This window comes from Barbatula barbatula (assembly GCF_947034865.1).
Source record: "Barbatula barbatula genome assembly, chromosome: 9".
Lineage (NCBI taxonomy): Eukaryota > Metazoa > Chordata > Actinopteri > Cypriniformes > Nemacheilidae > Barbatula > Barbatula barbatula.
Window position 1 is genome coordinate 7,753,039 of NC_136772.1, and position 71,004 is coordinate 7,824,042.

General features: G+C 36.8%; 6 protein-coding genes across 10 annotated transcripts in view; 5 read left to right on the top strand and 1 right to left on the bottom strand.

The window, feature by feature from the left end:
• Positions 1 to 4,731: 4,731 nt before the first annotated feature.
• On the bottom strand, positions 4,732 to 17,025 carry ankrd50l (ankyrin repeat domain 50-like). 3 transcript variants are annotated; one of them, XM_079463594.1, is made up of 5 exons: positions 16,841 to 17,025; positions 15,617 to 16,253; positions 12,046 to 12,293; positions 6,236 to 9,817; positions 4,732 to 5,990 (listed from the first exon to the last, which is right to left on the bottom strand). In XM_079463594.1, exons 2-4 carry the CDS (start codon positions 16,084 to 16,086, stop codon positions 6,237 to 6,239), a joined length of 4,299 nt encoding a protein of 1,432 aa, XP_079319720.1. In that variant the 5' UTR covers positions 16,087 to 16,253; positions 16,841 to 17,025; the 3' UTR covers positions 4,732 to 5,990; position 6,236. The 3 variants fall into 3 exon arrangements, with proteins under 3 accessions (XP_079319720.1, XP_079319719.1, XP_079319721.1); XM_079463593.1 differs by having other exon boundaries at positions 4,732 to 6,109; XM_079463595.1 differs by having other exon boundaries at positions 4,732 to 6,109; positions 15,617 to 16,061; positions 16,841 to 16,997.
• A 5,113-nt stretch (positions 17,026 to 22,138) lies between these two features.
• hpxa (hemopexin a) lies at positions 22,139 to 25,526 on the top strand. The gene is made up of 10 exons (XM_079464547.1): positions 22,139 to 22,350; positions 22,724 to 22,752; positions 22,869 to 22,979; positions 23,143 to 23,297; positions 23,398 to 23,551; positions 24,019 to 24,231; positions 24,310 to 24,411; positions 24,499 to 24,623; positions 24,737 to 24,884; positions 24,974 to 25,526. The coding sequence occupies exons 1-10, from the start codon at positions 22,286 to 22,288 to the stop codon at positions 25,201 to 25,203; spliced, it is 1,332 nt and encodes a 443-aa protein (XP_079320673.1). The 5' UTR covers positions 22,139 to 22,285; the 3' UTR covers positions 25,204 to 25,526.
• An 8,911-nt stretch (positions 25,527 to 34,437) lies between these two features.
• On the top strand, positions 34,438 to 40,527 carry mxe (myxovirus (influenza virus) resistance E). 3 transcript variants are annotated; one of them, XM_079465196.1, is made up of 13 exons: positions 34,438 to 35,372; positions 35,573 to 35,648; positions 35,766 to 35,834; positions 35,959 to 36,096; positions 36,219 to 36,373; positions 36,867 to 37,005; positions 37,116 to 37,314; positions 37,991 to 38,069; positions 38,153 to 38,275; positions 38,370 to 38,511; positions 38,678 to 38,836; positions 39,003 to 39,301; positions 39,712 to 40,527. In XM_079465196.1, the coding sequence occupies exons 2-13, from the start codon at positions 35,612 to 35,614 to the stop codon at positions 39,946 to 39,948; spliced, it is 1,776 nt and encodes a 591-aa protein (XP_079321322.1). In that variant the 5' UTR covers positions 34,438 to 35,372; positions 35,573 to 35,611; the 3' UTR covers positions 39,949 to 40,527. The 3 variants fall into 3 exon arrangements, with proteins under 3 accessions (XP_079321322.1, XP_079321320.1, XP_079321321.1); XM_079465194.1 differs by having other exon boundaries at positions 35,573 to 35,834; XM_079465195.1 differs by having other exon boundaries at positions 35,342 to 35,372; positions 35,595 to 35,834.
• Positions 40,528 to 40,884: 357 nt separating this feature from the next.
• Positions 40,885 to 48,197, top strand: LOC306898427 (interferon-induced GTP-binding protein Mx-like). The gene is made up of 12 exons (XM_079463891.1): positions 40,885 to 40,924; positions 43,253 to 43,534; positions 43,656 to 43,793; positions 43,905 to 44,056; positions 44,311 to 44,449; positions 44,576 to 44,774; positions 45,038 to 45,116; positions 45,244 to 45,366; positions 46,000 to 46,141; positions 46,428 to 46,571; positions 46,727 to 47,004; positions 47,668 to 48,197. Exons 2-12 carry the CDS (start codon positions 43,312 to 43,314, stop codon positions 47,902 to 47,904), a joined length of 1,854 nt encoding a protein of 617 aa, XP_079320017.1. The 5' UTR covers positions 40,885 to 40,924; positions 43,253 to 43,311; the 3' UTR covers positions 47,905 to 48,197.
• An 8,616-nt stretch (positions 48,198 to 56,813) lies between these two features.
• On the top strand, positions 56,814 to 61,248 carry LOC306898301 (interferon-induced GTP-binding protein Mx-like). The gene is made up of 10 exons (XM_079463655.1): positions 56,814 to 56,847; positions 56,959 to 57,110; positions 57,365 to 57,503; positions 57,629 to 57,827; positions 58,091 to 58,169; positions 58,297 to 58,419; positions 59,053 to 59,194; positions 59,481 to 59,624; positions 59,780 to 60,057; positions 60,721 to 61,248. Exons 2-10 carry the CDS (start codon positions 57,000 to 57,002, stop codon positions 60,955 to 60,957), a joined length of 1,452 nt encoding a protein of 483 aa, XP_079319781.1. The 5' UTR covers positions 56,814 to 56,847; positions 56,959 to 56,999; the 3' UTR covers positions 60,958 to 61,248.
• An 8,067-nt stretch (positions 61,249 to 69,315) lies between these two features.
• LOC306898727 (interferon-induced GTP-binding protein Mx-like) overlaps positions 69,316 to 71,004 on the top strand; it is a gene marked incomplete at its 3' end in the record, with an annotated part of 12,116 nt that continues 10,427 nt past the window's right edge. Inside the window, exons 1-5 of the mRNA XM_079464470.1 lie at positions 69,316 to 69,591; positions 69,713 to 69,850; positions 69,962 to 70,113; positions 70,368 to 70,506; positions 70,633 to 70,831. Coding sequence (XP_079320596.1) covers positions 69,369 to 69,591; positions 69,713 to 69,850; positions 69,962 to 70,113; positions 70,368 to 70,506; positions 70,633 to 70,831 — 851 coding nt within the window. The 5' untranslated portion in view covers positions 69,316 to 69,368. The remainder of the gene's footprint in view (positions 69,592 to 69,712; positions 69,851 to 69,961; positions 70,114 to 70,367; positions 70,507 to 70,632; positions 70,832 to 71,004) is intronic.

A 71,004-nucleotide genomic window follows, 5' to 3' on the forward strand; every position in this document is an offset into this window, starting at 1 on the left:
AAGAAAAGTGGTGGTGCTGGTAACAGACAGGGCGATCAAAAGAAGGATCAGCTTGTTGAAGGTGTGGCAGAACTGGTCCAGCCTTGGGAAGTGTCACTTGCAATCAAACGAGTGTCCTTTAAACCCAGTGCCCAACCAAATGCTGTAACCTTTGGTGATATCAAGATACAAGACCACAATGTTCAGTTTCCAGTAGGTGGATGTGGCCAGCAGGGACAAATGTGTTCTCTCCATTCCTCTGAAGCACGCAGGGGGAGTCAAATAGGTGGAGAAGGCCAGAGCACACCTGATGGAAAAACTGGTCAAAGTCAGGTCTTGAGTCCTGGGTCCAAGCATTCCTCAACATGTACGGGAAACCTGAGGGTTGTTCGGAAGCTCCGTTTATCAGCGCGAAGTGATGAAGAATTGGGGGAAGAGGTTAAATCCCCACCGATGAGCCACAGGTCCCCAAGACAAGTACCCTGTGACCGTGATTCATCCCAGGAGGACGAATGTGACTCACCTTTATCTGAATGCAAAGGAGATGAGCTGTTTTTGGCTGTACCATCATTTAGTCAAGGTGACTCTGAGGGAGAGGAATGCGGACATGAACAACACGGACCAGGCACACAGCTTGCTTCACAGAGAGCAAGAAGGCAAAGAGAATTCTCAACATTTCCTGAACAAGGTCACCAAGCGCAGGGAGACTGGTTTTTACACTCGTTTGACCACCAAGACCAAGGCTCCAATGCCAGAAGAACCAGGTCTTCTAGAGAAATGTCACGATCTCCACAAAGTCCCAGAGAGCTGCTCTCTATGCAGGGCAGCGACTATCAATTTTCACGTGGTAGGTCTTGTTCTCAAGTAAGCGCATCCTCAGATGACCATGTCCACAATCGTTCATCATCCCCTGCAGAAAGTGTCGATTCTGGGTACACATTTATTGTCAGCTCCCCTAGAGATTACACAAACTCACTGCGTCCCACTGCTCGTCTTTCCAGATCAGCTGCTGACCTCTCCCATTGTAGTCGACCCCTCAGTGGAACCAGAACAGAGCAGCGGTCAAGCTCCACTTTCCAAAGAAAAGGTGAGGTTTCACGAACTAAATCCTGCTCCGGCCATGGCTGTCATAAAAACAAACAGCAACCTGTTACTCGCTCCTGCAGAGTTCCTCGCTCACTCTCGATGTCTGTAATTGATAACTCCTCTCAGAGCCGACTGAACCACCTTACAGCAGGGCGACAGAATGCTCTACATGAGAACAGGCTCCGGGGCGACAGGAGTGAGCCGGCCCTCCTAGAACTAGAGGAAGATACAGACTCCTTGGCACCAGAAGAGGTGCGCCTTGTTCGGCAGTTTGGCAAACAGGGCTCAGGGCGTGCTGATCTCACGCTGCCCAGTGGTGTTCACGCAACTCCACAAGGTCAACTTTTCCTTGTAGATTGTGGGAATGCTCGTGTTCAGGTAACAGACGGCCATGGCAATGTCCTACAGCAAATTACTTCTCCAAGTAATGATTCGGGGGGCTCTTCAAGACGTTGTGGCAATTACTTTGATGTTGCTGTTAATACCAAAGGTCTGATTGCGTTGAGCTGTGCAGCTGAGAGAGCTCTCCTCATCTTTAGTCGGCACGGGCGTCTTCTTCAAACATTCGGAGGCGGACCCTACATTGCAGGAGTGCCCCGAGACGAGCTAGAAGCACCAAGGGGAGTCACAGTTTCCCAGAAAGATGAATTCCTGGTTACAGATATACGAAAGGGCACGCTCACCGCACTGAAACTCGAACCTAAAACTGGCTCCAGATTGGAACGCACTGTGGTGACTGGTTTCCAGAGGCCTTATCTGGTTGCAGCATGCCTGCATTCTGGTCTGACCGCTGTGTCCGAGCGAGGCAATGAGATGGGGCAAGACCCTTGTGTGAAGATTCTAGGACCAGGATGGGACACCTTACGAATTCTGGGTGTGTGTCCTAGCTTAGGGCCTGTTCTTTCCTGTCCATGGGGCCTCTGCATTGATAAGGATGGGGCCGTGTTGGTGGCAGACTGGGGAGCACAACATCGGGTAGTTTTATATCCAGCTGAAGGCCCGGGGCGAGTGCTTATGTCCGATGGACTGAGCAGCCCTCGTGGATTGGCACTGTTACCAAAAGATCTTCTAGTTGTGTCAGACAGCATGCACCACAGCATTAAGATTTATCAGTACAAATAAGACGTTACCAAAACAATAAAGTTCTAATTTCGTAAGTCAGATATGTCAATGTGATATGAGTATTAGATCAAATTCACTTTATGAATGATTGACATAGTATTTTGCATGTTGCATAGTCTATACTTTAGCAGGGGTCAACCAGGCAAGCATGCTAGTATTGTGACACAGAAAAAAAACAATTGCCATGTATTGGTTTCGTGCTATTTAGAGACAAATAGAAGAATGTTTCCCTGCAAGACTATACATTTTGTTGCAAAAAGGTGTGGTAAATTTACATGTTTAAATGGGTTACTGATCCTTGAGATATAGGTAGTCTGCAACACAAAACTACATTGTACATTTTGCTATGAAAAGGAGTAGAAAACTGAATTTACGTTTTCAGTTTAAAAGCAGTAGATTATCTTTTTTGAGTTTGTTTGTGTTCCTTGACACTTTGTTTTGATTCCCTGTGGTGCTTTATTGTGTGATTTATTTCAACTTCACTGGTTTGACATTGTGATAAATTATGTTTATGAACCTTGCCAGCAGGAGGCAGTAGCGAGACATTAAAGGTGGTGTAATGCATGTATTCACTTATTGAATTAAACTTTAGAATAAAATACATAAATAACTTCTATTCATTCTAATAACACCAGTGCATATCTGCAAGGTTACAATTCATTTAAAGATAAAAATATTTTTGTATGTTTGCTTTACTCTTTCTAAAATCTAGAAATGCAGATATTTACTAAGATCTATTGAATTCAACTCAACAATATAAGATTAAAAAGCTGTTTCTAAAACAAGGTTTGGCCCCAGCTGCTTGGTTCTGGAACAATAACAGGAATGTAACTAGACAGTGTCACATTTTTTTAGTGTGACACCGAGATCTTCAAACGTTAAGCCAGCACCAGTGGAGTCTCTTCAGTCATTTTGGAAGATGTTTCCTCTTACCTCTAAAATCCTCAGATTTTGGTAATGACTCACTAAATGAACTGCATGCAAGTCTCTCATACTCAATGTTGCCTTTAGAGGCTAAGCACATTTTCTTGTCTAGTTTACAAAGATATGCTATAATCAAAATGAAATTGCTCGCTTTCAGAAGTGTCTGCACAATCATCCAGCCTCGTATTGAAATGATGCCCTATAATAGTTTGTTGTCTGACTTGTTTACGATGTCAGAAGATGTGGTGTCAGTCGGGAAGCAGAGGCCTGTTTCTAGCTTTGTATTTGCCTCAGGCGACAATAAATTCAGCCAAGGCCACACATCTCTGTAAAGAACGACCTTTAACAGTGGTTTAAGACACACTTAGTCAGCTTTCATACCAGATTATGGGATATCTTTTAAGGCCGTTTCAATGTCGGATGTGAAATTGTGAGAAAATACGGGTGGATGAACTTCCCAGAAAGACAAACCTGTTCACCCTGTTCCAATCTTGACTTGTTTTAGGAAGTTAAATATAATTATGGGCCATTTATATTGAATATCTTTGTCATGAGCTGTTCTAACAAAAAAACATTTAATGATCCTTTAATAACCGAGTGTTGATGAATATAAGCGTTGCTTCGAGGTTTCTTTGAATCTGATCAAGTGAATATTTTTTGAATGAATGAAGTATCTGATAAAGTATGTTATTCAGAAAGGAATGTCAGACGGCTCTAAAATGACTCTTATAAAAACATATCCTGCAGTGTCTACAAAAATCAACCTATAAACTGGGTTAATAACTGGGTGCCAGTTGTACTTCATTAAAAAGGAATTCTTGAGTTAGCAGTTTGTCTACAAGCCCCAAACCACATCAGCTCGAACAGGGTAAAGACTAGGAATAAATATATATGAAGAAATGTAAGCACATGAATGAAGAGAAAATGATATACCTCTACTGTCTGAGAAATTATGTGTCAGAATTTTTTTTAAATGGATGATAATGACACAGTGAAACTCTTGATATTAAATGTTATGAGCCCTTACTTGTTCTAACAGTAACAGTTTTCCACAAATCCAAACCTCTCAGCTGCATTTTTATTTGGTTTGCACCTCAATGATAATGTGGTTTTGGATACGCAAGAATTGTTAATATAGAGCTTTTCTTTTGATACAAACAGACTTGAGAAGTGAGTGTGTCTGTATACCCTTGGTTTTTTCATATAATTATAAGCTAAAAAGAACTTAATGTGTGTTCTCTGTACGCGTTTTAAAATGTACATTATGATGAATTGTATGATTATTATGTGTGTATATTAAAGTATGAGTATTGTGTACTGTTTTTCTGTGGCTGCGTGAACTAGCAAAAAGGGGTATTTTATGTGTTTGTTTTAAGAGGATTTATGGAGGTAACAAGCTAACTTTAGAGGGCCAATAAAAATACCCCTCAAGGGGAGCGAGGAAACAAAAGTTAACAAATGTTAACCACAAAGGAGTACAAATAAGGTAAAGCTCATTGAAAAATTTGTGACATTTTCACACTTGCATGTGGAAAATATAGTCTAGACCCCATTTAAAAACGACTGAAAATGAAATTTTCAGAGGCACCATTTAGCCAAAATGGAAGCAAAAAAACACACAAAATCATAATCATTGTTTTAATTAAAGGAATGTCAATAAAATGTAACATACAAAATAGTATAAACATTATAAATTACCTATGGCAAAGTGTTTAATTCACATCACGCTATCCTTTTTCACTTCCAACATTTTTATGACTTATGTTTTTATCCTTCTAGTGGTTTTTAATTAAGGCCATGGACCCACAGCAATGCACATTATGTAAGCCTCTTATATTTAACACACCCGCCATATTCATGAAGATTCATGAACTGTCAGCTTAGAGTATCTGACGAACAGTTCTGTGCTGAAGGTCCACTGTGTTTGAATCCTTGCCGCCCTTTACTGCTTCTGCCATGTTTTAATCTCAATCAACCAAATAACTTTAAATATTAGCCTACAATGGAACAATGAAACTAACAATAATGCTAGAATGAGAAAATTAACACTCAAACGGATGAAAGATCAGAAACATATTCATGTCCTAGAACAGACTGTGCATCAAATTTAGCATGTTTAATATACAAAAACATTACACATTTTTTGAAATCCTCAGAAAGTCTTTTAACATACAAAACCTCTAAGTGACAGTGGCATTACATTTGTTGGTTTCCTTGTGTGCTTCTGTAAAAGCCCTTAATGTCCAACTCTGGGCACTTTAACAGGTGTAAACCAAATATGTGAACAATGTATGGAAAATATGCTCCAAATATGCCAAATAATAGCGCTCATAATTCAGCAATATACAATGAAGGTGCAACTTGTTTCCATTACCTGGGACTAGGGTAAGGTAAGGTAAACTTTTTATTGTCCCATGAGAAAATCTGTCTTGGGCTCAAAGTAAAACACCGCACCCCACTGTTTGACCATGACGTCTGTGCCAATGTATTTAATGCCGAGTTTTTATATGCACAAACATCCCTGGGGTATATACACAGACTTTTTGCAAATGCAGAATCCCAGCTGAAAGAAATCTCCAAAAGTGTCCCATCTGAATGTAAATACATTTTCCTGTGTTTGTAAAAGGAAAGTATGTGGGAGCAGCTCTCCATTGTGATGAGATGAGGGGAAAAGCTCTGGAATTTAAACAGCTTGAGCCTTTGAACTTAAGTTCCTCCATGCTCCCCCCTTCTTTTGTGCGTTGGGGTCATCGGGTTAAAAAGGGGTGGAGGTCAGTGTTACGACGCTCTCATCTGCTATCCACCTCTGCTCTGAAGACAGTGCAGTGATTACCCTCACCACCCTCAACCTCCTTGAACTCCTGAATATCCAGGCTTGCCTACAACGGACAGAGTTGTCATTAGAATTCCAGACATTCAAAGTGCTGGTCATAAAGTCTGCAGTTGAAAGTGCCATGTTCTTCACTTCCATGTTCCAACGCTTCTGAGATGCTGCAAACTATGGATAGATTACATTCAAATTAGAATGTCAGCCTTAACATGGTAAAACATTATTACATTTTACAATATAATATTGAAACATTTAAAAGTTCTTGCGTGTCAGAAACTTCATCAAATGTCTCACCTCAGAGAGGGGTTTCCCGCTTATAAAGTGCTGCACTGGTTGGCCCTTCAAACTGAAGCTTAATTGCCTGTTTGAGATTCAGCTGTGGATCAGTAGATGTCATGTTAAACATAGATTCATCATGTAAGGCACTAGGTGGGGAAAAGACCATAGGTGGCTTTTGAAAGCTGGCCCAATCATCTCTTTGTGCATGGGATTGGAGGCAAAAAGGTGGATACCCCACAGGGGGACTTTCTCGATTTTTGGTCTGTCTAATTTGGCCCTCCTGGTTTAGCATCACTCCTAACGAAGCCATTATAGAGTTCCACTTCAAGTCTACTCCTCCAGAGTGTTTGAAGCTCTCCTCTATAATGTAAGGAGTTTTAGGTTTTAAGAGGTAGGTACCATCCCCTGAAGATCCGTGCCCTTTGATGGGTTTCTGTGAGTCCTGCAGTTCATTAAAGGTGCACTGTTCATGTGTAGGACTGCTACTGGTTGGCACCTTCTGCTTTTGTCTTGAAGCTCTTCCTTGGAGGCTGGCAGGGTTGGAGCAAGGAAGAGACAAAGTGGAAGGCCGACTGCGGGAACGAGGAAGTGAATGCTGTTGTATCTGCTGGATGAAATTTAGGGTGTCAGCAGGCACAGTCTGCACTGTAGCCAGAGAGTGAGAGGTGGAGGAGGAAGTTTGTGAGGCGGGCATGGAGTGGAAACGCTCTGCTGTAGAAGCTGGGGAACAGGAGGCAGAAATAGAATTTGAGGAGGAAGATGTGGTGAGAGCTCCATTGTTGCACACTTCTCCTGAGCTACCGGACACCTGGTTCTTCATGGATGAATGGTAAAAAGTGTTGGGTGCGCTGCTGGGTGAGAATGGTATGAGGCCTGAAAATGGTTTGGCTCCGTAGCTCTCTAGAAGTCTGACAATTAAAAAATGGCCGTGTTTTCCTGCTACCTTAACTGGGCTGCGACCATATCGGTCCACATGGTCTGGTTTTGCACCTTTTTCCAAAAGCATAGCAACGATTTCAGTATGCCCCTCCTGAGCAGCAATGCCAAGTGCTGTGGCACCCTGTTGTTTGCAAGCTAGGTCTACATTGAGACACTTGGCTCTAAGAAGCAGTCTGCCGGCATCTACATGACCTCTCCATGCCACAGAGTGCAAAGGTGGCCGACCATCAAGGTCTTGTGCATTTGGGTCAGCACCATATTTGAGCAACATTGCAATGGCATCCAGGTCCCCTTGCCAAGCTGCAACATGCAGGGCTGTTCGTCCTTCCACATCCTTTGATTCCAGAGGGACACCACCTTTGTCTATGAGCAGGGTAGCCATGTCTAAATGGCCATCTAGGACCAGCAAATAAAGAAGAGGTCTTCCCTCAGCATCTCGGACATCTGTGTCGACTCCTCTACGCATCAGCAGCTCTACAATGTCTTTGTGCCCCTGCAAAGCTGCCGCAGTGAGTGCCGAGTGTCCATCATATGCACGATGATCAATAGGTGACCGGCGGTCCAGTAAGAGTCTGACTGTGCTGCAGTGCCCCTCTTGTGCTGCCAGAATTAGAGGGCTCCTTCCTTCTACATCAAGCTCACCCACACGTGCCATGCTGCCTTGTTCTGTCAGTATTGCACATACACTTTTGTGGCCCTCACAAGCTGCGGCATGCAATGGTGTCCATCCCAAGTCGTCTTTATGATTCTCATCTAAACCCCGGTCAAGCAACGTTCTTACAACTTCAACACTACCCTTTGCCCCAGCTAAGCAGAGAGCAGTGCGGCCTTCTCCATCAATGCCATCCACTGCTGCCCCCCAAAACAGCATACGGTTAACCGTGCCAGCATGCCCCATTGCCGCAGCTGCAAGAAGAGGGGTAATGGCGGAGGGATGAGCTCCAGAGCTTTCGTCCACATCAGCCCCAGCTTCAAGAAGGAGCTCTACCACTTCCTCATTCCCTTCATATGATGCCAGTAATAACGGGGTCATTCCATCCCTGTCCTTGTGTTCTGGATCAGCACCTCGTTCTAGCAGCAGGCTTACAACCGCTCCATGTCCTCGCCCTCTGGTTGTTGATGGCACACACAGTGCAGCGACAGAGAGAGCTGTGCGTCCATCTCCGTCTGCAAGATTTACATTAGCACCGGCATTCAGCAAGATCTCTACTGCTTCTTTGTGACCCATGTAGGCTGCGGCTGTCAGTGGAGTACGACCTTCACGGTCCGCGCAGTCTACCTCAGCACAGTGATCGAGAAGAGTCAATAGGATTTCCTCATGTCCTCCCCAAGCAGCTGCTCGCAAGGCTGTGCGACCATCTGAATCGCAGCCATCAATATCTGCCCCTGCATCCAGAAGTAAACTCACAGCTTCCTTGAAGCCACCCCACGAAGCAGAGCGCAACGCAGTCCATCCCTCATTGTCTGCATGTTCCAGCAATGCTCGTGCAGCAGGACTTTTGCTTCCTTGCTCCTGCACCCAATCCAGGAACACCTTCAATACTCCCACGTGTCCTTGTCTGGCAGCATGAGTCAGTGCTGTTTGCCCCTGGTTGTCATTCAGTGATGGGTCTGCCCCACGGCATAATAGCAATGCAGCCACATCTGCAAGTCCAGCATGAGCTGCAGCTGCCAATAAAGTCCGTCCATCTGATGGATCTGTATGGTTCACATTGATGCCACTATCAAGAAGTGATCTCACGGTGTCTTCCCTCTGCAATGCCCGGCTTAAAATCTTGCCTCCTCCTCCAAGGCAGTGGACCCCAACACTCGAGCTATTGTCTAGTGAACAGGTGGCAGGGTAGATCCCACTTTTCATAAAAAGTTGTAGTACATCTTGATGGACTAACACAGGTGTTTCAGGAGGCAGTGGTGGCACATTTGCAGAACATTCTTTTCTGACACAGCTAAAAGCTGGAGCCCCAGTCCATAGCAACCACAGTGCCAGCATTGTCGGTTCCCCTTCATGAATTCCACAGTTAAGGAGATGGTGCGCCAGCTGGCAAGTCTCCTCTGTACCCAAACTACTGGCTCTAAAAGAGAGGGACATGGCCAAAGAAAGGTGGCCATCCTTCACACAACACAAAAACTTTTGTGTGCAGTATTTAACATCAGTTAACCATTCTGCGAAGCTGCTGTGAAAGAGCAGTTGACTGCCCCCAGGACCATCTACAAACAGAGATGCCAAAGCCCGCATTTGTGATTGGAAGTCTCCAAGGCCAAGGTAGAAATCACGGCTTTTGGCAACAATGTAGAGCTCCTCAGCTGTTAGAGGTTTTGGAGATGCCAAAAGGATATTCAGTAAAGGCCTAATGTGAATAAACAGCCTTCTGGGAAAGAGTCGTTGACAGAGCCAGAGGTAAAGGCCATTCAGAGTGCCAGGAATGTCTCTGATTTCTCGAAGTCCTACAAGGCCATGACCAACACCATCTAGTACCCGTTCAAGAAACAAGAAGCAGCCACCACTTTTGATGTGCAAAAGATTAAGCATTTCAGCTGTCTCTGGTGTAAGCTGTCTTCTCAAAGCCCCGTCCTTGTCAAGTCTTCGCAGGATATATTGCTGTACATCTCGTACATTTGCAGGCTTTCTTAAGTCATCCAGACACAACCGCCGAAAACCTGCAAGGTAGAGAGGTAAGTGATGAGAACTAGGCAAAAAACACAACAAAACAGGGAGAGAGGTATGTTAAAGACAAATCAATGGTTAAAGTCTCAAGTTAGTTTTCTTCTGATGCCGCAGTCACACTAGACTTTTAATTTCATTGACTTCCATTCAAACACACAAATGCAGCAAACCCACAACTCAAGCACTTGGGAAGAAATATGCATTTTGCTGCATTAAAAAAGATTGATACGCCTGGGTGTGACCTTTTCATATGCAAATGCTAATATTATTAAAATCACTCAATCCAATTTTCCACAAAACAGCTTGAAAATACAGAATAATAATAACCAGACACGTGCACAGATAGGGCTCAACCTGAGGCAAATGGCCTTTTTGCCCTTACACTCTGAAGTGCCCTTTTATGGTGTGTTTTTTTTTTATTAAAACAATGCTATTAGTCACCTTTTACGTCTATCTGCCTGTTTTACAAGTATTTAGCCAATGAAAGGTTAAAAAGAGCCTGCAACTGAACATTTCAATCCACAGCAGCTGAATGTCTTCCAAGGCTTATGTTGTCATTAAAGATCTTGTTGTTTAAAACAAGTGCAGCGTTTTCCTTACGCAAGAAATATTATTTCTAAAATGTAAATGTTTATGTATTTAAGGTTTGAGACATTTGGGATCGGAGGGCTATCGTAAGCATTTGCCTGCAATAGCGTGCACACATTAGCATTTCATCTTTTATAAATTAGATTTTGGTCAAATGTATTCCACAACAGGAAAACCGCACCCATATAGCTACAACAACGTTGGAAACTGCCGATCAAAACTGTGATGTTGGATGTTGATATGGAAGGGGCTTGAAACCAGCTTTCTTATATGTAATTAAAAATTGTAATATGTACAATTTCACCATGTGATGTGTTTTCCCAGATAGCATAACATTTCAGAATAACGCTTTAATAATATTTAACACAATTTTCTGTCATCCTTCTTCTAGCTTTACATTATACCATCATGCTCTTATTCATGTAAACGCCTTTAAACTATTTAGCATGCTTTTAAATGGTTGGTACAGTATAGAGGCTAGTTGGGCACACAATGCAACGCTACAGCGGTCCCGTCTGGTGTGTGTACGCCGAGTATACACAGGCTAAAGGCTGCGTCACTGATCTCTGTCAGAATGTGTCAGACAGGGCACCAGTATTACGTTTCCTTCCTGCTTGAATGAACAAAAATACACAAGATTATGCTTTAAAGCACATTTTGTTTAGTATTTTTGTAAGCACAAAGCAAATTGGGGAACATGTCAGATCTTCTTAATCTTGCCGCTATGACTCCTGTCACTACTGATAGTCTAATAACAAAAGAAAAGAAGAAATGAATGAGTTTAGTAGCTTTAATGGGTATTCTGCTGTATTTAATTTTGAATTTAGCATTAAAGACTTCATTCAATTTATTTATATTTCCTACCTGTTAGACTCTAGTAAATCTAAAGCTTTTGAGACAATTATTTTGTCTGATTTAATTTGTCATAAAGATGTGACCTTCAAATGGGGGGGTGCCCTTATTCAGTTTGAGTACATGCCCCTCAAAAGTTATCCGCATGGCCCAGATAATAACAGTGCAAATACATCAAAATCCATGATGAGTAAATGTGAAGACATATAAAAAACGTATGAATGTATTTAACAAAATGTTTTTATCGTTGCCTTTTCTGATTGCTACTCATATATGCAGGGCTCTGCATAGAAAAATCTGAAAGTCTAGTGTGATCGTGGCATAAGTCTCGTGGGCAGAGGTAAATGACGATGGTCCTTAAGGATTCTCCATCCAATATATTAAGGACTTTGCGTTTAGATTCGGTTTGTGCAACCACATGTCATCCACTAAGAAATAATGAGTGCGTAGGATTCTCATCTCATTAAAGCAGGTTATTTCATCTACTTTACAAAACAAAGCACTTCAATGTCAGGCACTAAACAACCTAAAAAAAGCAAATTACTAATGAAATCTGTAGAATACATTTATAAAAATGTGTTGGCATACTTGTGGGTTTTTGCAAGAGGGTTAAAACACAGAATATGAAGTCCCTATTTACATTCTTAACTTTGGTGAGAAATGCACAAAAAAAATCTAACACAGGAGACTGAAATGATGAGAGCACTGTTAAATATTAATGAGTGTTGGTTTTTGCAAAGGGTTTAAACTTCAAAAGTGGTTTGTCAATTATGTGATATACCTGAGAACATTTTGCAAATGGCTTTGTTTTGACGGCGTGCAGAGCAGACCAGCAAGATCCAGGGGGGCAGAAGCTGTACGTGTTTGAAAAGGAGCTCTGCAATAGAAGAACTAGGAGTGGCCGCAGATCCTGAAATCAACCTCTGTCCAACCCCATCTCCACCACAACATCCCGAGTCAAGGGAATCCACCACAATAAACACACTGTGAGCTGGTGGTGTCAAAGACGAGAGGGGCTCTAATATTGCCCTGAAAGAGAACAACAAATACATTTTATTACTGAGACACAGATAAATGCACATACATATCGAATGCATTTCTGTAGCCAGAGCATTCATAACAAGTGTTCACTACTGTTAATGTCACACAAACATCTGACAAAGAAAAAAACAAGGGGAGGAAGTGTGAGAGCCAGAGGAAGGAGAAGGAAAGAGGGACATATTCTTTGCAACACAAGCAAGGAAAGGAGGAGTTCAATCCTTTTAGAAACTGAAACTTGAAAACTGGATAGACATGTCATCACATATGAATGAAAGTCAAACCAGAGCTGAAGCTCAGCTTATCTGAGACGGAAACATATGTGCAGAAGTGTTCATTTTTCTGTACACAGTGGAATAAAGTCAAGAACTAATTTATAATAAACGATATGTGATGTATTTTCTCTAACCATCCAGTGAACTCCAATTGAAAGTTCTTATTCACATTCATTCTTACTTTTTGCTTGTGACTTGAGGTGTGGTTGCAGAAACATGGTGACTCAGTGCTATGGAAGCTCAGTGATTTCCTGCTTCCAAGGCATACTGGCAGATAATGGGAAGATGCCGATTTATGAATGTTTCAATTCAGACCTAATGTACTGTAAACTCTGGCACTGGTTGAATGATTCAGGTTATGCTTCTTTCCCATGCTATAGACGGTTTCATTGGACACACGCGCATGAGCCGAAGTTAACTTCTTGTCTGTGTTTGTTGATCGGTCCGGCTATTGGCAAATAATGTAACAATTTAAATTTTATATTATTTATATAATTATTTTGTATATTAATTATATTAAATAAACAGTTTGTTGTGTAACTGTCACATTTAAGGTAAGTCAAGTAACGGTTCTTCTACTGGTATCCCAAAATAATACTGGCTAGATAAACGTTTAACTTGCTAGCTAATGTAATTCACGTATTTATTTAGCTTGTTATCAGAAATAATCTGCAGGAACTATATTCTTTGCAGATGTGTACCGGAAGTTAAGTTTGGGTGACAAAAGCGTGCATTCTCAGTAATGTTTGTTTATGTTGTTGCTTCGAAGCCATCTATACACATAAAACATATTATATTATAATCATCAACATGTTGTGTTTATCAAACTCCTGATTTTAGATCCCCCACACGGGTTCTCATAAAATATAGTAATGATCTTATTTGAACAACCTAATAAACATACTTCCTGTCTTATTCTGTCTAGAACAGCAAACTGACCTCAGGATTGGCCATGCTAGTTAAATTGCATTAGCTTTAAGTCTGACGATTCAACAGTGTAGATCAAGCCTAAAGAAATGATTGATGTGATTATTTGTATCCTTCCGTTGTGAAAAGAATGGCTGGTTTAAAGGGTTGGTCATGGTCAGGCAGCTGAAGAATACACGATTTGCAATCTAGCATTGGCTTTAGCTTGAATGATTTGCATATCCTAACTGCCAAAACCTGAAACAAGTAAAAAAACTAAGACGCATTAGTGCCTTAAATTTGAATTAAAACAGATTTTTCACAATAACCCTCAAGATATTTCCAGCTTAAATACATATAAACCACTATCTACATAGCTTCAATAACCTACAAGTAAATTCGTTCTTTTTTCTATTAAATGTGTTGTGCATAAGTGGACTTAATACTTTAGCACTACAAAAATGAATGTGCTGATAAAATAAATCGTCCTCACAATGTAAATCCTTAGTTGTCTGTGTCAAATAAACATTGAACTTGTGTTTATGATAGCTTATATACATCAGAGACCGTGTTAGTAAATAAAGCCGGGACCGCCGCTAACATTTAACCTCTAAACTAACCCTTCCTACATTCTCTCACTTGTACCAGAGAAAAACATCACAGCAGTTTGTCAGCAAACGTAAGGGAAATGTGGTTTGTACATAAGCTGTGTGCGAACGTAACAAAAGAAACTTAGCGTAAGCAAAAACTAAACAATTACAAAGAAAGAAATATAAAACACAGGCTCGTCAGCAAGACACCCAACTGCACATTTCTCAATCTTTGCCCTTTTTTTCGATGGTTGTAAATAGCGTCATCCATCTGCTCTATGCTGGACTATTGTGAAAACTGTGAATAGGCTTCATTATTTAGCCGAGATGAATAAATAAATAAATATATGCTACAGAAAACCAGAACAATGGCCTCTTTCCTGCTTTCTACATAGAGAACGTCTTTCTGAAGGGTACCAGACGAAGATACATCAGAGAGAAGAATGAGTGATTTAGAATGAAATAATAAAAGAAACCTTGTTTAGGCAAAACACTACTGTCAAATAGACCAGGAGAAGCTTATGTTGAGTAGATTCAAAAAATAATTTATGAAATGTTCTGGTTAGTAATCTTTTATTGCACTAGATTTCACAATGCATTGTTTGAGTCATTTAAAATCCCCATTGAAGCATCATTTTCCTTGCTCAAACAATGTGAAATACAGAGGGAGTGTGTAAGGTACACCAAATGCTTAGCTGTGAAACATCTGGGATTTCTCACAAGAGTACAGAGCAAACACAAAATTCTTACAGAACTAAAGGAAGACGAAAGAAAGTCTAAAGAGAACAATAGAGAGTGATTTGTTGCATACTGAAGCAAAAGCAACAGTGTTAAAAGACATAAGCAGAAGAATTGTGAACGAAAAGGATTGTAAAACTGGTCCCGGACATGTAAACAGTGACAGAATCTTTCATCTGTATTTAACATAAATAATGATGAGCTATGGGTGCCGTGCAAATACAAGCCTGCTAAAGAGGTCATAGCTGTGCTAATCATAAATAAACCACAACTACTGACCAATCAGAATAAAGGATTTTTAATAGAAAAGTTGAAAGAACTACGAAGTCACTAGACATAAAGGCAATAATATTATTGAAGAGATAGTTCACCCAAAAATGAATATTCTGTCATGAATTACTCAGTCTCTAGTTGTTCCAAATCTATATAAATGTCTTTGTTAGGAATTACACAGAGAAGATATTTAGATGAATGCTGGTAAGCAAACAGTTCTTGGACCCTATTGACTAAAATAGTAGGAAAAATTACAATGGTAGTCAAAAGTGCCCCAGAACTGTTTGCAGTCCTACATTCTTCAAAATATCTTCTTTGTATTCTACACAACAAAAAATATATAAAGTCATTTTTCCTATGATGGTAGTCAGTGGGGTCAAAGAACTGTTTGGTTATAAGCATTCTTCCAAACATATTTCTCTGTGTTTATCAGAACAAAGAAATGTATACAGATTTTTAGAACTCGAAGGTGAGTAAATGAAGACAGAATTTGTATCCCTTTAAATAATGCAGCGTATTAAAACACACCAACCTTTTAAAAGTGTCATCAGGTGCTCTTTGGCAATGAAGAGGCTCCAGGACAACAGCAATGTTATCACTGCTTATCACTTTCTTATAGTCTGCTCCCAAAAGCGGGCTCTCCTTCAACTGTTCAACAAGCTCCAGAACAAATCTCCACACCTCTGTGCTGTCCGCATCCTCCCGTTGGCAATAGTGCCAGGCCAGACAGCATGATGCCAACCCCGCCGCCCTGCATGTTTCCGACTGGGGCCAAACCAATTCTGTGCAGAGGGCTGTTTTACCCGTGCCAGGGCCTCCAGTCACCAGGACCCCTGGAGGGGAACGAACCGCTCCTTCTGCTGCTTTGGGGGCATCCCGTGCCTCTAGCCATCTCTGTATCTTCTCAAGGGCCCATTCACGGCAGTGGAACCACCGGCCCCGCAACAAGCTGGGTAACGTGCGCCTCATCTGGCCCTCTGGAGACAAACAGTGATGGACCATGAGGATGTTTTATCTTCCATAGTCCTACATACAAGCGAAGCAGACACTCATGGGATCTGTTTAATCATTCAATGCTTGCGTTTTCCAGATAGTGTCCTCGGATGACTGTTGGCTGCAGGTGTGTTTGTATTTTGCAATATCATTAGTCACGCCATTAGCTTGAAGCCCTGTAAAACATATCAAACATAAAGCCTGAGTTTATGGTGAAGTGTGTAAATGTTTGAATACGTTGTGTCAGTCTGGCATGCACATATGTTTGTAGGTAGCCGATCTGTAGGTTCAGAAGTGTAAACACTGTTGTGTAATCAAGCATCGTGGAAATCCTGACATGGTGATTTTGACTCAAGGAACGGTGCATGTTTGGGGTCTGTACTCTCTGTTTGACCAACAAACAAAAAGCAGAGCATTTTTGGAAACCTTATTAAAATCAGCTATTATTTTTTAATTCTGTATGGATGACTGCATTGGCACAAACATGACACTTTGCCTTTAAATGTAATCTGGTCTTTTAACTTGGCTTGTCAAAGGCTGTGTACGTTCCGCCTATGCCATGTGACAAGGGAAGATTGCCGGAGAAAGAGAAACAGAAAGACCGGTAAATTGTATCTGTCAAACTTCAATGCGAGTAAAAATCTAGCTTGTGCGCACAGGTACTGCTGACCCAACTTGAACATAAATTGTTCTGAGAAATAAAGATAGAAAAATCAGGAAGTTAGAGAAAGACAGAGAGCAAGAAACAAAGAAAAAATCTTACTTTGACAAAGACTATATCTTCTGTCTTTATGTTTTCGCCATGTCTTCAGTTTCACCTCAGATGTATTTCTGCAATTATCACTCTCCGCGGCTTTAGGTCGCTTTTTTCTTTCTCCTCGCAGCTCTTATGGATCTGCTCGACAGACTGAAATGTACTCCTCCTTTCGCATGCTCGCTCCGGCTCCCAGCTGTTTACCGGTTTTTCTGGTCCTTTATCTCCTCCCCTCTTGCTCCTCAACATGTCAGGGCAAGAAGTGAAATAACTGACTGAGAGTGTGAGTGGGAGAGACAGAGAGAGAGAGACCATGAGAAAGGGAGGAGTTAGGGTTTGGGGTCGAAGTTTACACACAGATGCATGATGTAATACAGCGTTTCTCTTTCTTTGTCTTTACACATTCTCTCAAGAAAGCGAGAACTTGTAGACAGTCTTCATACTGTTGCTCTAAATAAACCTCACATGTCTGCTATTTATTAGAAGTCATTAAACAAAACATGCCTCCACTAAACAGCCAGCAACCTCATTACAACAAATACAGTGCTGACATTGAATCTTTTCGCACACAACCCAACGTCTAAATCAACCAGTAACTAATAAACAACATGTGGTGGGGTGGGGTCATGTAGTGGTTAAACATCCAGGATGTCTGCCTAGAGGTCACAGGCTTAAACTTTCAGGGCTAATCCATGAATCCTCTGGTCTAACCATTGCGCCCTCGAGGGAGGAGCCCAACCCAACATTGCTCCACTGGGGGAGACTCCCTGTAATTACTACACCGTGGGTTGCTTTGAATAAGGAAGTCTGATAAATAACAAGTAACCAAGAAATGTGTGTGTTTTGTATGTTACATGTGACACAAAATAACATAACACTTTTACACTTCCAAGTCATTACTTGTTATTAAAAATGAAATATATTGCAGCTGTTGATTTAAACCTCCCTTAGAGGCTGATCATCTGTGGGTCGAGGAACATGACTTGGTGGTTGTTGCGGTTAATGACACAAAAAAAGTTTGAAAGTAGTATTCAGTATTTATTACAAACGTACTGAATCGTCTTTTGAATCTTATTTTACTAAACCGCTGATGATAGAGTCTAAACATCAGAAAAATATGCGTGTACGGACAAGTTTTCTATTTTAAAAGAAGGAAAACTAATGGATGTGACAAAAAACGATGTTTTTGAGAGAAAACATATTTTGGTTGATTTCTGTGAATTAAAAAGCACAAACCCAAAGCATGAATAATTCCCAACATATGGACAAGGGATAGAACATAAAATAGTTATTTTACTTTTAGAGAGATTTCCCATGGGTATTTAATCCATAAAATATTGATATCTGACCTATCAGTATGGTGAAAACCTTAGTCCTGGAATGAAAAAGTTTGCGAACCGTTTATATGTTGGACACAAGGTCTGAGGCTCATAATACCCGTTACTTATCCACCACCTGTCTGTGACTAAAGCTGTGGCAAATAACACTTTGCTTCATATGTTTTCCTGTTGCATGAACTTGGCATAACAACTTGCTGAGTTACATGCCATTTTACAGCTAAAAAAACTGTATTTTTAGCAGCATTTAATAATTTGCAGGCATATTTAATCTTGCCAGTTAATAGTTAAAAATTCACAAACAAAGTTTTTAAGATATTGATAAATACAATGCACCAAGAACACACACACTCGATAAAAATACAAATATCTCGCCTCCACGCGTCTTTTGGAACAATATAACGCCGCTTCCGGAATGATGAAAAGAGTTTCACTGACAGGAAACAAAACCAGGTCGACAGGTTACATGTGCCGCTTATTTTTAAATCTGACGCTCACCTGAGCGGAGCTAGTCTGCCAATCAAAACACCCGACGCATTTTAACCCCTCATCACGCAATCTGATGTTGAATAAATAACCTACATGTTCGGAAGATCCTTGCAACAGCGTCAGCATGGCAACACATCCACGCGTGTTCACGGTCTCGCACCACTGCTTGCATCCACGCACACCGACGCGTTGATTTTGGAAAGTCGTGCTAGATTTGCTCGCAATAGACGCGGTGATGCTTGCAGGTTCACAGGAACGCAAATCACCCGTGATTCCCAACAAGTAGTTGTGTCCAACCCTTTACAAAAATCCCAACAGATCATGCACAGCAACCCGCCATGGAAGTCTGTAGGCTTCTGTAAGTTTTCGAGCATCTTTACGAGGGTATAGCATTAGTCCACACGAGGGCGCGTTTGGTCAGTAGTATATTAAAAAACAAGCGTTTAAATCATTTAGACATTTTCGTGGGTAAATCTTTGACTTTGTACGCTATATTTGTGGGTAAGCCTACTTGACAAACATGCATATTTGTCCAGTTTGACTGCAAAAGTTCAGAAATTCTTTTTGTCAAAAATACGATTCAGGTTAAAGGAAAGGTGTGTTTTATTTGTTTTCTAAAATTACAAGCTGACCTCTGAATTGTCGAAACTGAATGGTAAATGTTATTATGTTATCCTTATTACTCACAATTACAAACACAAAATGCTAAAATGTTCGAACACAGTTGCTATTCTGTTTGAACACTGCTATTCTTTAAATGTAACATCTAACAATAGCCTTTCCTGCTTCTGGGATGTGCTTTACATCCTCTTGTGTGATTTTAGCATTTGTAAAACAGGATTATACTTCCTCACTGCACACCTGCAGGAATGCCTAAAGTTTCCCATTTATTTCACAATATTCACATAATACAAAAATAAACATGGTGTCGCATTTAGGGCTGCACAAATTTGTTTGAGATTGATGTGATAACTGCATTCAAATTGAGTGTTTTCTTCCTCTCATATGAATCAATTTCCACTCCCACACAAGGCTATAGCTCTGAATTTTATTTCCCATAAACAGCTGCATAATATTGTAACTAGGATGGATTTTTTGTTTTATTTAAGGAAGAAAGGGACATGGATCTCACGATCTGTGATGGTTCTATGTAAATATCAGAAAATACAAAGTCCAGACATGAATATCAGGCTGTGCATTTACAGTGTATGGCTGTAGGTATTTTAAAACTGAAGTGCAAGCTGCAGGGAATGATACTGTTACATAATCTTTCCACCATTAGAACTGTTGTGATATCCAGCGAAATCAAGAAAACACTTTCCTCAAAAACACTAAATTTGTTACAATACAAACATTGTGGTATTGAAGTTTGATATTTAAATTAGAATTAACAGAAAACTTTTAAATATTAATATTAATACTTTTGTTAGTTTGCCTTATCACTGTATTGATTTCCAGCCATCTAATTTCTCTACGTCTGGATGTCTGCACAGTTTGTGGCATGTTTTTCACTAAACCCAAAACCCCACCCACTCTCACAAGGACATAAATAATCCAGAGTACTGGAGATCTCCACAGAAACCAGAGAATCCTGCAGACCATGAAGTTGTTCTTCCAATTTCTCCCTCTGTGTTCTGTGTTCTCTGAGCTTCATCACCGCTCCAAATAATACCCCAGAAACTGTTGGGCTTGATACATGCAACCAACAAAACAATACTTTACAATGAAAAAAGGCAAAATATTGTTACCTATTAAATGTCACTGAGGGAAATTCTGCAGTAAATGGGTTAGTATTCATTAAAATAAATAGTTTTGTTACTTTAAAATTAAGTTAATGAATTACCAAATATAACATACATATAGAAACGTTAGATTTGTATATAATTTATTTGTTAGGGACAAAAAAGGTTAGAACCCTATTTTGTTTGTTTATGTTTTGGGGTGGGTGGAGCATGCACAGAACAGTACCATGTCAGGAACATTTTATTGAACATGGTATAATATAAGAATGCTATAATCTCCATTTAATTAGTTTTATGTTATCTCACTGGTCTAATGCTCATGATAGTCTGTCAAATGGCTGTTTTCAAAGAAAAAAATGTTTATGTGTTATATTTTGTTTTTTCAGAGATGCTGAATCTTCCTTTTTGTAACAACATTCATACCATTGTCTTGCATTTATTCTGTCTTTCTCAAAATTCCTTGACTAAATAAACATTATGCAAATATTTTTTAAATAAATACGTTTTTTTAATGTATTATTTTTAGCTGGTCACAAAAGACTAATAGCCTCTGTACTTCTTTGCTGCAGTATGCTTAATGCAAATGTAATACATTAGTTTTTTTGTCATGTAAGGCCAAACTCATACTGTATGTATGGTATAATAAAATATTACCTAACAAAAGAGATTCTACCAAGAATTCCTAGTAGTGCCGTGATATCATGGCTAACGTTTAATACATATTTTGCCATTGATATGGTTTCAGATATTGACTGGATCTGTTTGTCCCTGTGCTTTTTTGGGACTTTTGTCCTTTGTCTTATTGAGTCCATATATTTTCCTGGTTTATTGTTATGTATTTTCTGAAAATGTGTTGAGTGAGTCATCGTCTTCAGTTCTTTGTTTTTTTGTATTTTTTGCTTGAGTTTGAGTTTGGTCACTTTGTTTTCAATATATAAAGCTGAATCTATAATGAGGGGTTATGCACACAGCACCGTGTAATTCGCTGCCAAAACACAAAAAAGTAAACAGCACTTTGTGCAGTATAAATCTTTCGCAAGGTTAAGGATTTCTTGTTTACACAAACTTGTCAAACAGTTTCATACAGTATGTGCAATTGTGAACATGTACTCTTTCAACTTATTTGCATCTTATACTATATTAAGTTGGCAGTTGCAATTCTTACATTATACATATAAGTTCATCAACTGCTAACTGTAGTATATCTGCTTGCGTAAGTGTTTTGATGGGTTTAAAATTTTAAACAACATTATTAGTAGTATTACCAGTTTTACTTATTTATACTGACTAATTGTTCTTCCAGTTTTTCATGTCACGTATATATCTATGTATCAAGTGCTCAAAAAAACCCACAGCAAATTCCTTGTGTGTTTGCACACACTTGGCCAATAAAGCAGGTTCTGATTCCGTACCACATGAAAACTGAGTGAAACATCTCTGTTAATGATCAACATATAAAACTAAACTGCAGAGAGCAATACTCTATTGATTGTCTGTGTTATTTGTCTGATTAACATGGAAAGAGACAACAGAGCTTTTATTTTTTGTATGATAAAATCTATTTAAGTTATAAGATGTTATCACCGTTAAGCAAAGCAACTGTGTCACAGGTTTGTTATGTTACTGATTCCATTACAAATGCTCTATTACAATTTTTTTGGAAAAAAATGACCCTTGACCAGCTTGTGTATGGGGGAGCCAGAGGAAGGGTGCAAATGTGCATTTGTACATGGATAAGTGCGGGGATGTTGCAGAATGTTCCTACCTATGTGTGGGCGTCTGTGTTCTGCCAGACAGTCCTTGGTGGAGGGTATAAATTGTGGGGGCCATCAGGTTGAGCTATCTTCTCCGGCAGAGCTCTGTACCACCTGGGGACCCTGCTGACCATGAGGCTGCTTGTTAAATCGCTCACTCTGTGTTTGGTTCTCTCCCAGTGCTTTACTGCTCCCTCGTGAGTATACACAGTACAAACACCTGAAAACACAGTGTATGTCCAAGGGTAATCTTCAACAAAATACTTTAATATGTGCCCAGAATAGCTATACCGTATATAGTGTAATAATTTTGGTCTCGCATTAGCGTATCACTTAAACAAAGTAAATGAAGAAGTATACTTAATACTGATAGGCATTTAAAACTCGTCTGTTTGTTTAGATCTGCTAAAATGCGTACATTTTCTTGTGCCTGACATTTTCCGGGTTTTCTTGCATACAGGCCTGTCTGTTGTTGGTTAACTTTTTTGTTTGTCTATAGGTCAATATTTGTATAGTAACAAGCACTCATTTGCAATTTTAACATGCACCTTTTTGTTTCTCTGTATTCAGAAAACATAAAGAGGAACATGGTAAAAATGGTAAGAGGTGTGAGTGTATAACTGCTGGGTCTGCTCTACTGGGAAGTAAATTAAAGCAAAAATAAATCATTATCATTTAATAAAAAAAATAATTAGATAATTGTCTTTTGGTTTAGATAAAGAGCATGGCCATGATCTGCACCATGATGCTAAGCTAGACCGCTGTGCAGGAATAGAATATGATGCAGTCACTGCGAATGACGAGGGAGTTCTTTATTTCTTCAAGGGTGAGAATTAAAAATGTGCATTCAAGTATACATAGTGATGATAATGATGGATAATATTTTTTTGCTATATTTTGTAAGTATACTTTTTCGTTAATCAACATTAAGCAAAAAATGCTGTCAAACAATCTAGAATAACTTAATGAATTTGACTGTTTGACCAAAGGCGACCACATGTTCAAGGGTTTCCACGGCAAGGCTGAAATGTCTAATAAGACCTTCCATGAGCTGGACGACCACCATCATCTTGGACATATAGACGCTGCTTTTAGAATGCAGTCTGACAGCCCAGACCACCACCATCACCAGTTCTTCTTTCTGGTAAAGACCAAAAATTCTACTTTCCTTAACTTTCTTTGTGATCTCAGCTCTGTCTTTGAGTCTAACAACATATTTTTTCTCTTCTTTACTGCTATGAAAGGATAACAAGGTCTTCAGCTACAACAAGCATAAACTGGAGGAGGGCTATCCCAAAGTAATCTCTGAAGTTTTCCCTGGAATCCCTAATAACTTAGATGCTGCAGTAGAGTGTCCCAAGCCAGAATGTCCAGAGGACACAGCAGTCTTTTTTAAAGGTATTATAAGTGCATTACTGAAGTGAAATAAGTCTGAATACGTTCAAAATATTTATTTAATATTTAGTGAACCTATAATATAGTTTTAAGGAAAGTGTGTTGAAAAGAATGCCTTTTAATAAAAATGTATTGCCAGTTATAATTAAAGCAATGAAACATGCAAGATAGCAACTGTTTTATTGATTTAATGCATTGTGCCGTTTCCCGTGGTACTGGTTTAATAATAAAGCAATAAGCCCCGAGAAACAGTGGGTTACAGGGCATTTTAAAATGCCCTGTAACCCACCCACTGCTTCGCGGGGCTTATTGCTTTTATAAAACGGTTATTCCACATGCGTAGTAAGGTTTCATTAAATAAAGAAAATAAGGCTATTTAGGCTATCTGGTGTGGTCAGCCTAATTCAGGGTATTTTATAACGGCTTAGAACTCCTACTTAATCAAACAAAATCATTTTTACCCTGCAAAGGTAATAACATCTACCACTTCGATATGAAGACCAAGAAGGTTGATGAAAAGGAATTCAAAAGCATGCCCAATTGCACAGCAGCTTTCCGTTATATGGGGCACTATTACTGCTTACATGAACATCAGTTTTCCAAGTTTGACCCAAACACTGCAGAAGTTCATGGCAAATACCCAAAGATGACCCGTGATTACTTCATGAGATGCTCTCATTTTGGTAAATGCATTATGGAACATCAACATATTAGGGAAAATTTTAAGGCTGGAAAAAGCAATCATTTTTAATGTTGTTTAGGAAATAAGAGCGTTGAAGACAACATTAAGAGAGAACAGTGTAGCCGTGTGCACTTGGATGCAATAACATCTGATGACGATGGTAATATATACGCTTTCAGAGGTGAGTTTAATATCAAACCATACATCAAAACCTTACATCAAAGATGATGCTCATCTGCTGTAAGAACTCCTTAATTCTTTTCTCCAGGGCATCACTTCCTCAGCAGAACCGGTGATCAATTTCATTCAGACACAATTGCGAGTGCTTTTAAAGAAGTGCACGGTGAAGTGGATTCAGTCTTTTCTCATGAAGGCCATTTCTACATAATCAAGGTTAATTCATGTAGCTGATGTTTGCCCCCCCAAATTTCAACACCTTATAATATAATGTAAAGTTTCTGAAACTCTGAATCTGTTATCTTCCCACGTGTTGATTCCTGGTGCAGGATGATCAGGTGTTTGTGTACAAAGTTGGAGAGCCACACACACACCTGGAAGGCTACCCCAAACCCTTGAAGGAGGTGCTGGGAATTGAGGGTCCGGTAGATGCTGCTTTTGTGTGTTCTGGTCATCACATTGTTCATGTTATCAAAGGTATAAGCAATGTACATGCTTGTTCTATCACATTAAAATGTTGTTCAGTTTTCTTCTGACAGCAAACTCACTTGTATTTTCGACTAAAGGTCAGAAAATCTATGATGTGGATTTGAAAGCCACCCCACCTGCTCCCGTGAAAGAAAGAACCATAACAACTTTCAAAAAGATTGATACTGCAATGTGTGGACCCAAGGGTGTGACTGTTGTCATTGGTAATCATTACTACAATTATCAAAGTGTCATGACAATGCTTATGGGCAGGATCATGCCTGAACAGCATAAGGTGTCAAAGGACCTGTTCGGCTGTGACCATTAGAGTATCAAGAAAAGAGGAACTAAATATTAACTGTACAGTGTGAATCTCCCTGAAGGCCAACATTAATTCAACCAGTATCACATGCACTTTCATTGTTCATTTATCATTCTGTTCTAAAAATGTTCCTAACTCCAACTAATATGCTCTAATATGTCTAACCCTTAACCAATAAACATATAGCCTACAAGCTACAGTGTGTTGGCACCATAAGACAGCACTCTGTGGCATCGCAACAGACAATCTGTAGTTTCACATTGAAGAAGCCCTGATATTTCACCAAAATCACAAAATTCTGCATTTAATAAAGATATAATTTACATTTCTCTCGTTTTATGCTGCTTTTTATTTGATATGCAAGAACCAGAAGGGTTGATAAGTATCTGTTATGAAATTGTAGTAAAATAACAAGAAACAGAAATTCAACAATGTGTCAACTTTTGTATGGTATTGTATTGTGTTAAAATTGCGAAGCTGGGTGTGCTTTAAACTTCAATTTCCAGATGTGATAGAAAGTTTGCGTTGTCAGGTAAAATGCAAAAATTGTGTCATTTCAAATTCAAGCACAAGAGAGTAAAACTAGACTGTAACATGCAGTCGGAGTTCACCTTAAACTCTTCACCTTTATATGTACCTTTGTTATAGCTGGTTTGCTGCCAGGTCTTGTATAACGTTAGTGCACCTTTAATTTAACATAGCACAACTCTACAGTATACTGTTCAGTAGTCAAAAGCTGCTTAAATATACGCAGATGTAGATGTTGTGTGTGTTGTAAAGAGTCTTAGTGTTCATCCTATTTTTCAGATGCAACATACAGTTACAGGTAGGCTACAGTTATACCTATAAGAACACAATCATAGCCTACAGGTATAGACTATACATTAAATAAATAAATTTAAAAAAGCATAGGGTAGTGAACAGTGGCGATGCTAGGATGTCCTGTTTTATTTTTCTGCACCTAGTTATAGCTGACAGTAGAAGTCTGCCAGATGTACGTGTGCTATCAGGGTATGAGCGGATGGAACAATTGAACGATTTTGGACATTGACAACAACTATAATGTCTATGAGGAGGACAGGAAATCTCTGGGATATCCCCTAAAATATCTTTATTTGTGTTCTGAAGATGCCGGGAGGTCATGTGGGTGAGTAAAAAATAACACAATTTTGAGATTACCTTTTCCTTTAAGCACAACATTAATTCCTTGTGAAAACCCAGCTAAAGTCAGAGATATATTTGTGAATACGGATGTTCTCTCTCGTATTCATTTATCTTAATTTGTGCATGTCAATAAGAATGTGCGCATTTGTGGATCCTGTGACGCGCGTTCATACATCCTGTTCGGCTTCATTTGGATTTTGAGACTTTCTTTACGCCGTTTTGCATTGGACAACGCACACACACGCAACTGCAGATCCATGCGCAACCGTGCAAAAATAAGAACTACCACTAGATGGCAGGCCAACGGAAACCATAGGTGCTGTGCTGATCATATCATTAGAATATCATCAAAAAGTTGATGTATTTCACTATTTCCATTCAAAATGTGAAACTTGTATATTATATTCATTCATTACACGCAGACTGATATATTTCTAATGTTTATTTATTTTAATTGTGATGATTATAACTGACAAGTAAAGGATGTCCCAAATTGATAAGGCGTTTTAATTTCAAAGACAAAGCATTTTCTACAGTGCAGTATTTTCTATACGTTTTCTATATAACTGTATTAACTCATCTACTGCACTGTATAACTTTAATAACTGTATTAACTCATCTACTGCACTGTAACCTTAATAACTGTATTAACTCATCTATTGCACTGTAACTTTAATAACAGTATTAACTCATTTACTGCACTGTAACTTTAATAATTGTATTAACTCATCTACTGCACTGTAACTTTAATAATTGTATTAACTCATCTACTGCACTGTAACTTTAATAACTGTATTAACTCATCTATTGCACTGTAACTTTAATAACAGTATTAACTCATTTACTGCACTGTAACTTTAATAACTGTTTTAAATCATCTACTGCACTGTAACTTTATTAACTGTATTAACTCATTTATTGCACTATAACTTTATTAACTGTATTAACTCATCTACTGCACTGTAACTTTAATAACTGTATTAACTAATCTACTGCACTGTAACTTTAATAATTGTATTAACTCATCTACTGCACTGTAACTTTAATAACTGTATTAACTCATCTATTGCACTGTAACTTTAATAACTGTTTTAACTCATTTACTGCACTGTAACTTTAATAACAGTATTAACTCATTTACTGCACTGTAACTTTAATAACTGTATTAACTCATCTATTGCACTGTAACTTTAATAACTGTATTAACTCATCTACTGCACTGTAACTTTAATAACTGTATTAACTCATCTATTGCACTGTAACTTTAATAATTGTATTAACTCATCTACTGCACTGTAACTTTAATAACTGTATTAACTCATCTATTGCACTGTAACTTTAATAACAGTATTAACTCATTTACTGCACTGTAACTTTAATAACTGTTTTAAATCATCTACTGCACTGTAACTTTATTAACTGTATTAACTCATTTATTGCACTATAACTTTATTAACTGTATTAACTCATCTACTGCACTGTAACTTTAATAACTGTATTAACTAATCTACTGCACTGTAACTTTAATAATTGTATTAACTCATCTACTGCACTGTAACTTTAATAACTGTATTAACTCATCTATTGCACTGTAACTTTAATAACAGTATTAACTCATTTACTGCACTGTAACTTTAATAACTGTTTTAAATCATCTACTGCACTGTAACTTTATTAACTGTATTAACTCATTTATTGCACTATAACTTTATTAACTGTATTAACTCATCTACTGCCCTGTAACTTTAATAACTGTATTAACTCATCTACTGCGCTGTATAACTTTAATAACTGTATTAACTCATCTACTGCGCTGTATAACTTTAATAACTGTATTAACTCATCTACTGCACTGTAACTTTAATAACTGTATTAACTCATCTACTGCACTGTAACTTTAATAACTGTATTAACTCATCTATTGCACTGTAACTTTATTAACTGTATTAACTCATCTACTGCACTGTAACTTTAATAACTGTATTAACTCATCTACTGCACTGTAACTTTAATAACTGTATTAACTCATCTATTGCACTGTAACTTTAATAACAGTATTAACTCATTTACTGCACTGTAACTTTAATAACTGTTTTAACTCATTTACTGCACTGTAACTTTATTAACTGTATTAACTCATCTACTGCACTGTTACTTTAATAACTGTTTTAACTCATCTACTGCACTGTAACTTTAATAACTGTATTAATTCATCTACTGCACTGTAAATTTATTAACTGTATTAACTCATCTACTGCACTGTAACTTTATTAACTGTATTAACTCATCTACTGCACTGTAACTTTAATAACTGTATTAAATCATCTACTGCACTGTAACTTTAATAACTGTATTAACTCATCTACTGCACTGTAACTTTAATAACTGTATTAACTCATCTACTGCACTGTAACTTTAATAACTGTATTAACTCATCTACTGCACTGTAACTTTAATAACTGTATTAACTCATCTACTGCACTGTCACTTTAATAACTGTATTAACTCATCTACTGCACTGTAACTTTATTAACTGTATTAACTCATCTATTGCACTGTAACTTTATTAACTGTATTAACTCATCTATTGCACTGTAACTTTAATAACTGTTTTAACTCATCTATTGCACTGTAACTTTATTAACTGTATTAACTCATCTATTGCACTGTAACTTTATTAACTGTATTAACTCATCTACTGCACTGTAACTTTATTAACTGTATTAACTCATCTACTGCACTGTAACTTTATTAACTGTATTAACTCATCTACTGCACTGTAACTTTATTAACTGTATTAACTCATCTATTGCACTGTAACTTTATTAACTGTATTAACTCATCTATTGCACTGTAACTTTAATAACTGTTTTAACTCATCTATTGCACTGTAACTTTATTAACTGTATTAACTCATCTATTGCACTGTAACTTTATTAACTGTATTAACTCATCTACTGCACTGTAATTGTAATAACTGCATCTATTAACTTTATGAGAAAATTTCCTTATCAATTTGGGATTTTCTGTAGTTGTCAGTTATAATCATCACAATTAAAATAACTAAACATTTGAAAAAAATAATTCTTCGTGTAATTAATTAATATAATATACAAGTTTCACTTTTTGAATGGAAATAGTGAAATACATCAATCTTTTTGATGATATTCTAATGATATGACCAGCACAGCACCTATGGTTTCCGTAAGCCTGCGCATGGATCTGAAGTTGCGTGTGTGTGCATTGTCCAATGCAAAACCGCGTAAAGAAAGTCTCAAAATCCAAATGAACCCAGGGGGGATCTCAAGACCCTTCCAAAAAACGCATTGATCCCCCATTAGACCCCCCACCCCTTCCTGATTTAAAAAATATTTGATATATATTAAAATATATATATCCGGGATAAAGATTTAAAAAAGGCTCTCTTCAAACTACGCAGAACAACAGTAATTAATAATTTAATCGCCGTTTGACTCATTATGCGCGCATACTTAGTAAACTACGGTAATTTCTAGAAACACCCCTTTTAAAGCTTTATTTAAATGCAGATTGTCTGTGTCTCCTTAATATTATATATTTTGTTTTACGTTTAGAATTTCCGTAATTGAAGAACATTTTTGTCAGAATGTTTGCATTATGCATGTTGTGAAAGCAATGTCTCCGTCTGCAACTTTTGTTTAACAGTTATTGTTACTGATATTTCCGTCAAATAAAACGGGTTAAAATTGTTTTACCTGTAGCCTACTCCTGTGAAATTCTTTTTTTAATGTGTATCCTATAGTAGATGTGTAGTTAGTGTCTAAATGATTAGCTACAAAATGCAAATACATGATTTTAATACAGTAACATAAGTTTGTACAAGTTTAACTGTGGAATGGCTTTTGAAAGCGTATTATAGCGTTTTGAAAAACATGCTTTCCTACTATAGTGACTTATAACTAATGGTAATGGTTTACTGTAGCATTTGGGAGAAATTGTCAGTTTTCCACTTTAAATGCCTATAGAAACATGATTTCTAATAAGTTTCACAAACGGATTGTCGGTTCCTGTAGGCGGCATCCCACACTACATGCACACCATATATGTCCTCATTTTACTGTGGCATTTGGGAGAAATTGTAATTTTTTCCAATTTAAATGCCTATAGAAACATGATTTCTAATAAGTTTCACAAACAGATGGTCTCTTCCTGTAGGGGGCATCCCACACTATGCACACCATATATGGCCTTATTTTACTGTAGCATTTGGGAGAAATTGTAATTTTTCCACTTTAAATGCCTATAGAAACATGATTTCTAATAAGTTTCAAAAATGGCCAAAAAATGTTTCTGCTTCAAAAGTTAGACACATTATGTCACGAAATGGTGTGGACAGAACCCAGATGCAGGCAGACGAAGGGTAAATGTAAAACGTTTATTAAATCAAAGACCCACAATGGGGAAAAACAAGCACAAAAACACACTGGCCAACAAACACTAGAAACAAACACTATAAAAGTGAAAATAATAAGTTCACAAACTGTAAACAGGAACAACAGGTAATCAAATGACGTGATCACAAACACTGACATTAGACAAAAAGATAATGCACCAACACTGAACAGAGAGAAACTGAGACTATATAAAGGGAGACACTAATGAGGAGTGATTACATGGGGAGAGTGGTGACAGGTGATTGGAATGAAACCATAACGAGTGAAACAACTACCAGGTGATGGGAATAAAATCCTAACGAATGTGAAACACAAAACAGACGATGGGAATGAAACCCTAATGAAATTACAGGAGATACGAGGGTGGGGCTGAGAGACATAACAGGAAGACACGTGGCATCAAGTAACAACATAAAGCCACATGTCTCCACACATAACACAACAGAAACCCGAAAAACGTGGCAATGTCATGACTCTGCCCAGGGAGCTAGAAAGCTCGAGACAGGAAGGACAGAGTCCTAACACATTAATTATAAATTGAAAGGTACATTCTCTGAAGAAATTGTAAAGTGATGCTGATGTGGCAAAATGCTGGTGTTGGGCTAGGGGGATGACCCTTCAAACCACTAGTGAAACAGCCAACCCCCATGTCTCTACGATGTTCAGATGCAAAGATGAAGGTTTTTCTATTGGCCCTTACGGTTGCTAAGCTAAGCTGTTTGGTTGCCATGGGCGTGTCTTGGCATTAAACAATTTATAAAACTGAGGTATAAGTGAAATGAACCAACTCCCATGTCTCTAAGATGTTCTGATGCTGAGATATTCATCTTGTAAAATAAGGCAAACTATTTGGTTGCAATGGGCGTGGCTTAAAAGCTTCACAATGCTCCTGTGACAGACTAATTGAATGCCTGAGTCAAATGAGACCACCCCCTTGTCTCTACGACACTGTGTTGACAAGATATCAATGTGGGCCATTTATAATGGAAGTCTATAGGATCGGTTGCTAACTCCATGTAAATGGTTGCTATGGGCGTGGCTTCATATCTTTATGAAGTTCCTGGGATGCTGATTGGTTGCCTGGTACTGCTAAGTTATATCATGCGGGACATTTTAACTCCTTATATGGGCATTCATTATAGTCAATGGGGCTTTTTGGGGGGGCTCCTATGCCCCAGGGGTGCAACTTACACCCCATTGTGAGGTTTGTTCTTACAGGGCCTGCCAGCCTCTTCAAATGTCGTTACCAGCATGTATCTCAACGAAATTCTCGCTCGGAGCTACGACCCGCCGAAATTTGTCGTAAAGTTAAGTCAATGGGATTTTTGGGGCGAGTTTTTGCCCCCCTATCACACCTGATCGCTTATAAAAGTCATAGCTCACCATTCCTCAATAAGCCAGACGATTTGACTAATCATTCATGGGTGTACGACCAAAGCTGCAGGACTAGTTACGGGCCGAAATTTTTTTTCACAATAATAATTATTTGTGCATATAGTGTGGGATGCCCCCTACAGGAACCGACCATCCGTTTGTGAAACTTGGAAATCAAGTTAGGCATTTAAAGTGGAAAAATTACCATTTCTCCCAAATGCTACAGTAGAATGAGGCCATATATGGTGTGCATATAGTGTGGGATGTCCCCTACAGGAACCGACCATCCGTTTTTTAAACTTATTAGAAATCATGTTTCTATAGGCATTTAAATGGAAAAAATTAAAATTTCTCCCAAATGCCACAGTAAAATGAGTCCATATATGGTGTGCATATAGTTTGTGATTCCCCCTTTAGGAGCCGACCATCCGTTTTTTAAACTTATTAGAAATCGTGTTTCTATAGGCATTTAAAGTGGAAAAATGACAATTTCTCCCAAATGCTACAGTAGAATGAGGCCATATATGGTGTGCATACAGTGTGGGATGCCCCCTACAAGAAGAGACCATCTGTTTGTGAAACTTATTAGAAATCATGTTTCTATAGGCATTTTAATTGGAAAAATTAAAATTCCTCCCAAATGCTACATTAAAATGAGGCCATATATGGTGTGCATATAGTGTGGTATTCCTCCTTTTGGAACCGACCATCCATTTTTGAAACTTATTAGAAATCGTGTTTCTATAGGTATTTAAAGTGGAAAAATGACAATTTCTCCCAAATGCTACAGTAGAATGAGGCCATATATGGTGTGCATACAGTGTGGGATGCCCCCTACAGGAAGAGACCATCTGTTTGTGAAACTTATTAGAAATCATGTTTCTATAGGCATTTTAATTGGAAAAATTAAAATTCCTCCCAAATACTACATTAAAATGAGGCCATATATGGTGTGCATATAGTGTGTGATTCCCCCTTTTGGAACCGACCATCCATTTTTGAAACTTATTAGAAATCGTGTTTCTACAGGCATTTAAAGTGGAAAAATGACAATTTCTCCCAAATGCTACAGTAAAATAAGTTCATATATTGTGTGCATATAGTATGGGATGCCCCCTACAGGAAGAGACCATCTGTTTGTGACACTTATTAGAAATCAAGTTTCTATATGCATTTCAAGTGGAAAAATTACCATTTCTCCCAAATGCTACAGTAAAATGAGGCCATATATGGTGTGCATATAGTGTGTGATTCCCCCTTTAGGAGCCGACCATCCGTTTTTTAAACTTATTAGAAATCATGTTTCTATAGGCATTTAAAGTGGAAAAATGACAATTTCTCCCAAATGCTACAGTAAAATGAGTCCATATATGGTGTGCATATAGTGTGGGATGTCCCCTACAGGAACCGACCATCCGTTTTTTAAACTTATTAGAAATCATGTTTCTATAGGCATTTAAATGGAAAAAATTTAAATTTCTCCCAAATGCCACAGTAAAATGAGTCCATATATGGTGTGCATATAGTGTGGAATGCCGCCTACAGGAAGAGACCATCTGTTTGTGAAACTTATTATAAATCGTGTTTCTATTGGCATTTAAATTGGAAAAATCGCCAATTCTCCCAAATGCTACAGTAAAATAGGCCATATATGGTGTGCATATAGTGGAATGCCACCTACAGGAACCGATCATCCGTTTGTGAAACTTATTAGAAATCATGTTTCTATAGGCATTTAAAGTGGAATAATCGCCATTTCTCCCAAATGCTACAGTAATATGAGTCCATATATGGTGTGCATATAGTGTGGGATGCCCCCTACAGGAACCGACCATCCGTTTTCGAAACTTATTAGAAATCGTGTATTAAAACCACTAAACTTGTTTTGAACAAATCAAAATCATGGTTAATTGTCGTAGGAGTATAGATATTAGACAAATAATTGAATTGGATAAACTGTTTTATATGCAGGACAAAGGTCTATAATAATAGGCTAGTTTTTGACGGAGACATTGTTTTTACAATAAAGTAGGCCTACTTTAGCCTACAGAAATTATAATGCAAACATTCCGAAAAAAATACATAAATTACTACAAAAACGACATATTCTAAACGTAAAACACAATATATAATATTGAGGAGACACACAGACGATCCGCATTTAAATAAAGCTTTTAAAGCGGTGTTTCTAGAAATTACCGTAGTTTACGAAATATGCGCGCATAATGAATCTAAACGGCGGCTGGCTTGACCGCGGTACAAGACCGGAAGAGACAGGTGAGCAGATGGACAGAAATGGCGCCTCATCGAGCGCTACAGCGGGCACGGATGGTGGGAATCCTGACGGCGGAGAGGATTTAACTGGGGATTTAATCCATGGCCCAGCCGAGAAACCAAGACAGCCTCAACTAAAATCATACCCGCGTCGTTCTTTTGGATTGTAAATACGTTTTCTGTCATGGGTGTGGCCAGCGCCGCCGCTCCCACGCGCATCACTTGTTAAGGCACCAAGTGCTGAGGTGGCACCAAAAAAAGCGTAATGAATTTTTAATCTAATATTATTTCATTAGGCTATAGAAAAACTATTAGGCAGGCACATTTCAGCCATGTATATGTAAAAAAAAAACGGCCGAACAATCCCATATCACCACCCGCCCATGTCGTGTTGTTTTATTTGTTTAGTAGCATTAATATGCAGTTATTACCCGTGTCCACTGTATTTTCTGTTGGTTTTCATGAGACCCCCTTTAAATGACCAGGACCCCCCATTGACCCCCAATCAAAATTGTCTGGAGCCGCCACTGCGAACAGGATGCACGAACGCGCGTCACATTCTTATTGACATGCACAAATTAAGATAAATTAATAGGAGCGAGAACTTCTCATTGGTATGCGCAAAATCAATATACATGAACACAAAATAAAACATTACAATCACAAATCTGCCATTTGTACAAATCGGTTCGTGTTTATTAAAATCTAAATTTCACAGAATCAAATTATTTGTTTGTGAATCGTAAAATACAAATGTTACGTGTATCACGTTCACGGATGACTGTGCGTGCATTTGTTAATCGTTTTGAGTCGAAATTCATCCCATAACACATCCATTGTATGGAAACAAAACACAAAGTTTTAAGGTGAAACGAAACCGAAAACTAAACGATATCCTATCCACGTCAGTGACTGAGTGCCTCATATCCAGTAAGTACCGGCTTATTTCGACTTCTTTGACAGCTAATTTTAAGCCTTAAATGTTCAGGGAACAAAACATTTGATGTATATTCTGCTTATATGCTTCAGTTGTGTGGACAGAGAATACCAGTAGGGTTTTATACATTCCCTATATTAATACTTTTTAAATGCATTTTACCTTGAAATTATATATTTTTTCTTTGTTTCAGACTTCTTTGTCATATTGAGCAGAATCAACATACACGGACATGTCTCCACAAGGTTCTTCAAGACGAGGAAATAAAGGTAGTAGTCTGAACCAACACTATGAAGAAAAAGTGCGTCCCTGTATTGACCTTGTTGACAGTCTCAGAGCACTTGGTGTTGAGAAGGACCTGAACCTGCCAGCTATTGCTGTTATAGGTGACCAGAGCTCAGGAAAGAGTTCTGTATTGGAGGCGCTGTCTGGAGTGGCACTACCCAGAGGAACAGGTATTACAACACAAGCACCATTCAAGTACATTTGCAAAATAGTTATACCTGTATGCACAGTGTTGTTCTCTCTATATAAACATTAGTCCATTACAAATGGTCAGCTAACCATTTATAAACACAGGTATCGTCACTCGATGTCCCCTTGTGCTAAAACTGAAGAAAGTTAAAAAAGAAGACTCCTGGCATGGATTGTTGTCATTCAACAACAAACAAAAGAAACTAAAAAATCCAGCAGAAATAGAGAAAGCTGTCTTGGATGGTCTGTATTACAGGGTTTTTAAAGAAATTGAACGAAAGTCTTTTAAATACTCAATCATAACACGGTTTATCAAATGTGAGTTGATGGTGATGTCAGCGCAACATTATGTATTGCGAATGTAGCTCAAACAATATTGGCTGGACAAGGAGAAGGAATCAGTCCTGAGATGATCACTCTAGAGATCCAATCCAGTGATGTCCCTGATCTAACTCTCATTGACCTGCCAGGCATTGCTAGGATTGCCACTGGCAACCAGCCAAAAGACATTGAGAAACAGGTAAGATTGAATTGATCTACACTACAGTATAAACTCTGTGTGAAAATTGATCTGTGTTGAGGATCTACTTTGTTTGCCAACCACACTAAAACATTTTCTACACTATTTGTTTATGTAAATGTTTAAAATCCACTCATGGTTACTATCCATGGTCCCACACAGTGCTGTAAAGTTACGAAGTGCAAGTACTAAGTAGTTTTTAATGTATTCTATTAATTGACATAATAGTTAGTAATAAGAGAAATAAGTAAGGGCTAATGTTCAGCTAGCTGGTTGTTATTGCAACTGATGTCGAAATGCATATATTGTACATTTGAGCTGCATTACTAAACATAAATATGTGTTTTTTAAAGAAATGTGGATTTCTTCATTTGTATAGCATAAATGTATTAATATGTGCAGTTTATTTGAATACATACTTTCAGGTCTTATATTCTTTAAATATATATTATATTAGGTAGTCTCTCATGTAATGTTTGTTTTTCATTAACAGATTAAAGATCTAATTGAAAAGTTTATTAAAAAACAAGAGACCATCAGCTTGGTGGTTGTGCCCGCAAACATTGATATTGCCACCACTGAAGCACTACAGATGGCATTCAGAGTGGATCCACAAGGTTCCAGGACACTGGGTATGTATCACTGCAATTAAACTAAACTTTAAATAAGTGAACTGGATTTTCTGAGCCTGATCATGCTTTGTGGGGGGGGATTAAATAATAATAAATCTTAATTCCTGCAGGTATTCTGACTAAACCAGATTTGGTGGACAAAGGTATGGAGAAGACAGTAGTCAAAACAGTTAATAATCTTGTGATACCACTAAAGAAGGGCTACATGATTGTTAAGTGCCGGGGCCAGCAAGATATCAATGACAACCTTACTCTGGCAGAAGCCTTGGAAAAAGAAAGAAAGTTTTTCGACGAGAATCCTCATTTCAGGCACGATATTTTTTAAAGTTTTCTTGATTTATTCAGAAAGCAGACTTTAACACAAACAAGACTATAGGCAATGTGAATTTGTCTGATATTCAATGTCCATTGACCTTTATATTAATTTATTTTAAAATGTAGTGTTGTCGTGATAATTGTGGATGTATTTCTATTTAATACTCAATTTAATACTCAAATACTCAACTCAAATGTTATTTATATAGCCCTTTTACCATTTTCATTGTTACGAAGCAGTTGTACATGAAACATATTAACTATATATGTTAATATGGATATAACTATAAGCAATACATTCAATTTATAAAAAAATTAAGTTTAACGAGCAAAGTGAATAGATGCACTCCCATTCACAAGCGACACATAAAATGTACAGCACACACACACTCACATGATGCAGAAAGACACACAAACACACATGCTCACACATCGTACATGCATTAAAACACAACACAGGCACACACACATGCACAAAACACAGAAACACAAACCCACACGCTTTAAACACAGGCACCCAAACCAGCATGCACGGAACACAAAACACACACATGAGATGCAATTACTGCATTGGTTCTTAGAGAGTCGTCAATTTTCTCTGAGGCTCTCAATTTAATACTGCTATTTTTTCCTATAAGAGTACTTGTCACTATTGAACTTTTCTCTTTAGGTCTCTTCTTGAGGACGGTAAAGCTACAATACCTCTTCTCGCAGAAAGACTTACTAAAGAACTGGTTTGGCACATTGAAGTACGTATGCAAAATTGCATTACACAAAAGCATTGATACTGAACAGAGCATGAAATATCTCAATGTCATTTCTTTACCTTCAGAACTCACTGCCACAGTTACAGAAACAGCTTGATATAAAACTAGCTAAGACCACTGAGGATCTCAAAATGCTTGGAGATGGAGTTCCTCTTGATCAACGTGAAAAGGACAATTTTCTGATTATGGTGAAAATATGTTGCAAATTATTGTATATGTTCCACACCAGTAGTTTTTCTTTGTCTTTTGATCTAATGACTTGATGACACTTGTGTCCTGCAGAAAATTCGCCAGTTCAATGATGTACTTGAAGGAGTAAAAAGAGCCGAAGAAGACCTACAAAATTCAGACATGAGGGTCTTCACCAAAATCAGAAGGGAGTTTGGCACATGGAAAAGCCTCCTGGATGAGAAAACTGTTAGGAGTGAGTTTCACATAATATCACACAGCGAACATATGCACCTATGTGCGACATTAGAAGTCTTTAAGAGGCCCACGCATAGAGGTTGTGCTACCCAGTGCTTTTATAATTATAATATAATGATCATAATAATTTAAATGTATTCGTAATTCTGTGTTATTGTCTCTAGCGGAGGAACACCTCCGAGATGAGGTTGAAGAGTACATTAGAAATCGCAGAGGAAAGGAGCTTCCTGGATTTGTTAACTACAGAACATTTGAGGGCATTGTCAAGAAACATATTGAGGAGCTAGAAGAACCTGCTTTAAAACTCCTCAAAGATGTGAGAGGTAAGGAGCAAGGTTTATTTTTGCCGTAACCGTGGGTTTGGACATGATTGTGTATTTTTTTACAAATATGTTAGTGAACAACAAAATGATGGTTTTCATTCAAAATTATTGATATAATAAAATTAGGCTATTAATTGGCTTGTTTTCTGGTACACATTGTTTACAGATTTTGTTCACTCTTGTGTGAATACCATTGTTAGCCATCACTTCAAGGCATTCTCTTACCTCCTGAGGGCTGCTAAAGATCCAATTGAAGATATTCTGGAAGATGAGTTTCGAAAAGCGGAGGAGAAAGTGCAGTCTCAGTTTAGGATGGAGAAGATTGTCTACTCTCAAGACTCCCTTTACAGTCGCCAGCTAGAAGCTGTAAAACTGCAAACAAGCACAAATGTCTTTATTTCCAAGGGAAGAAGCGTCAGCGCTGATGTACGAGAGATGGCACAGCACCTCAATGCCTATTTAATGGTAATCATTTAAAACATTTATGCATTTGTATGCATTTATCAAAAAAATTAAGGAGTCTTTGTCATCTGTCTTTTATTTGGTTTCTAAACAATTCACTTCTAAACATGATATTACAAGTTGTCCCAGTTTCATAAACTTGTTCAAGTTTCCATGTTCAAACAACAGATTATTAAATATTTTGATTTACACATGTTTTACATACAATTGTTTTCAGACATTAATTTGAAATAAAAACAAAAAATTTGACAAAAACAAACTTACAAGACACAGGACACCTAATGAAATGAATCTTGTTTTTTCTAGGATAGAAACATTATGATAAAATTATAAAACTTTGGGTTGAGCAATGTCTTGTGATAAATGTTGACTTACGTGTTTAGAATGACTTAATTTCTTATGTATTTTGCTAGATCACATCTGACCGTCTGGCCAACCAAGTGCCGCTGATAGTTCAGTACCACATGCTGGATCAGTACATATCTCATCTCCAGAATGCAATGCTTGCCATGATTGGAAGGAACAACACAGAAAATCTGCTCAGAGAAGATTCTGATGTTGCTGGTAAAAGAGAAGAGCTGATTGAGCGCTTGAGGCGCCTAAAGAGTGCTGGCAAAGTTATGTCCAAGTTTGTACATTCTGCACACTGAGCACTGTTTTTTTCATATACAGTAGACTACCTTATAGAAGCTTCAGTCTATGTATTAGGATATGTCATATTTTATGTTGTGTTCCACTGTAGCCAGTTTTAGTAAATTTGCTAGATGTAAAGAAAGTTAGATTTTTCTGTCCCTTTATTTTCCATTCAGATGGCTTTGTTTAGAAGGTTTTTTGGGAAGGTCACCATAGTCTTGTTTGATGATCGCGCCTAAAGAGTGCTGGCAACGTTTTGTCCCAGTTTCTATATTCTGCACTGGGAACAGTTTTTTTTCATATAGCCTACCTTACAGAAGTCTATTGTATAAGGATGTGACATATTTTTAGTTATGTTCCACTGTAGCCGGCTTTAGTTAATTTGCTAGATGTAAAGAAAGTAATGTAAATGTAAAGTAAATGTAAAATGTAAAGTAAAGAAAATGTAAAGAAAGACTGCACTGTTTAGTTATTTATTTTCCTTTCAGCTGGTTCTCTTAAGGTTTATTGGGAAAGTCACTGTAGTCTTTTTATAATATATATATATTAAACTGTTGCAAATAAACCAATTCTCTGCTGTTACAGAGCTGTTCAGCAAATAGTTATTGTTGTTTTTTATGTCTTTTAGTTCCCATTTTACCCAAAATAATAACATTTGACATAAGTATTATTTTATTAAGACTGTACAATACAGATGTATGCTGTGTTTCATACATCTCGGATTTACGACATTTCCCACCAGAAATAATTTCTGGTATTACGCTCTTTTAATGTTCAAAATGTAAATGTTTTAATGTTGCTAAATATTTAACTCTAGGCTGTAGTTTCTCTGTCGCGTTTCCGGTTTTCCGGTAGGAATGACAGGAACAGATCAAATGCGAGGGCGTTGACAAATATGAAATTGGGGGATGTCATACATTCTTATTTAAAAGGAAACCAAAACCCATGAGTTTGAAAACGACTCGTGCTGTATCTAGGCTATCGGTGGCTGCAGTGAGTATTCAGTCTTTTCACGTTTTATCCATTTTCCTAGAAATGTTTTAGGCTCATTGTTTAATTGTTAATATTGTTACGACGGCTGACTACATTTTTAAGTTTATTTTATGGAATGCTTGGGTAAATCCAAATGATTCCGAGAATGGTTTGTGAAAACTCGTATACCAAATTTGTAAGAGTTGTACATCTCTTAAAACAAAATATACTGTAAAGGAAGCTTAACCCTTGACTTTTAAGTGATACATTTTGATTTCACATTTAGAAAGGAATTCAGTAAAAATAGAAATGTATCTAGAAATAAACTTCAAATAGAATAATAGAGAAATATATGAATGCATCAACTCTGCACCTCTGCAAAGGTGGTTTTGGGCGGTGGAGAGCGGAGTAGCGGGTATCGATTCACTGTTGAGAGGAACTGTGAATATTACTTTGAAATCACGTGTCACACACAGGGTGGGTAAAAAGCATGCTGTACCATGAATTCACTGAAAGTAAAAGTGAAGTCAAGTATGGCAAGCCGAATTATTTTATATTGTCCCCAGCATTACTCGTCGTAATTGCATTTTTACTAGTAAGATTTAAATTAGAGAGCTCTGTAATTGTTACTAGTAAAAATTTAATTATAATAAAAGAGCTCTATCACTTAATTTTTACTATTAACAATTACGATTAGAGAGCTCTAGAATATTTTCTTACTAGTAAGAATTACAATAAGAGAGCTCTAGAATTCAGTTATTACTAGTCTTATATCTCCATTGACTTCCATTCATTTTTAATTACAGAGCTCTCAATGCATTTCTTAGAAAGAATTTTTATTTAATCTAATTTAATTTTAACAAGCAATAATTATGATCAGAGAGCAGAGACCATTACAGGTTGGTCGCAGTGGAAATGCATTTTTGGCCACAACTGCAATTTTTGTGTTGGCAGTAACACTGAGCAGAGTAGTGAAAATGCACCATTAATATGTTGCCTTAAATCATTTTACCTCCTTTTAAATTAATATTATGCGTAGACTACCTTTTTTGTCTAAATATTTAACTCTAGGCTGTAGTTTCTCTGTCGCGTTTACGGTTTTCCGGTAGGAATGACAGGAACAGATCAAATGCGAGGGCGTTGACAAATATGAAATTGGGGGATGTCATACATTCTTATTTAAAAGGAAACCAAAACCCATGAGTTTGAAAACGACTCGCGCTGTATCTAGGCTATCGGTGGCTGCAGTGAGTATCCAGTCTTTTCACGTTTTATCCATTTTCCTAGAAATGTTTTAGGATCATTGTTTAATTGTTAATATTGTTACGACGTTCATGTGCTTTGGCTGACTACATTTTTAAGTTTATTTTATGGAATGCTTGGGTAAATCCAAATGATTCCGAGAATGGTTTGTGAAAACTCGTATACCAAATTTGTAAGAGTTGTACATCTCTTAAAACAAAATATACTGTAAAGGAAGCTTAACCCTTGACTTTTAAGTGATACATTTTGATTTCACATTTAGAAAGGAATTCAGTAAAAATAGAAATGTATCTAGAAATAAACTTGAAATAGAATAATAGAGAAATATATGAATGCATCAACTCTTGATCCACTCCTTAACATCAACCGTTCCCGAAAGTCGCTCAGCATTTGCATTTACTGTAAATTTACTGACACTCCCCAAAGCGAAGGTGGTTTTGGGTGGTGGAGAGCGGAGTAGCGGGTATCGATTCACTGTTGAGAGGAACTGTGAATATTACTTTGAAATCACGTGTCACACACAGGGTGGGTAAAAAGCATGCTGTACCATGAATTCACTGAAAGTAAAAGTGAAGTCAAGTATGGCAAGCCGAATTATTTTATATTGTCCCCAGCATTACTCGTCGTAATTGCATTTTTACTAGTAAGATTTAAATTAGAGAGCTCTGTAATTGTTACTAGTAAAAATTGAATTATAATAACAGAGCTCTATCACTTAATTTTTACTATTAACAATTACGATTAGAGAGCTCTAGAATATTTTCTTACTAGTAAGAATTACAATAAGAGAGCTCTAGAATTCAGTTATTACTAGTCTTATATCTCCATTGACTTCCATTCATTTTTAATTACAGAGCTCTCAATGCATTTCTTAGAAAGAATTTTTATTTAATCTAATTTAATTTTAACAAGCAATAATTATGATCAGAGAGCAGAGACCATTACAGGTTGGTCGCAGTGGAAATGCATTTTTGGCCACAACTGCATTTTTGTGTTGGCAGTAACACTGAGCAGAGTAGTGAAAATGCACCATTAATATGTTGCCTTAAATCATTTTACCTCCTTTTAAATTAATATTATGCGTAGACTACCTTTGCGTAGACTACCTTTTTTGTCATATTTTGCAGAATCAGAATAGTTCGAACATGTCTTCACAAGGATCTTCAAAGCGGGGAAATATGAGTAATGATCTGGACCAACAGTATGAAGAAAAAGTGCGTCCCTGTATTGACCTTGTTGACAGTCTCAGAGCACTTGGTGTTGAGAAAGACTTGAACCTGCCAGCTATTGCTGTTATAGGTGATCAGAGCTCAGGAAAGAGTTCTGTATTGGAGGCGCTCTCTGGGGTGGCATTGCCCAGAGGAACAGGTTAATAAATGCAAACACAGTTCTATACACTGCTTTAGAAACCATAACTGTATGCACAGTAGTTCTCTCCATAAAATAATAGGTCAATTACAAATAGAAAACTAACCATCTATGAACACAGGTATAGTCACTCGATGTCCCCTTGTCCTCAATCTGAAGAAAGTTAAAGAGCAAGACACCTGGCTTGGATCGTTGTCATTTAAGGACCAACACATGAAACTAGAAAGTCCAGCAGAAGTTGAGAATGCTATCTTAGAAGGTGTGTATTGCACAGAAGATATTTTATGTTAGTCTTAAATTGTGTAAAATTTGTTTTGTTATCTGTGGGGCATTGGTGATATCAGCATAACATTATCTACTGTGTATGTAGCTCAGATTGCATTGGCTGGACATGAAGGAATCAGTCATGAGATGATCACTTTAGAGATCAAGTCCAGTGATGTTCCTGATCTAACTCTTATTGACCTGCCAGGCATTGCTAGGGTTGCCACTGGCAACCAACCAAAGGACATTGAGAAACAGGTGAGATTTGATAGATCTACGGTATTTATAAGTGATTTATACGTTTTGAGTGATCTAGCTTAATTGCCAACCAGCCAGGTTAAAACACTGTTTTTACTTTTTTCATTGCAAATGATAAGAAATCATTTGAATGGTATTTATACTGTACATGGTCAATTAAATAATGCTTCAAACTCAAGATAAAAGTTGTCATCCATGAGAAAATATGAAAGGTACCTTGTCAGTACTGTGGTAATGGAGATTTTCTTTAACAGATTAAAGATCTAATTGAAAAGTTTATCAAAAAACAAGAGACCATCAGCTTGGTGGTTGTGCCAGCAAACATTGATATTGCCAACACTGAAGCATTAAATATGGCGTCAAATGTGGATCCAGATGGGCACAGGACACTGGGTATGTACTGTATGTTTCAATAAATCTACTGATTGAACAAGTGAATTAAATTTTCACAGACTGTGAATAAAGACTGTGAATTGCTTTGTGAAATATTTTAAAACATAAAAATCTTAATTCTTGCAGGTATTCTGACTAAACCAGATTTGGTGGACAAAGGTATGGAGAAGACCGTGGTCGATACAGTTAACAATCTTCTGATAAAGCTAAAGAAGGGCTACATGATTGTTAAGTGCCGGGGCCAGCAAGATATCAATGACAAGCTTACTCTGGCAGAAGCCTTGGAAAAAGAAAGAACGTTTTTTGATGAAAGTGCTCATTTTAGGCAAGACATGTGTTTTGCTTTCTTTCTACATTACAACCATATTGTAGCACAAATAAATAACAAAATAGCCAAACTCTATGTAAATTATTAATATGTAATATTGCCATTGTCCTTTTTGAAAAAAATCTACATTTTATTAAAGCAAGTTTTACATTTCAGAATGCGTTTTATTTTTGCCTTGCAAACCATGGGTGGCTCTAATTTTATGCGGCTATGTTCCTAATGAAGTCCTTGTCACTATTGAGTTTAATTTTTTGCTTTAGGCCTCTTCTGGAGGACGGTAAAGCTACAATACCCCTTCTGGCAGAAAAACTCACGGATGAATTGGTTATACACATTACCGTACGTATGCATAATTGAATGAGATAAAAGCATTGACAAAAACTGAGCATGTGTTGTAGTAAACGTTTTTGTGATACAACAATTCTAGATTTCTAAATTTATTACAATGTCATTTCTTTACCTTTAGAACTTACTGCCACAGTTACAGGAAGAACTTGAGATGAAACTAGCTAAGACCACTGAGGATCTCAAATTGCTGGGAGATGGAGTTCCTCTTGATCGACAAGAAAAGAACAATTTTCTGATTATGGTGAAATATGTTTCAAATTATTGTATTTATATGGTCTGGTTTGAATACTTGGTTCCGATTGGCTCAAAGTTGTGCATTTAAACCGTTTAATGCACAGGTAGTTACTGTTTGATCACCATTATTTAAAAGGCCAGCTTGTAGTGTTTTTGAGGATATATTGAAAAAAATCCAATATAATACAGTATACATGACTATGATTCGTAAATACGTTATCTCATTTGAGAAAGAAGCTCAAATTTGTTAAAAAACATCTTAATCCTCTCTCAGCCTCTCTAGTGCTTTAAAAGGGTAAGATTGGAGTGTACAGTTGGTTGCAATTTGTAATTTCACCGCTAGATGCCGCTAAAATGACACAAGCACCTTTAAAATTGAAATTTTTACTCGTTGGATCAAAAATTCCATTGCAAACATCATTAACAGCTTTAACTTGCTCAATTTTAACTTTGTAAACGACCATGGTATAAAATGGATAATCTACAGTAGGCTGTGCATTGAAGGATTTTCATTAATGTGTATTAATATCCTTTATTTATGCACAGCTAGCGGGGGATTATCCCTTACATATTACACCCCTTCAGTGTTTGTTGGTGTCTTTTTCATTAATCTATTAATTTGATGACCTGTGTTCTTTAGAAAATTCACCAGTACAATGATGTACTTGAAAAAGTGAAAAGAGCAGATGAGGACCTACAAATCTCAGGCAAGAGGGTCTACGCAAAATTCAGGGAGGAATGCGATAAATGGAAATGTCTCCTGGATGTCAAAACTGCTAAGAGTGAGTTTTGGATAATATAAGAGAGTTAGCATTGCCCATGAGAATCTGTGTCAAGATATTTTGTTAATTTTGTATTTTCTATGGATAAAAAAATTCTTCTGCTAATAATTTTGCCATTTACAATTAACAGGAACAGTGTTAGTGGGTCAAATTCTATGTGGTTTAGCATTTTAAACCTATTAGTAAACATTTGTAATTTGTTTCCTGCAATTGTGAATTACTGTATGTTGCCACATGTGTGACATTGGAAGCTTTCAAAGGGTGTCCTTCATAACTCTGTGTCCAGCGGCTCTAGGGGTAGATGACATAAGAGCTCACAGAGGAAAGGAGCTTCCTGGAGTTGTAAACTACACAACATTTGAAAGCCTTGTCAGGAAACATTTTGATGAGCTAGAGGAACCTGCTTTAAAGCTCCTGAAAGATGTCAGAGGTGGGGAGCAGCTTTACCATAGTTCTGACAGTGTTTTGTACTTATATACATATATAGTTACCAGCCCCCCAAAAAATGATGGAGAAAAATGAATGGCTGATATTTTCCTAGTAATTGTTTGTCATGATTGTCTTCCTGGCCCCCATTTTTTACAGATATTGTTCACTCTCGTGTGAACACTATTGTTAACCGACACTTTGAGGGGTTTCCTCAACTTTTAAGGGAAGCAGGATATCCAATTGAAGTTTTTTGGAAAGAAGAATTTCTGAAAGCAGAGGAGAAAGTCCAGTCTCAGTTTAAGATGGAGAAGACCGTCTACTGTCAAGACTCTCTTTACACTTACCAGCATGGTGCTACAATACAACAGCAAATAGGCGTATTGCAAAATTGCGATGTACGAGACATGTCGATGCATCTCAATGCCTATTTAACGGTAATCATTTGTAACATTCATGCAAACATTCAAACATGTTTTATACACTCATTAGCTTAATCAATGAGTATAGTTTACATAACTGTTTAAACTATTTATTTACATTATTTCAGGGAAGTATATTTGCCAAATGAATAAATGTAAATTTTCCTTTGACAATTAATTATATTCCCTCTGGGGCTATCAAACATTCATCACGAAAAATAGTATCCAGAATAAAAGTTTGTGTTAATAATTGTCTGTGAACTTTGCACAATAATTCTGTATTTATAATCACATGCATGCATTAATTTAAGAAAAAATATAAAAATGGATAAAATTTAATTTTAATTATAGGTAATTTAAATAATTACATGAACATATTTCCTAAATATACCCAGGTGTTTGTGGTTATAAATACAAAATGACTATGGGCAGTGCACATATATATTATGTGAACAACATTTTTTTTCTGCATGCAATTAATTGTGCTTAGTCATTTTGTCAGCCCAAACACAAATTAATTTAGGATTAAAAAAATATATATAAAAAATTATACAGGTCACCTTTATAATAAAAGCGTGATCAAAGTTAGAATAGTGGAATGTGACATTGTGCAATCTACAGTTGTGCATTTCAAGTTTAGAATGATTTTAAATGTCTTTTGTATGTATTTGCCACTAGATCACCTCTCATCGTCTGGCTAATCAGGTGCCGCTGATAGTTCAGTACCACATGCTGGATCAGTACATATCTCAACTCCAGCATGCAATGTATGACATTTTTAGAAGATGCGATGCAGAAGATCTCCTCAAAGAAGATGCTAAGGTTGCTCGTAAAAGGAAAGAGCTGAAAGAGCGTTTGGAGCGCCTGAAGAATGCTGGCCAACTTCTGTCCAAGTTTGTTTGCTCTGAAGTTTGAGCACTGTTTTTTAATATCCATTTGCAGAAGTCTAGAGTCTTGGCTATTATTATATGTTTTTTTATGTTCTTTTTAATTCATATCTTTTACATTTCATGCTGCGTACCACCATAGCCAATGTTTAGTTCATTTGCAAGATTTTAAAGTCACATTATTGGATTTATAATGGTTAATTCCATGCAGCTGTTCTGTTGAGACGTTTTTTTTAAGAAGGCCATCATATGTTTTTGGTCTGTATACCATCTTATCTTGAACTTATCTTGAAAATAAATAAACAATTTACTTGTTGTTACACATGATTATTATTATTATTACACAACCAGTTGTTATTATTAATTTCACCTTATCTATTTACAGCTCATTACTGTCTATAAATGGTGTAAAATGTATCGGGTAGCTACAGTGAAAATTTGTATAAAGTCGCATTAGTTTTACATTTATGTAAATACCAAAAAGGTGTATAACTTAAACCTAAATACCATGAATTATCAACCAAAAAACTGTAATAAGTTTGATCTTTGATGGGATTGGCGCTATGGTTAGAGATGTTCTCAAGCTCACTGGAAAGTGAAACTGCATAGAACAGCTGGTCCTGAAGTATATGGGATCTTTATCAGACAAGAGCATCAAACATTACTAATTGAACTGACAGTGCTAATAGTATTTTTGAGAACGTCCAGTAGAGGGCTCTCTGTGTTTTTATGATGAAGGCTTGATTCCACCAACTATCTAATGAAGGATGAAACAGTATTATTGTACATAAAATAAGAATATAACGTATTATCTATTTTGAAATGGAAAATGTGAACAAATGTAGCTCCATAATTCTTATTTTGAAATCCTTATAAAAAATTCTGAACATATTTAATTTAAGTTTTCAACCATTTAAAAAAACTGAAATAGAATTTAGTTTACCAACTTAATGCAATGCACAAATTAATAGCTGATCATTTTATTCTTTGTGTTGTAGGATAGACAGTGTTGAAATTTAATATGCTCAATAAAGCAAATATTGAGTGTTTGTATTGTTTCTGTATCATTTACGTATGTAAAGTGATCTGTAATTGATTGTCACATGACGTTATAGTCTTTGGAATAGATTCTACTTGCTTATATGTAATATTCATCATATTTAAACACTGATCAGATTAATCAAAGTTAGTAACTACCCAGATTATCTCTGTTCGGGGCATAGAGATAAATAAATGGGTGTTTTCCATAAGAGCAGGAGAAACGGTGAAAGAAAAATGGGTGGGTTTTGGACTAACAGGATTAGTCACATGACTGGTTACAAGCACGATCATCATATGGCTTCATGCAAGGCTACACGGACCTCAAAGAGACCTGTGGTATACCACACGGACTCATTTCCTGAGCACCCACCCTCATCTTATTGAGGTAAAAATTTGTGCCTGCTGTCAGAAACAGAAGTGTTACTCATTGGACCAAAAACCACCTTATATAACAACCAAGAATACTGCTATTGACTATTAACGGATGTTCCATAAAACCCTCATCTTCAGCAAAGAATCTTGCCGTTTTATTCAATAGTACTGTCATTTGAGAACCATGTTACCAAAACCTGTAAAATGCGCTTTTCCATCTTAAAAATAAATCTAAACTACATCATATGCTGCCACCATCAGATGCAGATAAATTAATTCATGCATTTATGACATCAAGATTAGATTACTGTAATACAGTATTAGGTGGTTGCTTATTGTGCAGGCTTATTAAAAAAACTCTCAGGCATCCGGTCAGTTGGTAATACATAGAATTTCAAAATCAAGTGCAGGTGGCAAATCCTTTTCTTATTTAGCGCCTAAACTTTGGAACAGTCTTCCCTGCACTGTCCAGGAGGCAGACACACTCTGTTAGTTTAAAACTAGACTAAAGACGCATCTTTTTACAGTTTTTCTCAATTGTTTACACACAAATATTGGTACTTGAGACACAATGACCACAACATGTAACTCATTCACCAACCCCCTGAACCAATTCTGCTAAACTACAAGCACAATTCCTGCTTTACACTCACATTGCAGTTCTAAAAGACACTTTTTTCAAAACACTACACACAATTCTCTGCATTTGGCACAATTTTCGGGCAGAAAAATCTCTTGTTTTCACAAGGAACACACTGCCATTCAAATATGAACACTGACTCATCACATGTGTAAACACCTGTCACAAACGCCTATACCCCTTCTCAACGCTATGGAAGACGCATGTGGAGATATAGCAGCTGATGCTTTTCATGACTGGACTGAGAAACATTGCTTGTGATGTGGATGATGTGCTGTGGTCAGACCCAAACCCAAGAGAAGATGCAGCATAGTTTTTTACTGTAACTGTATACAGTAAATCCTTCTGTTGTTTTGTATGTACGCCACTGTAGTGCAACTTTGCGTTGTTTGTAAAATATATTTGTTATCGTGTATTTGTGTGTTCTGACTATAAAATCTATTATATATATATATATATACAAAAAATATTTTACAACACACTTATATATTTAGTGTCTGTAGTAAGTGTAACACTGAACCAAATAAAGAGCAAAGTCATTATGATGAATGGAGAAGTGTTTTCCATTCATCATAGTGTTTTATAAAGAGCACATCAGTGTTCAACTGGTTCTTATAAATGTTTATTCATATGATGGTTTGTGTTTGTCATTTGAAAACAAAATAGCATTTTGAGAAGAAAGAACATTGTTTTGAATGTGAAGTTTCATTTTGCAGGAGAATTGAGGGGTTTTGCCCATTGTGTTTGTGTTTTTTGATTTGTGTGTAGAGTTCTGAGAATATGAGGCATGCTTTCAGAAAATGTGTGTAAACAATTGAGAAAAACTGTAATCTTGCATACACTACACTATCATAATTTAAGTATTCCGAAGATTTAGTCTGCATAGATCAACCGGAACCAGGAACACTTCTAATAACAACCGATGTATTTGTTGCATCAAAGAGTGCAGAACAGTACTCTACTCTCAGCCAGTCTTGTCTCATTATTTCCAGACCTGACAAATGCTGAGATGATAGAGCTGGATAAATAAAGACGCGGCGACTTGACACGTCTTCACTAGAAAATTTCAGCTGCTATTAGATTATAAAATGATAAGCTTAAATCTAAAATGTTTTTATTTTGCCTTGTTATGCAAGCACTGTCGATTTTTGGCAGAGGGGAACTTGAATCCCCTGGTTAGACCTGGTTTCCTTCTGATGTTTTTTTCTCCTCCAAGGGAGTTTTGGGTTCCTCGCCACCGTTTGCATACTGTTTTGCACTGTTTGCCTGGCTGGGGGGGCTGCTAGAATTTTAAAGGTTGATTTAATTAACACTGCATACAGGAATTTATAGTCTGTTTGACACATTTGACCTGTGTTTCCCTCTCCTTATCTTCGGTGTGTGGTTATAGGTGATGGCCCTGTGTGTGTGTGTGTGTGTGTGTGTGTGTGTGTGTGTGTGTGTGTGTGTGTGTGTGTGTGTGTGTGTGTGTGTGTCTGCGTGTCTTTGTATGTGCGTGTTTGTTCATGTTGTGTATGTGGAGTGTTTTGTGTGTGGGTGTGGCTGTGGCTGAATCTGTGTCTCTGTCTTCTGTGTTTTCACCTTTTTTGTTTCGACTTGTATAACTTTATGTTTTGCTTGTAATCAATATGTTTTCTTGTAGAGCTGCTTTGTAACAATAAAAATTGTAAAAACCACTATATAAATAAAGTTGACTTGACTTGTCATCAAAGCGAAGAGGACAATGCAAATTGTTTTAATCATTTGCTCACCTCTGTCATTTCAAACCTCTTTGACTTCCTTCTGTAGAACACAATAGAAGTTATTTTGAAGAATGTTGGTAACCAAACAATATTAGGCCCCATTGACTTCATTGTATGGACACAAAACAACAGAGACATTTCTCAAAATATCTTCTTTTAGGGTTCACCAAAGAAAGAATGAATAAGATGAGGGTGAGTAAACAATGATTAAGTGACAAAATATCTAGGCAATGTTTTCAGGCATTTATGGAATAATGATGGTTATATACAATGAACAGTGGATCCAGCTGTTAAATATCACCCAAAATTTCAGACCTTTATTCATTCTGCATGTTTTCAGTTTATTCATTTTATAAATGTATCTTCCTTGTCGCTTGTTTTGTAGTCTGAAAGCACGGACATCTGCACTGGTTATCTCTTTTATCTCACTTTAGGGTCAGGACAGGCAGATGCGTCTCTGCTGGTTACTTTAGACATCACACTATTTCTTCCATTCCCAGGAATGGAGCTCTTTGATGGAGATTTTCCAGATCTTCCTCCCACCTCACATCACCCTACCCATCCAAGGAGGCTGGGCAAACAAGACCCCTGGTTCTGCCAATTTGTTCCTACAAAACGTGGGGATTTGGGGCCTACAGCCACTCTTAAACAGACAAATAAGGGATATTTGCCCGCCAGTCTGAGGCGACAACCCCCACCCTTCTACTCATACAAACACACTCTGTGCTTTCTTGAAACTGGCAACCAGATCTTTTATAGTCTTTAGTAAGTTCTGCTGAAAGATATGCTGATCGGTATATGATGTTTTTTTTGGACTTTCAATGTGGGTTTAGTTTAGCCGTTTAATGTGGTTACAATGCAACCTGTGAGTTTAACTGGTTTGTTTCAATTCCAGTGCACAATATTTTATATTACATATATTATATTAAACACTGTTTAAAGATTTTTTTTTAAGTAAAAAATTATATGTCAAAAAGTATGTAAAGAAATCATCATCCTTTTTTCTTTCCAATTTCTTAGAGTAATTCAACTTTTACTCCCCTTTAACTTTCATTTCTCTCCACCTATCATTGTGTCAGTGTCCGAGTTCCACCTGGTCAAATATGTGTGTATAAGCGTGAGACACCCTGTGGGATGTAAACGTAAGGGATTTCATTCAAAATTATTGATATAATAAAATTAGGCCAAAACAATCTCTTTTAATTGGCTTGTTTTCTGGTACACATTGTTTACAGATTTTGTTCACTCTTGTGTGAATACCATTGTTAGCCATCAATTCAAGGCATTCTCTTACCTCCTGAGGGCTGCTAAAGATCCAATTGAAGATATTCTGGAAGATGAGTTTCGAAAAGCGGAGGAGAAAGTGCAGTCTCAGTTTAGGATGGAGAAGATTGTCTACTCTCAAGACTCCCTTTACAGTCGCCAGCTAGAAGCTGTAAAACTGCAAACAAGCACAAATGTCTTTATTTCCAAGGGAAGAAGCGTCAGCGCTGATGTACGAGAGATGGCACAGCACCTCAATGCCTATTTAATGGTAATCATTTAAAACATTTATGCATTTGTATGCATTTATCAAAAAAATTAAGGAGTCTTTGTCATCTGTCTTTTATTTGGTTTCTAAACAATTCACTTCTAAACATGATATTACAAGTTGTCCCAGTTTCATAAACTTGTTCAAGTTTCCATGTTCAAACAACAGATTATTAAATATTTTGATTTACACATGTTTTACATACAATTGTTTTCAGACATTCATTTGAAATAAAAACAAAAAATTTGACAAAAACAACCTTACAAGACACAGGACACCTAATGAAATGAATCTTGTTTTTTCTAGGATAGAAACATTATGATAAAATTATAAAACTTTGGGTTGAGCAATGTCTTGTGATAAATGTTGACTTACGTGTTTAGAATGACATAATTTCTTATGTATTTTGCTAGATCACATCTGACCGTCTGGCCAACCAAGTGCCGCTGATAGTTCAGTACCACATGCTGGATCAGTACATATCTCATCTCCAGAATGCAATGCTTGCCATGATTGGAAGGAACAACACAGTGTTGTGGAATTTTCTTATTCCTTAATCAAGGTGAGTCAATTTTGACAAACGCAACACGCAGAGACATCAGGTACTTTGCAAAGTATTTTATTGTCATTTAATCTGCATCATAAGCAATGAGCATGGTGCAGAGCAAAGGCACTCTTTCCTTCTGCACCCAGTGTATATATATGATTAAAAATGTGACACCCCCTCCCTTTGCCCCCTAACAAGAATCCCGAGCTGGTTTACGAGAAGTTCCGTTATTCCAAACAGAACATTTTGGCCTCTGCTCGAGGGCAAAGGCAGAGTGGTATGACAAGTATAGAGAAAAACATGATAACATAGAAAAGAAAACATAGATAAACACTTCGTAAACATATAGACAGACACATCAAGAAGCTAGACTAGAAAATTTCCATTACAACAGAAAATCTGCTCAGAGAAGATTCTGATGTTGCTGGTAAAAGAGAAGAGCTGATTGAGCGCTTGGGGCGCCTAAAGAGTGCTGGCAAAGTTATGTCCAAGTTTGTACATTCTGCACACTGAGCACTGTTTTTTTCATATACAGTATATACCTTATAGAAGCTTCAGTGTATGTATTAGGATATGTCATATTTTATGTTGTGTTCCACTGTAGCCAGTTTTAGTAAATTTGCTAGATGTAAAGAAAGTTAGATTTTTCTGTCCCTTTATTTTCCATTCAGATGGCTTTGTTTAGAAGGTTTTTTGGGAAGGTCACCATAGTCTTGTTTGTTGATCGCGCCTAAAGAGTGCTGGCAACGTTTTGTCCCAGTTTCTATATTCTGCACTGAGAACAGTAGTTTTTTTTCATATAGCCTACCTTACAGAAGTCTATTGTATAAGGACGTGACATATTTTTAGTTGTGTTCCACTGTAGCCAGCTTTAGTTAATTTGCTAGATGTAAAGAAAGTTACATTATTCTAATGTAGACTGCACTGTTTAGTTATTTATTTTCCTTTCAGCTGGTTCTCTTAAGGTTTATTGGGAAAGTCACTGTAGTCTTTTTATAATATATATATATTAAACTGTTGCAAATAAACCAATTATCTGCTGTTACAGAGCTGTTCAGCAAATAGTTATTGTTGTTTTTTATGTCTTTTAGTTCCCATTTTACCCAAAATAATAACATTTGACATAAGTATTATTTTATTAAGACTGTACAATACAGATGTATGCTGTGTTTCATACATCTCGGATTTACGACATTTCCCACCAGAAATAATTTCTGGTATTACGCTCTTTTAATGTTCAAAATGTAAATGTTTTAATGTTGCTAAATATTTAACTCTAGGCTGTAGTTTCTCTGTCGCGTTTACGGTTTTCCGGTAGGAATGACAGGAACAGATCAAATGCGAGGGCGTTGACAAATATGAAATTGGGGGATGTCATACATTCTTATTTAAAAGGAACCAAAACCCATGAGTTTGAAAACGACTCGCGCTGTATCTAGGCTATCGGTGGCTGCAGTGAGTATTCAGTCTTTTCACGTTTTATCCATTTTCCTAGAAATGTTTTAGGATCATTGTTTAATTGTTAATATTGTTACGACGTTCATGTGCTTTTGGCTGACTACATTTTAAGTTTATTTTATGGAATGCTTGGGTAAATCCAAATGATTCCGAGAATGGTTTGTGAAAACTCGTATACCAAATTTGTAAGAGTTGTACATCTCTTAAAACAAAATATACTGTAAAGGAAGCTTAACCCTTGACTTTTAAGTGATACATTTTGATTTCACATTTAGAAAGGAATTCAGTAAAAATAGAAATGTATCTAGAAATAAACTTGAAATAGAATAATAGAGAAATATATGAATGCATCAACTCTTGATCCACTCCTTAACATCAACCGTTCCCGAAAGTCGCTCAGCATTTGCATTTACTGTAAATTTACTGACACTCCCCAAAGCGAAGGTGGTTTTGGGTGGTGGAGAGCGGAGTAGCGGGTATCGATTCACTGTTGAGAGGAACTGTGAATATTACTTTGAAATCACGTGTCACACACAGGGTGGGTAAAAAGCATGCTGTACCATGAATTCACTGAAAGTAAAAGTGAAGTCAAGTATGGCAAGCCGAATTATTTTATATTGTCCCCAGCATTACTCGTCGTAATTGCATTTTTACTAGTAAGATTTAAATTAGAGAGCTCTGTAATTGTTACTAGTAAAAATTGAATTATAATAACAGAGCTCTATCACTTAATTTTTACTATTAACAATTACGATTAGAGAGCTCTAGAATATTTTCTTACTAGTAAGAATTACAATAAGAGAGCTCTAGAATTCAGTTATTACTAGTCTTATATCTCCATTGACTTCCATTAATTTTTAATTACAGAGCTCTCAATGCATTTCTTAGAAAGAATTTTTATTTAATCTAATTTAATTTTAACAAGCAATAATTATGATCAGAGAGCAGAGACCATTACAGGTTGGTCGCAGTGGAAATGCATTTTTGGCCACAACTGCATTTTTGTGTTGGCAGTAACACTGAGCAGAGTAGTGAAAATGCACCATTAATATGTTGCCTTAAATCATTTTACCTCCTTTTAAATTAATATTATGCGTAGACTACCTTTGCGTAGACTACCTTTTTTGTCATATTTTGCAGAATCAGAATAGTTCGAACATGTCTTCACAAGGATCTTCAAAGCGAGGAAATATGAGTAATGATCTGGACCAACAGTATGAAGAAAAAGTGCGTCCCTGTATTGACCTTGTTGACAGTCTCAGAGCACTTGGTGTTGAGAAAGACTTGAACCTGCCAGCTATTGCTGTTATAGGTGATCAGAGCTCAGGAAAGAGTTCTGTATTGGAGGCGCTCTCTGGGGTGGCATTGCCCAGAGGAACAGGTTAATAAATGCAAACACAGTTCTATACACTGCTTTAGAAACCATAACTGTATGCACAGTAGTTCTCTCCATAAAATAATAGGTCAATTACAAATAGAAAACTAACCATCTATGAACACAGGTATAGTCACTCGATGTCCCCTTGTCCTCAATCTGAAGAAAGTTAAAGAGCAAGACACCTGGCTTGGATCGTTGTCATTTAAGGACCAACACATATAACTAGAAAGTCCAGCAGAAGTTGAGAATGCTATCTTAGAAGGTGTGTATTGCACAGAAGATATTTTATGTTAGTCTTAAATTGTGTAAAATTTGTTTTGTTATCTGTGGGGCATTGGTGATATCAGCATAACATTATCTACTGTGTATGTAGCTCAGATTGCATTGGCTGGACATGAAGGAATCAGTCATGAGATGATCACTTTAGAGATCAAGTCCAGTGATGTTCCTGATCTAACTCTTATTGACCTGCCAGGCATTGCTAGGGTTGCCACTGGCAACCAACCAAAGGACATTGAGAAACAGGTGAGATTTGATAGATCTACGGTATTTATAAGTGATTTATACGTTTTGAGTGATCTAGCTTAATTGCCAACCAGCCAGGTTAAAACACTGTTTTTACTTTTTTCATTGCAAATGATAAGAAATCATTTGAATGGTATTTATACTGTACATGGTCAATTAAATAATGCTTCAAACTCAAGATAAAAGTTCTCATCCATGAGAAAATATGAAAGGTACCTTGTCAGTACTGTGGTAATGGAGATTTTCTTTAACAGATTAAAGATCTAATTGAAAAGTTTATCAAAAAACAAGAGACCATCAGCTTGGTGGTTGTGCCAGCAAACATTGATATTGCCAACACTGAAGCATTAAATATGGCGTCAAATGTGGATCCAGATGGGCACAGGACACTGGGTATGTACTGTATGTTTCAATAAATCTACTGATTGAACAAGTGAATTAAATTTTCACAGACTGTGAATAAAGACTGTGAATTGCTTTGTGAAATATTTTAAAACATAAAATCTTAATTCTTGCAGGTATTCTGACTAAACCAGATTTGGTGGACAAAGGTATGGAGAAGACCGTGGTCGATACAGTTAACAATCTTCTGATAAAGCTAAAGAAGGGCTACATGATTGTTAAGTGCCGGGGCCAGCAAGATATCAATGACAAGCTTACTCTGGCAGAAGCCTTGGAAAAAGAAAGAACGTTTTTTGATGAAAGTGCTCATTTTAGGCAAGACATGTGTTTTGCTTTCTTTCTACATTACAACCATATTGTAGCACAAATAAATAACAAAATAGCCAAACTCTATGTAAATTATTAATATGTAATATTGCCATTGTCCTTTTTGAAAAAAATCTACATTTTATTAAAGCAAGTTTTACATTTCAGAATGCGTTTTATTTTTGCCTTGCAAACCATGGGTGGCTCTAATTTTATGCGGCTATGTTCCTAATGAAGTCCTTGTCACTATTGAGTTTAATTTTTTGCTTTAGGCCTCTTCTGGAGGACGGTAAAGCTACAATACCCCTTCTGGCAGAAAAACTCACGGATGAATTGGTTATACACATTACCGTACGTATGCATAATTGAATGAGATAAAAGCATTGACAAAAACTGAGCATGTGTTGTAGTAAACGTTTTTGTGATACAACAATTCTAGATTTCTAAATTTATTACAATGTCATTTCTTTACCTTTAGAACTTACTGCCACAGTTACAGGAAGAACTTGAGATGAAACTAGCTAAGACCACTGAGGATCTCAAATTGCTGGGAGATGGAGTTCCTCTTGATCGACAAGAAAAGAACAATTTTCTGATTATGGTGAAATATGTTTCAAATTATTGTATTTATATGGTCTGGTTTGAATACTTGGTTCCGATTGGCTCAAAGTTGTGCATTTAAACCGTTTAATGCACAGGTAGTTACTGTTTGATCACCATTATTTAAAAGGCCAGCTTGTAGTGTTTTTGAGGATATATTGAAAAAAATCCAATATAATACAGTATACATGACTATGATTCGTAAATACGTTATCTCATTTGAGAAAGAAGCTCAAATTTGTTAAAAAACATCTTAATCCTCTCTCAGCCTCTCTAGTGCTTTAAAAGGGTGAGGTTGGAGTGTACAGTTGGTTGCAATTTGTAATTTCACCGCTAGATGCCGCTAAAATGACACAAGCACCTTTAAAATTGAAATTTTTACTCGTTGGATCAAAAATTCCATTGCAAACATCATTAACAGCTTTAACTTGCTCAATTTTAACTTTGTAAACGACCATGGTATAAAATGGATAATCTACAGTAGGCTGTGCATTGAAGGATTTTCATTAATGTGTATTAATATCCTTTATTTATGCACAGCTAGCGGGGGATTATCCCTTACATATTACACCCCTTCAGTGTTTGTTGGTGTCTTTTTCATTAATCTATTAATTTGATGACCTGTGTTCTTTAGAAAATTCACCAGTACAATGATGTACTTGAAAAAGTGAAAAGAGCAGATGAGGACCTACAAATCTCAGGCAAGAGGGTCTACGCAAAATTCAGGGAGGAATGCGATAAATGGAAATGTCTCCTGGATGTCAAAACTGCTAAGAGTGAGTTTGGGATAATATAAGAGAGTTAGCATTGCCCATGAGAATCTGTGTCAAGATATTTTGTTAAATTTGTATTTTCTATGGATAAAAAAATTCTTCTGCTAATAATTTTGCCATGTACCATTAACAGGAACAGTGTTAGTTGGTCAAATTCTATGTGGTTTAGCATTTTAAACCTATTAGTAAACATTTGTAATTTGTTTCCTGCGATTGTGAATTACTGTATGTTGCCACATGTGTGACATTGGAAGCTTTCAAAGGGTGTCCTTCATAACTCTGTGTCCAGCGGCTCTAGGGGTAGATGACATAAGAGCTCACAGAGGAAAGGAGCTTCCTGGAGTTGTAAACTACACAACATTTGAAAGCCTTGTCAGGAAACATTTTGATGAGCTAGAGGAACCTGCTTTAAAGCTCCTGAAAGATGTCAGAGGTGGGGAGCAGCTTTACCATAGTTCTGACAGTGTTTTGTACTTATATACATATATAGTTACCAGCCCCCCAAAAAATGATGGAGAAAAATGAATGGCTGATATTTTCCTAGTAATTGTTTGTCATGATTGTCTTCCTGGCCCCCATTTTTTACAGATATTGTTCACTCTCGCGTGAACACTATTGTTAACCGACACTTTGAGGGGTTTCCTCAACTTTTAAGGGAAGCAGGATATCCAATTGAAGTTTTTTTGAAAGAAGAATTTCTGAAAGCAGAGGAGAAAGTCCAGTCTCAGTTTAAGATGGAGAAGACCGTCTACTGTCAAGACTCTCTTTACACTTACCAGCATGGTGCTACAATACATAACCAAAAAGGCGTATTGCAAAATTGCGATGTACGAGACATGTCGATGCATCTCAATGCCTATTTAACGGTAATCATTTGTAACATTCATGCAAACATTCAAACATGTTTTATACACTCATTAGCTTAATCAATGAGTATAGTTTACATAACTGTTTAAACTATTTATTTACATTATTTCAGGGAAGTATATTTGCCAAATGAATAAATGTAAATTTTCCTTTGACAATTAATTATATTCCCTCTGGGGCTATCAAACATTCATCACGAAAAATAGTATCCAGAATAAAAGTTTGTGTTAATAATTGTCTGTGAACTTTGCACAATAATTCTGTATTTATAATCACATGCATGCATTAATTTAAGAAAAAATATAAAAATGGATACAATTTAATTTTAATTATAGGTAATTTAAATAATTACATGAACATATTTCCTAAATATACCCAGGTGTTTGTGGTTATAAATACAAAATGATTATGGGCAGTGCACATATATATTATGTGAACAACATTTTTTTTCTGCATGCAATTAATTGTGCTTAGTCATTTTGTCAGCCCAAACACAAATTAATTTAGGATTAAAAAAATATATATAAAAAATTATACAGGTCACCTTTATAATAAAAGCGTGATCAAAGTTAGAATAGTGGAATGTGACATTGTGCAATCTACAGTTGTGCATTTCAAGTTTAGAATGATTTTAAATGTCTTTTGTATGTATTTGCCACTAGATCACCTCTCATCGTCTGGCTAATCAGGTGCCGCTGATAGTTCAGTACCACATGCTGGATCAGTACATATCTCAACTCCAGCATGCAATGTATGACATTTTTAGAAGATGCGATGCAGAAGATCTCCTCAAAGAAGATGCTAAGGTTGCTCGTAAAAGGAAAGAGCTGAAAGAGCGTTTGGAGCGCCTGAAGAATGCTGGCCAACTTCTGTCCAAGTTTGTTTGCTCTGAAGTTTGAGCACTGTTTTTTAATATCCATTTGCAGAAGTCTAGAGTCTTGGCTATTATTATATGTTTTTTTATGTTCTTTTTAATTCATATCTTTTACATTTCATGCTGCGTACCACCATAGCCAATGTTTAGTTCATTTGCAAGATTTTAAAGTCACATTATTGGATTTATAATGGTTAATTCCATGCAGCTGTTCTGTTGAGACGTTTTTTTTAAGAAGGCCATCATATGTTTTTGGTCTGTATACCATCTTATCTTGAACTTATCTTGAAAATAAATAAACAATTTACTTGTTGTTACACATGATTATTATTATTATTACACAACCAGTTGTTATTATTAATTTCACCTTATCTATTTACAGCTCATTACTGTCTATAAATGGTGTAAAATGTATCGGGTAGCTACAGTGAAAATTTGTATAAAGTCGCATTAGTTTTACATTTATGTAAATACCAAAAAGGTGTATAACTTAAACCTAAATACCATGAATTATCAACCAAAAAACTGTAATAAGTTTGATCTTTGATGGGATTGGCGCTATGGTTAGAGATGTTCTCAAGCTCACTGGAAAGTGAAACTGCATAGAACAGCTGGTCCTGAAGTATATGGGATCTTTATCAGACAAGAGCATCAGACATTACTAATTGAACTGACAGTGCTAATAGTATTTTTGAGAACATCCAGTAGAGGGCTCTCTGTGTTTTTAGAATGAAGGCTTGATTCCACCAACTATATAATGAAGGATGAAACAGTATTATTGTACATAAAATAAGAATATAACGTATTATCTATTTTGAAATGGAAAATGTGAACAAATGTAGCTCCATAATTCTTATTTTGAAATCCTTATAAAAAATTCTGAACATATTTAATTTAAGTTTTCAACCATTTAAAAAAACTGAAATAGAATTTAGTTTACCAACTTAATGCAATGCACAAATTAATAGCTGATCATTTTATTCTTTGTGTTGTAGGATAGACAGTGTTGAAATTTAATATGCTCAATAAAGCAAATATTGAGTGTTTGTATTGTTTCTGTATCATTTACGTATGTAAAGTGATCTGTAATTGATTGTCACATGACGTTATAGTCTTTGGAATAGATTCTACTTGCTTATATGTAATATTCATCATATTTAAACACTGATCAGATTAATCAAAGTTAGTAACTACCCAGATTATCTCTGTTCGGGGCATAGAGATAAATAAATGGGTGTTTTCCATAAGAGCAGGAGAAACGGTGAAAGAAAAATGGGTGGGTTTTGGACTAACAGGATTAGTCACATGACTGGTTACAAGCACGATCATCATATGGCTTCATGCAAGGCTACACGGACCTCAAAGAGACCTGTGGTATACCACACGGACTCATTTCCTGAGCACCCACCCTCATCTTATTGAGGTAAAAATTTGTGCCTGCTGTCAGAAACAGAAGTGTTACTCATTGGACCAAAAACCACCTTATATAACAACCAAGAATACTGCTATTGACTATTAACGGATGTTCCATAAAACCCTCATCTTCAGCAAAGAATCTTGCCGTTTTATTCAATAGTACTGTCATTTGAGAACCATGTTACCAAAACCTGTAAAATGCGCTTTTCCATCTTAAAAATATATCTAAACTACATCATATGCTGTCACCATCAGATGCAGATAAATTAATTCATGCATTTATGACATCAAGATTAGATTACTGTAATACAGTATTAGGTGGTTGCTTATTGTGCAGGCTTATTAAAAAAACTCTCAGGCATCCGGTCAGTTGGTAATACATAGAATTTCAAAATCAAGTGCAGGTAGCAAATCCTTTTCTTATTTAGCGCCTAAACTTTGGAACAGTCTTCCCTGCACTGTCCGGGAGGCAGACACACTCTGTTAGTTTAAAACTAGACTAAAGACGCATCTTTATAATCTTGCATACACTACACTATCATAATTTAGATATTCCGAAGATTTAGTCTGCATTAGTTAGATCAACCGGAACCAGGAACACTTCTAATAACAACCGATGTATTTGTTGCATCAAAGAGTGCAGAACAGTACTCTACTCTCAGCCAGTCTTGTCTCATTATTTCCAGACCTGACAAATGCTGAGATGATAGAGCTGGATAAATAAGGACACGGCGACTTGACACGTCTTCACTAGAAAATTTCAGCTGCTATTAGATTATAAAATGATAAGCTTAAATCTAAAATGTTTTTATTTTGCCTTGTTATGCAAGCACTGTCGATTTTTGGCAGAGGGGAACTTGAACCCCCTGGTTAGACCTGGTTTCCTTCTGATGTTTTTTTCTCCTCCAAGGGAGTTTTGGGTTCCTCGCCACCGTTTGCATACTGTTTTGCACTGTTTGCCTGGCTGGGGGGGCTGCTAGAATTTTAAAGTTTGATTTAATTAACACTGCATACAGGAATTTATAGTCTGTTTGACACATTTGACCTGTGTTTCCCTCTCCTTATCTTCGGTGTGTGGTTATAGGTGATGGCCCTGTGTGTGTGTGTGTGTGTGTGTGTGTGTGTGTGTGTGTGTGTGTGTCTGCGTGTCTTTGTATGTGCGTGTTTGTTCATGTTGTGTATGTGGAGTGTTTTGTGTGTGGGTGTGGCTGTGGCTGAATCTGTGTCTCTGTCTTCTGTGTTTTCACCTTTTTTGTTTCGACTTGTATAACTTTATGTTTTGCTTTTAATCAATATGTTTTCTTGTAGAGCTGCTTTGTAACAATAAAAATTGTAAAAACCACTATATAAATAAAGTTGACTTGACTTGTCATCAAAGCGAAGAGGACAATGCAAATTGTTTTAATCATTTGCTCACCTCTGTCATTTCAAACCTCTTTGACTTCCTTCTGTAGAACACAATAGAAGTTATTTTGAAGACTGTTGGTAACCAAACAATATTAGGCCCCATTGACTTCATTGTATGGACACAAAACAACAGAGACATTTCTCAAAATATCTTCTTTTAGGGTTCACCAAAGAAAGAATGAATAAGATGAGGGTGAGTAAACAATGATTAAGTGACAAAATATCTAGGCAATGTTTTCAGGCATTTATGGAATAATGATGGTTATATACAATGAACAGTGGATCCAGCTGTTAAATATCACCCAAAATTTCAGACCTTTATTCATTCTGCATGTTTTCAGTTTATTCATTTTATAAATGTATCTTCCTTGTCGCTTGTTTTGTAGTCTGAAAGCACGGACATCTGCACTGGTTATCTCTTTTATCTCACTTTAGGGTCAGGACAGGCAGATGCGTCTCTGCTGGTTACTTTAGACATCACACTATTTCTTCCATTCCCAGGAATGGAGCTCTTTGATGGAGATTTTCCAGATCTTCCTCCCACCTTTCATCACCCTACCCATCCAAGGAGGCTGGGCAAACAAGACCCCTGGTTCTGCCAATTTGTTCCTACAAAACGTGGGGATTTGGGGCCTACAGCCACTCTTAAACAGACAAATAAGGGATATTTGCCCGCCAGTCTGAGGCGACAACCCCCACCATTCTACTCATACAAACACACTCTGTGCTTTCTTGAAACTGGCAACCAGATCTTTTATAGTCTTTAGTAAGTTCTGCTGAAAGATCTGCTGATCGGTATATGATGTGTTTTTTGGACTTTCAATGTGGGTTTAGTTTAGCCGTTTAATGTGGTTACAATGCAACCTGTGAGTTTAACTGGTTTGTTTCAATTCCAGTGCACAATATTTTATATTACATATATTATATTAAACACTGTTTAAAGATTTTTTTTTTAAGTAAAAAATTATATGTAAAAAAGTATGTAAAGAAATCATCATCCTTTTTTCTTTCCAATTTCTTAGAGTAATTCAACTTTTACTCCCCTTTAACTTTCATTTCTCTCCACCTATCATTGTGTCAGTGTCCGAGTTCCACCTGGTCAAATATGTGTGTATAAGCGTGAGACACCCTGTGGGATGTAAACGTAAGGGATTTCATTCAAAATTATTGATATAATAAAATTAGGCCAAAACAATCTCTTTTAATTGGCTTGTTTTCTGGTACACATTGTTTACAGATTTTGTTCACTCTTGTGTGAATACCATTGTTAGCCATCAATTCAAGGCATTCTCTTACCTCCTGAGGGCTGCTAAAGATCCAATTGAAGATATTCTGGAAGATGAGTTTCGAAAAGCGGAGGAGAAAGTGCAGTCTCAGTTTAGGATGGAGAAGATTGTCTACTCTCAAGACTCCCTTTACAGTCGCCAGCTAGAAGCTGTAAAACTGCAAACAAGCACAAATGTCTTTATTTCCAAGGGAAGAAGCGTCAGCGCTGATGTACGAGAGATGGCACAGCACCTCAATGCCTATTTAATGGTAATCATTTAAAACATTTATGCATTTGTATGCATTTATCAAAAAAATTAAGGAGTCTTTGTCATCTGTCTTTTATTTGGTTTCTAAACAATTCACTTCTAAACATGATATTACAAGTTGTCCCAGTTTCATAAACTTGTTCAAGTTTCCATGTTCAAACAACAGATTATTAAATATTTTGATTTACACATGTTTTACATACAATTGTTTTCAGACATTAATTTGAAATAAAAACGAAAAATTTGACAAAAACAAACTTACAAGACACAGGACACCTAATGAAATGAATCTTGTTTTTTCTAGGATAGAAACATTATGATAAAATTATAAAACTTTGGGTTGAGCAATGTCTTATGATAAATGTTGACTTACGTGTTTAGAATGACTTAATTTCTTATGTATTTTGCTAGATCACATCTGACCGTCTGGCCAACCAAGTGCCGCTGATAGTTCAGTACCACATGCTGGATCAGTACATATCTCATCTCCAGAATGCAATGCTTGCCATGATTGGAAGGAACAACACAGAAAATCTGCTCAGAGAAGATTCTGATGTTGCTGGTAAAAGAGAAGAGCTGATTGAGCGCTTGGGGCGCCTAAAGAGTGCTGGCAAAGTTATGTCCAAGTTTGTACATTCTGCACACTGAGCACTGTTTTTTTCATATACAGTAGACTACCTTATAGAAGCTTCAGTCTATGTATTAGGATATGTCATATTTTATGTTGTGTTCCACTGTAGCCAGTTTTAGTAAATTTGCTAGATGTAAAGAAAGTTAGATTTTTCTGTCCCTTTATTTTCCATTCAGATGGCTTTGTTTAGAAGGTTTTTTGGGAAGGTCACCATAGTCTTGTTTGATGATCGCGCCTAAAGAGTGCTGGCAACGTTTTGTCCCAGTTTCTATATTGTGCACTGAGAACAGTAGTTTTTTTTCATATAGCCTACCTTACAGAAGTCTATTGTATAAGGATGTGACATATTTTTAGTTGTGTTCCACTGTAGCCGGCTTTAGTTAATTTGCTAGATGTAAAGAAAGTTACATTATTCTAATGTAGACTGCACTGTTTAGTTATTTATTTTCCTTTCAGCTGGTTCTCTTAAGGTTTATTGGGAAAGTCACTGTAGTCTTTTTATAATATATATATATTAAACTGTTGCAAATAAACCAATTATCTGCTGTTACAGAGCTGTTCAGCAAATAGTTATTGTTGTTTTTTATGTCTTTTAGTTCCCATTTTACCCAAAATAATAACATTTGACATAAGTATTATTTTATTAAGACTGTACAATACAGATGTATGCTGTGTTTCATACATCTCGGATTTACGACATTTCCCACCAGAAATAATTTCTGGTATTACGCTCTTTTAATGTTCAAAATGTAAATGTTTTAATGTTGCTAAATATTTAACTCTAGGCTGTAGTTTCTCTGTCGCGTTTACGGTTTTCCGGTAGGAATGACAGGAACAGATCAAATGCGAGGGCGTTGACAAATATGAAATTGGGGGATGTCATACATTCTTATTTAAAAGGAACCAAAACCCATGAGTTTGAAAACGACTCGCGCTGTATCTAGGCTATCGGTGGCTGCAGTGAGTATTCAGTCTTTTCACGTTTTATCCATTTTCCTAGAAATGTTTTAGGATCATTGTTTAATTGTTAATATTGTTACGACGTTCATGTGCTTTTGGCTGACTACATTTTTAAGTTTATTTTATGGAATGCTTGGGTAAATCCAAATGATTCCGAGAATGGTTTGTGAAAACTCGTATACCAAATTTGTAAGAGTTGTACATCTCTTAAAACAAAATATACTGTAAAGGAAGCTTAACCCTTGACTTTTAAGTGATACATTTTGATTTCACATTTAGAAAGGAATTCAGTAAAAATAGAAATGTATCTAGAAATAAACTTGAAATAGAATAATAGAGAAATATATGAATGCATCAACTCTTGATCCACTCCTTAACATCAACCGTTCCCGAAAGTCGCTCAGCATTTGCATTTACTGTAAATTTACTGACACTCCCCAAAGCGAAGGTGGTTTTGGGTGGTGGAGAGCGGAGTAGCGGGTATCGATTCACTGTTGAGAGGAACTGTGAATATTACTTTGAAATCACGTGTCACACACAGGGTGGGTAAAAAGCATGCTGTACCATGAATTCACTGAAAGTAAAAGTGAAGTCAAGTATGGCAAGCCGAATTATTTTATATTGTCCCCAGCATTACTCGTCGTAATTGCATTTTTACTAGTAAGATTTAAATTAGAGAGCTCTGTAATTGTTACTAGTAAAAATTGAATTATAATAACAGAGCTCTATCACTTAATTTTTACTATTAACAATTACGATTAGAGAGCTCTAGAATATTTTCTTACTAGTAAGAATTACAATAAGAGAGCTCTAGAATTCAGTTATTACTAGTCTTATATCTCCATTGACTTCCATTAATTTTTAATTACAGAGCTCTCAATGCATTTCTTAGAAAGAATTTTTATTTAATCTAATTTAATTTTAACAAGCAATAATTATGATCAGAGAGCAGAGACCATTACAGGTTGGTCGCAGTGGAAATGCATTTTTGGCCACAACTGCATTTTTGTGTTGGCAGTAACACTGAGCAGAGTAGTGAAAATGCACCATTAATATGTTGCCTTAAATCATTTTACCTCCTTTTAAATTAATATTATGCGTAGACTACCTTTGCGTAGACTACCTTTTTTGTCTAAATATTTAACTCTAGGCTGTAGTTTCTCTGTCGCGTTTACGGTTTTCCGGTAGGAATGACAGGAACAGATCAAATGCGAGGGCGTTGACAAATATGAAATTGGGGGATGTCATACATTCTTATTTAAAAGGAACCAAAACCCATGAGTTTGAAAACGACTCGTGCTGTATCTAGGCTATCGGTGGCTGCAGTGAGTATTCAGTCTTTTCACGTTTTATCCATTTTCCTAGAAACGTTTTAGGATCATTGTTTAATTGTTAATATTGTTACGACGTTCATGTGCTTTTGGCTGACTACATTTTTAAGTTTATTTTATGGAATGCTTGGGTAAATCCAAATGATTCCGAGAATGGTTTGTGAAAACTCGTATACCAAATTTGTAAGAGTTGTACATCTCTTAAAACAAAATATACTGTAAAGGAAGCTTAACCCTTGACTTTTAAGTGATACATTTTGATTTCACATTTAGAAAGGAATTCAGTAAAAATAGAAATGTATCTAGAAATAAACTTGAAATAGAATAATAGAGAAATATATGAATGCATCAACTCTTGATCCACTCCTTAACATCAACCGTTCCCGAAAGTCGCTCAGCATTTGCATTTACTGTAAATTTACTGACACTCCCCAAAGCGAAGGTGGTTTTGGGCGGTGGAGAGCGGAGTAGCGGGTATCGATTCACTGTTGAGAGGAACTGTGAATATTACTTTGAAATCACGTGTCACACACAGGGTGGGTAAAAAGCATGCTGTACCATGAATTCACTGAAAGTAAAAGTGAAGTCAAGTATGGCAAGCCGAATTATTTTATATTGTCCCCAGCATTACTCGTCGTAATTGCATTTTTACTAGTAAGATTTAAATTAGAGAGCTCTGTAATTGTTACTAGTAAAAATTGAATTATAATAACAGAGCTCTATCACTTAATTTTTACTATTAACAATTACGATTAGAGAGCTCTAGAATATTTTCTTACTAGTAAGAATTACAATAAGAGAGCTCTAGAATTCAGTTATTACTAGTCTTATATCTCCATTGACTTCCATTCATTTTTAATTACAGAGCTCTCAATGCATTTCTTAGAAAGAATTTTTATTTAATCTAATTTAATTTTAACAAGCAATAATTATGATCAGAGAGCAGAGACCATTACAGGTTGGTCGCAGTGGAAATGCATTTTTGGCCACAACTGCATTTTTGTGTTGGCAGTAACACTGAGCAGAGTAGTGAAAATGCACCATTAATATGTTGCCTTAAATCATTTTACCTCCTTTTAAATTAATATTATGCGTAGACTACCTTTGCGTAGACTACCTTTTTTGTCATATTTTGCAGAATCAGAATAGTTCGAACATGTCTTCACAAGGATCTTCAAAGCGGGGAAATATGAGTAATGATCTGGACCAACAGTATGAAGAAAAAGTGCGTCCCTGTATTGACCTTGTTGACAGTCTCAGAGCACTTGGTGTTGAGAAAGACTTGAACCTGCCAGCTATTGCTGTTATAGGTGATCAGAGCTCAGGAAAGAGTTCTGTATTGGAGGCGCTCTCTGGGGTGGCATTGCCCAGAGGAACAGGTTAATAAATGCAAACACAGTTCTATACACTGCTTTAGAAACCATAACTGTATGCACAGTAGTTCTCTCCATAAAAGAATAGGTCAATTACAAATAGAAAACTAACCATCTATGAACACAGGTATAGTCACTCGATGTCCCCTTGTCCTCAATCTGAAGAAAGTTAAAGAGCAAGACACCTGGCTTGGATCGTTGTCATTTAAGGACCAACACATGAAACTAGAAAGTCCAGCAGAAGTTGAGAATGCTATCTTAGAAGGTGTGTATTGCACAGAAGATATTTTATGTTAGTCTTAAATTGTGTAAAATTTGTTTTGTTATCTGTGGGGCATTGGTGATATCAGCATAACATTATCTACTGTGTATGTAGCTCAGATTGCATTGGCTGGACATGAAGGAATCAGTCATGAGATGATCACTTTAGAGATCAAGTCCAGTGATGTTCCTGATCTAACTCTTATTGACCTGCCAGGCATTGCTAGGGTTGCCACTGGCAACCAACCAAAGGACATTGAGAAACAGGTGAGATTTGATAGATCTACGGTATTTATAAGTGATTTATACGTTTTGAGTGATCTAGCTTAATTGCCAACCAGCCAGGTTAAAACACTGTTTTTACTTTTTTCATTGCAAATGATAAGAAATCATTTGAATGGTATTTATACTGTACATGGTCAATTAAATAATGCTTCAAACTCAAGATAAAAGTTCTCATCCATGAGAAAATATGAAAGGTACCTTGTCAGTACTGTGGTAATGGAGATTTTCTTTAACAGATTAAAGATCTAATTGAAAAGTTTATCAAAAAACAAGAGACCATCAGCTTGGTGGTTGTGCCAGCAAACATTGATATTGCCAACACTGAAGCATTAAATATGGCGTCAAATGTGGATCCAGATGGGCACAGGACACTGGGTATGTACTGTATGTTTCAATAAATCTACTGATTGAACAAGTGAATTAAATTTTCACAGACTGTGAATAAAGACTGTGAATTGCTTTGTGAAATATTTTAAAACATAAAAATCTTAATTCTTGCAGGTATTCTGACTAAACCAGATTTGGTGGACAAAGGTATGGAGAAGACCGTGGTCGATACAGTTAACAATCTTCTGATAAAGCTAAAGAAGGGCTACATGATTGTTAAGTGCCGGGGCCAGCAAGATATCAATGACAAGCTTACTCTGGCAGAAGCCTTGGAAAAAGAAAGAACGTTTTTTGATGAAAGTGCTCATTTTAGGCAAGACATGTGTTTTGCTTTCTTTCTACATTACAACCATATTGTAGCACAAATAAATAACAAAATAGCCAAACTCTATGTAAATTATTAATATGTAATATTGCCATTGTCCTTTTTGAAAAAAATCTACATTTTATTAAAGCAAGTTTTACATTTCAGAATGCGTTTTATTT

Coding starts and splice junctions, on each gene's coding strand:
- mxe (XM_079465194.1), top strand. CDS start 35,612: ATGTCTCCACAAGGTTCTTCAAGACGAGGAAATAAAGGTAGTAGTCTG. Junction 36,374..36,866: donor CAAAAGACATTGAGAAACAG/GTAAGATTGAAT, acceptor TTTCATTAACAG/ATTAAAGATCTAATTGAAAA. Junction 37,006..37,115: donor ACAAGGTTCCAGGACACTGG/GTATGTATCACT, acceptor TAATTCCTGCAG/GTATTCTGACTAAACCAGAT.
- LOC306898301 (XM_079463655.1), top strand. CDS start 57,000: ATGATCACTTTAGAGATCAAGTCCAGTGATGTTCCTGATCTAACTCTT. Junction 57,111..57,364: donor CAAAGGACATTGAGAAACAG/GTGAGATTTGAT, acceptor TTTCTTTAACAG/ATTAAAGATCTAATTGAAAA. Junction 59,625..59,779: donor GCTCCTGAAAGATGTCAGAG/GTGGGGAGCAGC, acceptor CATTTTTTACAG/ATATTGTTCACTCTCGCGTG.
- hpxa (XM_079464547.1), top strand. CDS start 22,286: ATGAGGCTGCTTGTTAAATCGCTCACTCTGTGTTTGGTTCTCTCCCAG. Junction 24,412..24,498: donor TAATATATACGCTTTCAGAG/GTGAGTTTAATA, acceptor TCTTTTCTCCAG/GGCATCACTTCCTCAGCAGA. Junction 24,885..24,973: donor CATTGTTCATGTTATCAAAG/GTATAAGCAATG, acceptor TTTCGACTAAAG/GTCAGAAAATCTATGATGTG.
- LOC306898427 (XM_079463891.1), top strand. CDS start 43,312: ATGTCTTCACAAGGATCTTCAAAGCGGGGAAATATGAGTAATGATCTG. Junction 44,450..44,575: donor AGATGGGCACAGGACACTGG/GTATGTACTGTA, acceptor TAATTCTTGCAG/GTATTCTGACTAAACCAGAT. Junction 46,572..46,726: donor GCTCCTGAAAGATGTCAGAG/GTGGGGAGCAGC, acceptor CATTTTTTACAG/ATATTGTTCACTCTCGTGTG.
- ankrd50l (XM_079463594.1), bottom strand. CDS start 16,086: ATGGTCCATCACTGTTTGTCTCCAGAGGGCCAGATGAGGCGCACGTTA. Junction 12,294..15,616: donor CCTGATGACACTTTTAAAAG/GTTGGTGTGTTT, acceptor GTTCTCTTTCAG/GGCAATATTAGAGCCCCTCT. Junction 9,818..12,045: donor CATTTGCAAAATGTTCTCAG/GTATATCACATA, acceptor TCTACCTTGCAG/GTTTTCGGCGGTTGTGTCTG.